This window comes from Diadema setosum, chromosome 15 (assembly GCF_964275005.1).
Source record: "Diadema setosum chromosome 15, eeDiaSeto1, whole genome shotgun sequence".
NCBI lineage: Eukaryota > Metazoa > Echinodermata > Echinoidea > Diadematoida > Diadematidae > Diadema > Diadema setosum.
This window is the reverse complement of record NC_092699.1, coordinates 31,149,756-31,203,718: the sequence shown is the minus strand read 5'-3', so window position 1 is coordinate 31,203,718 and position 53,963 is coordinate 31,149,756. Positions and strand designations below refer to the sequence as shown.

Sequence of the window (53,963 nt, the reverse complement as noted above, 5' to 3'; positions counted from 1 at the left end):
AAGGTTTGATTTTCAATTAATCTGATGATGGACTTAATTGGCGCTTAGCTCATTTTGGAATGTGCACAAAAACCTAAAACGGCATTAAAACGATTCAACCAGGCGGGGAAGCGCATCCTTTTAGAAACAAGACACCAAACAGGTTTGTCATCGCATTCTTCATCAGGGACTATATAGGAAAATCTGTTTCTGAGACAGAAGCAGACATACACACAATAAATAGGCCCTATAGGCCTACAACGAATTTCAAAATTCGAAAATTCCGTCCTTGGGTAAGAAACCCCCAAACCACGAGAAATATCTGTAACTCTCTGTTACAGCTTTAAGGACTTTTAGTGCATTATTTGGAGCACATTTGCCATCTCGGCAAACTAAGAGTTAGGGAAAGGTTCTATGGAACCTCCCCCCCCCCCCCCCCCAAACACACACATCAATACTCAGCATCATCACCACCACCACCACCACGACGACACCCGGCCGCACAAGGGCATTCCCATAAGCTCACTTATAATATTTTGTATCCGAGCGATACTCGGGTACTGCCAGGCAGCTGGCTGTGTGCTAAAAAGTTTGGTTGACTTTGAACCAGAATCAAGAAAGTTCTAAACGGGTCGTGAACTTGCACTGAGGACAGGGTACATGTACATCGATATCAACCACCGAACTAAAAGATCTTTTAGTTCGGTGATATCAACCTATTGAAACTGGGTCAGCCGAACAACCCGCACCGTACGCGCACCAACAATAGGGAGTCGAGTTCGAGTGTATTGTTACTGTACAGTAGAATGTATGAAAGAATTCGGCTAAAACATTAGACCAATACCAAGCAGGGCCTAACGTGGTTAGACAGGTGGACGTGTACTGTAAGCCCCCTATACAACAACTAACAGTGAATTGTTGGAATAATACGTCTACTTGGATGATCTGGTTGGCCGAATATGTGAACTGTCATTTCACATTCGTTGGTAAATCGTGTTTTATCTCAATTCTTGAACACTTGTTACTTGGCTCACAAACATGTCGCCCACAGAAGAAGACGAGAAAACGCCGCTTCTCGGCGGAGGAGAAAGCGAAACGAAGATGGGCCGCAAACACGATGAGGACAAGAACGGAGGGTATGGGGGTACGGAACTCGCCCGGACGGACCCGGTTGAAGTGGGCGGGGTGGCGACTACGGAGCTTGGTGATGACGACGTGAAAATCAAGTAAGCCATCATAATCTGCGAAATGAATGACAGTCTTCACCAAAAGTGATCATATGCAAAATTAATGAGAGAAGGTGAAATTTAACTTTAATCATACTTTTGTTGCTGTGTCTAGTATTATAGAAACAGCTTAATTTCTAAATCGTAAATGGTTTATTTTGGTTGGGTTGTTCGTTGTAGTTTTGCTTTGTTTCTTCTTCGATATGGCAGGCAGGATTTAATAGTGCAGTTTGAATGCATTTAATTTATTGGAAGTTGAGTAACTTGCTAAATTAAGGTTTTTTTGCAAATAGTCTAAACAAAGTAGTAAAGTTTAATATGTCAGCATATTAACTGACAGAATGTAGTGACTGATCATGCTGAGTGAAATGATGGCTGGAAATGTGCTATTTCAGCTACATTGTAGGTAGTGATGACTACATAGCTAGTTGTTGTTATTTGATTTTAAAGGCGCGTGTCATTCAGTTCAGTTGTGAATAGTCACGTCTGGAAAGAACTCATTAGTTTAGGTTCAAGATGTATTTCATTGAACTTCATTGATTTTTTTTTTTTTTTTTTTTTTTTCAGGATGATCGAGTTCTGGGCATTCATTCACCTTCAGATGCCTTTAATGTTGATTGTGCATATCCTGACATCAACAAACAGCCAAATTTTAAATTGTTCAAATGATATTTTCTTTTATTTTGTTGTCGTTACATGTTCAGTATCATGGGAAAACTTTCATTATATCTACAAAGTACCTTAACATTGATGCTGTGCACTTTGAAGTTGACTCCATGGAAACTCTGTCACTTTGCTATTTAGATTGATAAACACAATGTAAAATTTTATTATACAGTGGGCTCCCATTATGATGAAGTCTTCGGGATCAGCAGTTTTAAGTCTTTATATCGAAATTTCATTATAACTGAACAAATAAACAATAAAAAAACTAGATATGATGACGCGGCGTGAATTTTTACTTCATTGTAACCAGAATTTTGTTATAACTGTGTTCGTTATAACGGGAGTGCACTGTAAATTACATGTATGTTCAAACCATAATTTCCATATGGAAGGATTAAGAATTTTTTTTTTCATACATTAAGAAAATGATAATAGTATGTTATGGTTTGTAGTTGGGTAACCTTGTTTCATCTAAGATTTAAGTTCATAGTTTTATATTATGTCGTAAAAACACACTTAAAAAAAATTGGTGTTCTGTTTTTTTTTTCACAGAGATGGTGAAGAAGACAAGCCAAAAGTTTCTTTACGTAAACTGGTAAGTGGAGAAAGGGCAAATTGGTCTACCTGCTGACCAAAAAAAACCCCAAAACAAACAAAACAAAACAAAACAAAATTTGTCCTCCTTCTGTAAATTCAGCTACTGTACAGGTCTGTTAAAAAGTGTCATCCATTTTTTAATGTGCATAATCAAATGAAAGGATATCATGGATATTAATAAGTTTATACTGTAAGTAACATCCAATGTTACAGGTGGAAAAGTTACAGGTTGAATGACTGTACACTGAATGTACTTAGTACAAAACAGTAATTAACCTGTTGAGGACGAGTCCCGAGTATACTCGGGCAGGTGCCTATGGGAAATGCGTGTTGTAGCAAAATCAGTCCATCCTCAACGGGTTAATACACATCACAATTGCATCTTTAATACATGCAAATGAGGTGATCAAGGTGATGATGTCATTACATCCCAAGTATTTCACGATAATCCTGCACACAAATTTACACCACATTTTCCTATTTTGAAAAGAAATTGAAAGTACAAAGCGTGTACTTTATTGAAAGTTGGAATTGAATTTTTGAGTTGAACTGAAAGTCCTTTTCATCCAACTGAATTTGAGTGATAACTTCAGTCCTGAGGTAGAGCCATTATGATTTTTTTTTTAATCATTATTAGGGGGAGGATGGGGAAGTAGGCCTACATGTAATCATTTAATAGGCCTACTCACTTTAAAGGGACTGTACGGTACTGGTTGAGGTGAGGATTCAGCTTGTAATGTTTTGCGAGATATTTAGAAACCACTCTATGAAATGTTAAAGAGCATACAATTCTAAGGGGAATCAAAAGTTTATTTGATGAAAATCGGTTTTGAAATGTCTGAGATATCTAAAAACAAGGAAAGACAAAGAGATCCTAATAAAAGTCGTGGCCTGTCAATTTTATTAGGATCGCTTTTTTGGATATCTCAGCCATTTCAAGGCCAATTTTCATCAAATAAATGTTGAATCCTTCTTGAAATTAAATGCTCTTTCATATTTCAGAAGAGGTTTCTCATTATCTCACCAAAAAATGTTATAAACCTGAATCCTCACCTCAACCTGTACTGTACAGTCCCTTTAATACCAGTTGGATAGTTATCTGTAAATACTGAGAAGTATAGAGAAGCGTGGTTGTTGAAAGTGCAGGGAACAATGAGGAATATGCAATGTATAGCTTGTCATTGGACACTGTATCTTTGGATAGAGCTTACATGTAATTCTGTCAGGTCTTAGATTAGAGTGGCTTTGTCCTCCAGTCAACCAGAAAGGAGGTACCGGTATAAGAGTTTTTACCTCTTTCACAAGTACATGTATGTCCTATTATTGTTAAACCAGAATTACAGTGCATTCTGTGGAACTCTTTTAATCCAGAGCAGTCATGCGTGGCTCTTGTATAACTGCAAGCTGCTTATCACCCTTTAGCGTTCCTGGTAGCATAGATTTGTGATTGTCATCAAATGTTGTCAGTTTAAATAAACACCAGTTAGAATTTCACTTGAATATTTCCTGCAGTGTCTTTCTCTCTCTCGCTTATATGATGTTACAGTGTAATTCAGCACCGTGTTTAACTCATCAAGTACTTTGGTGAATTTGTTGCATAAATTATCACCTTGTCTGCACTTGATTGCTAACAATGAGTTTCACTGCATATTTAACCAGTTGAAGACTACAGTAAATGTTGATATTTTTGCACGATTAATTATTTTTCGTGCTGAGCAGCTCAAAAAAAAAAAAACGTATCAGAGTTTGTAATTAAAGGGAAGATAAACCCCAAGAACAATGTGGATTGAGTGACAGCAGCAACATTAGTAGAACACATCAGTGAAAGTTTGAAGAAAATCTGACAATCGATGCAAAAGTTATGAATTTTTAAAGTTTTGGTGTTGGAACCGCTGGATGAGGAGACTACTAGAGGTTATGACGTATGAGTGGGCTACAATATCAAGAAAATATAAAGAAAATACTACAAAAATCCATTTTTCATGAAAATTACAAATTCCATCAACTTGATATTGACATATGTTAAGGGTAGCAATTATTCCCCCTGCTTTCTGAAAGCGATTGGTCCACTGCTCTTTCATAATTCCAGAAAAGTGAATTTTTGTTGAATATCCTTTATATTTTCTTTGTATTGTTGTCCACTCATACGTCATATCCTCTAGTAGTCTCCTCATCCAGCGGTTCCAACACCAAAACTTTAAAAATTCATAACTTTTGCATCGATTGTCCGATTTTTCTCAAACTTTCACTGATGTGTTCTACTAATGTTGCTGCTTTCACTCAATCCACATTGCTCTTTGGGTTTACCTTCCCTTTAACCCTATTCTAACTCGACGTTTCGCGCCATGATTCCGCAACGCGCAAAGATTTTGCCGCGTCGTTTCATGACTTTTTTCATTTGAGTCTCCTGCATATTTTGAGACCAAATTTGCGACTTCCAGGTACACCGTTCTGAAGTTATGCAATGTTTTGCATATGCATGTCAACCCGAAAACCGCTCAAATTCATGATTTCATGTGCAAATCCAATGCAAACTGTGGTTTTTTGTTTAATTGATATAAATTAGATTATTTCAACTTTTAACCATTGAAATAAATCAATTCTAATGTAGATAAGCTTGAAAAAGTGCCTCCAACAAATTTTGGCAAAAAAACAATAGAAAACAAAAGATCGAAAAAACAATAAAATGCATAAGAAATTAACAAAACAATAAAAAACAAAAGAAAATGATTTTGATTGCGCTATTTTTTTACAAGAAAATTGTTTGATGTGTCTTGAGGAACTCTGACACAAAAATTAAATAATCCTTCAGTCTTTTTGATGGAGTTATAGGTGAAAAGATGATTTCATGCGTTAATTTGCATAATTAATTTATTAAGAAATATGAAATCAAAATTTTTTTATTGCATGACCATGTAATCTTGTAGTTGACATCCGGCTCTATGTTCAGGCAAAATTTTGCGGCGATCGCGCGATCGGCGGCCGAGATCTGAAGGGGGGGTCAAATTGACCCCCCCCCCCCCAGTAAAAACTTGGTCTCAAATAGCCCAGTTAGAATAGGGTTAATGCCTAAGAGCAATTTCCTCCCGGCTAAAGACTGGTTAGTGATCAGGTTAGAGTAAAGATTAGGGTTAGGGTTAGGTACATGGTTAGAGTTTGGGTTAGGGTAAGGTTCAGGATTTGGATTAGGGTCAGGGGAAGGGCCGGGGTAATTGCCCTAGACCCTCAAAAACGTATTCGCAGGTTCTTGAATTTGCTCTTTACAAGTAAAGCTATTCAAGATATGCAGAGAAAGTTGTGAAGATATTTTCGCGGGTTGTAGAATTCATGCTAGCCGAAAGTACTGCGAATTATGCAAAAGTTAACTTACTGCAAAAAATTCCTCATTTTCAGCAGTCCTGAGCATACTACTTGGGCAGGTGTCTATGGGAAGTGCATTTTATATGAAAAACTGCTCGTCCTCAATGGGTTAATAATAAAAGGAGAAATATTAGAAGGAATGTTTTGAATTCATAAGATCTCCACAATTTCATTTAATGCAAAATGTCAATATCTCAGACCAAAACATTATCTTTCATCTTTTGAAATATGTTGCCAATATGAGGATTAGATTTTTGCAATTGAGAGGCTTGCTGAAACTGAAATAGACCATGGGGTGTGACCAAAATGTGTCTCAGATATTGAAAGAGAGGTGTTTGCTGTACACTGAGATACTGGAAATGGATTTGAAAATGATAATCAAAGGATTGATATTGCATAAAATCACAGAAAAGGGGTTTCTTGGACTTGGTATGTTGAAACATCATTTAATGCAAAGTGGTATTTGAATGTAATTATTTGTTCCAGAGTTCTTTAATGTGTTTTGAAGCTCACAATAAGAGAGATTTTTTTTTTTTTTTTCTGTGTGTGCATTTTTTTTTTTTGTAAAAAAAAATCAAATGATGTGTACTTGCAGTTATTTCATTTGTAACAGCAGACAGGTAACAGTGCTATTAACATCGTGGCCGGGCCGGGCTTTTTTGGCTATGCTCAGACCGGAGGGGGGGGGGGGGGCGGATTCCGCTGAGATCTCGGCCATCGGTGGTGCGATCGCGATGAAATTTTGCATGCGTGAGACCCACGTCATAATCTACAAGATTGTGTCATAAGATGTTTTGAAACAATCAATTTCTAATTTTAATTAATTAATTATGCAAATTAAGCTCAAGGTGATATTTTAGCTTAATTAAAAGCATTGAGAGTCTAATTTTTGATCTGTAAATGTGTTTTAGCATATTCAACAATTGTACATCACAAAAACTTCCAAAACTCATTTCAATTCTTATGTATTTTATTGTTTTCAGAATTTCTTATGTATTTCTTTGTTTTTCAACTTTTGTTTTTTCTTTGTTTTTTCTTTGGAAATTGTCACTGACCACTTTTCTACCATAATTAGCACAAAATTAATCAATGAAAGTGATTAATTGTAAAAATAATCAGGTTTTTATGCCTTTCATGACAGAGCACTGTTTTCCATAGGAAATGTACACAAAATCACAAAATTGTGCCCGTTTTGGAGCGACATTCCGTTACAAAAATGCGCGGACGTTGCAAGTTTGGTCTCAAAAGTTGCGCGAGACTTGAACGAAGAAAGTCAAGAAGTCTCGCGATGAGGCCTTCTCGCGTTACAGAATTACATTGTATAGCGCGAAACGTCGAGGGGGGGGGGGGCGGATTCCCCCCCCCCCCCCCCCCCCGGCCCTTTTAGGGTTAATCACAGTGTTGATGACAGTTTCCCATGACGCATTGCAGAGATTAGGCCAAGTGCGAATGGAAAAAAAAAAATATCATGCAATTGCTCCAAAATGCCCTTCATAGGGGCATTTATATGATTTGCAGTGCCCTGAGGAAATTGTTTTTTACCCTAAAGATGTGTAACGCTCTTGTCTCCTGCAGTTCCGCTATGCAACGCCCTTTGATTTCTTCATTATGCTGGTCGGGGGTATAGCGGCGCTCGTGCACGGGGCTGGCTGGCCAGTGCTCAACCTTTTCTTCGGTGATCTTGTTGACGAATTTATTGAGGTCGGTTCAAACGAGACCGCTGCTGCCCCCATCATCCCTGGCGAATATACGTTACCCCCAGATTTCACCTTTCCCCCGGATGTTAACCCCCTCAAAGAGTTTGACAATCAGATGAGGGAATATGCACTCATATTCACGTATGTCGGACTTGCTGTCGTGGCTGCATCTTACACACAGGTATGCACACAGCAAACTCTGCAAATTTGAATCTGAAATCTGATCATTTGTGTTGGATGACAATTCAAATGGTAAACATTTTCATACTTTTTCTTTGTGTGTGTGTGTGTATTTTGCAAAACGTTGATGATGGGCAATTTGTCAACCAAACAGTTGCAATGAACACGTTATAACCTTTAATAAAGGCCCTATTTACCTTTTGGGAGCAATGATTTAGAAATTGTTCAAGATATCACATTTGATGCATATATGTGTAGGTCAGTTGTAGCACAAAATATCCTACCATATAAGAATTTTGCAATAGAATCTATTGAAACGTACAGTTGTATTTAGGAGTCTGTCTTGGAGATATCACTAGTATAGTTTCTCAATAAACCGTAACTGTAGACGGTTTAATAGTCTGGAAACATTTTTATTATAATCATTGTTCAAATTTTGTATATTTAGCAAAACTTAACATTGATTATTCCAATTCAAATTATTACATTGCTTGTTTCTATCCCTAACTCACATTTTGGAACTATTTTGGGTTTTTGGTCTGCAAATGGTAAATTATGCCTTTAAGTAATTGTGGGCTAGTGAACTGCTCTCCGTATTCCTCTTGTCCCCATCCATGTACATACATTCACATTCACACTCATGCTCAAGTTCATATTCACACTGTCATTCACACCCACATCACCTACATTCTAACTAATCTCATTCTCACTCTCATTCACACTCACACTCACACTCACACTCACACTCACATTCACACTCACACTCACACTCACACTCACATTCACATTCACATTCACACTAATACCTGCACTCATAGGTTTATGTTGACACTCATTCACATCCACATCACCCTTATCACCCACATTTTCAGTCTCATTGACATTCACATATTTTCATTCACATTCAAGTTTTCATTGCTATCCTAATTATTGTCTTTATGATGATGGTATGGTTTCTGTTGACCAGGTGTCTTTGTGGAGTCTGTCCTGTGAACGACAGACTCACAAACTGCGGAAGGAGTTCTTTAACGCCATACTCCATCAGGAAATTGCATGGTTTGATGAGCACCAGAGCGGGGAACTCACCTCACGTCTTGCAGAGTGAGTGCAGTACAACCTTTCGCCTCCTGGAGCTTTGTGGTTATTGTATTAAAAGTGTATGAATACTGAAGGCTATTGCATGGAATAGATTAAATGAAACTGAACCCCAAGATGTGGACTTAGTGAAAGCAGCAATATTAGTAGAACACATCAGCAACAATAAATTCAAAAGGTATTTTTTTTTTAAAGTCACAGTGGCATCATCCGTGGATAAGAAGATTACTACAGTTAGTGACATCTTGTATGGATGACAATTTAAAAAGATTTTAAGGAAAATTCAATGTATTTTCAATTTACTAGCATAACTGAGAAAGCACTTGACCTACATGTAGCTCTTTCTTAGAAAGCAGTGTGGGGAATAATAGATATTACCCTTACCATATAATCAGTAACAAGTGGAATGTGTACTTTTGATAAAAAATGAAATTTTGTGGAATTTTCCTTCTATTTTCTTTATATATTGTTGTTCATACATAATGACATAAACTGTAGAATTCTTTTTATCCAGCGATAGCAGCATGAAATCTTAAGAAAAATTAATAACTTTTGAATCGATTGTCCAATTTTCTTCAAACTTTGTAGCTGTGTTCTACTAATATTGCTGCTTATACTCAATCCATTCATATTGGTTTTTAGGTTTCTGTTGAGTGCCCAACATGAGCTGTGGAATATTTAAGGAGCTGTGGTGCTCAAGCGCAGTAGATTAGCTCAAAACAAGACAGTAACATTACTGTATGTTGGAAAAGTCTTTAGTTTCAGAACATTTTTATAGACATTGAAATATTTTGACGAAAGAAAGTGACGTATTCTTACACTTGCCGACGTACTGTTTACATCTTAAACTTGAGTAAATTATAATAGAGAGAGAGATTAGTGTCATAGCAAGGAAACATCAGGTATTGGAGAAGCTGTGTCTAGAATATATCATGAAAGAGACAAGGAGACTTGGGCAAGCTGAGGAGTGTATCCATTTACCTGTGCTACGTGACGTGACATTTGCTCCTATCTTGTGACAATTGCTCTGGTCTTATTTTCTCCAAGGACTTAGGGTTTAACCGTTAGGGTTGTGATTAGGTTTTAGGTCTAGTTTGATGTGAGGATTAGGATTAGGGTTAGGGTTATGTTTGTGGGTAGAATTTGAGTTTGGTTTCTCATGCAGATATTTCATGGGAGCAATTGTCACAGGAGCAAATGTCAAGGAACCCTACCTGTTCAGAAGTACAAATGTAGTCTCTGTGTAGATTCAGTATATTGGCTGTTGAAAATTTTTTGCCATAATGAGATCACTGGATCCACTATTGTGGGTTGGTTAATTCATAGTTGGTAGTTTGGGTCCACCAGTGAAATACTCATTTTGATACTTCTCATTGTTGCCTAAATAATAGTTTATTCATGGTTACTGTATGGAGTGATAAACTAGAGGAATTTGAGCATGACCCTTTGCTGAATATGTCTAGACATCACTGTCTGTACCTGTAGAAATTAGTGGTAAATAGAGATATGTTCACCACTGAATGTCAGATACATGATCATTTGAACAGCCGTCAGTTAGTCTACCATGAGAAGTTACAATGGAAATGCCAAATGTCAGATTTTTACCAAATTAATTATTAATTTTCTTGATGTGTTTGAAACCTCAAAGGTACCTTACACAGTGGCGGATCCAGGAAGGACCGCACCGGGCGCACGCCCCCCTTTATTTTTTGTTGACACAAAAGAAATAAAAATGGGGGAGGGGTTCATGCGCCCCCTTTAATTTTGTAAACATGCCCCCTCTTTATGGAATTCCTGGTGATGTTACATTACTTATCACTTGACTGAAAGGGCTGGGTTAAAGATGACTTTACTCAATGATTGAAAGTATCTTTCTGAGCATCGCAAACTTCAATTACAACTTTTAAATTCAAAGGAGAGATTGTGTATAGATTCAAATCCTATACCAATGGACATGAGTAAGACTGTCAATTACCTATAGATGTATCAGGTACCCCATTATACTAGAGACCACTGGTGTACTAGCTTTATATCAACCCATTGAGGATGAGTTCTGAGTACAGGTATTCATAGTACTCATTCCAGTGTTCTATGGGAAATGTGTGTTGTAGCAAAATCAGTCTGTCCTCAACGGATTTAGGCAATGAGTTGTTAGGCACACTGGTTCTGCTTTAAAAATCAATGGGGCAAGATAGTTGAGAAGTTACATCACCATTTACAAATTGTGAGGTCCACATAAATGCTGTCTGCAGTCTTTGGTCTGCTCTGCAATGTATGTGATAACAGTTCAGTTTGACCCAATAATTACTGTACTCTTGTAGTTTGATGTGTCAAGATCATAAAGCATGACAAAAGTACTTCACTTTGAACTCTGCTGTTTGGCCTGCACCTCTCAGATTTTCAAACTTGAATTTAGACAGCCTTGGATAAACAAAGGCTGTTCTTTGAACCATGGTGATAACAAACCTCTTCCTACACATGCCTGTGTACAATGTATATATCTCAATATTGATTAAAACAATATTAATAGAATATAAGGTTGGCGGATGCCTATTTACTGTGTTTCATTATGATGAGTGGTAACTGAGGATAAATTCAGTGATTTAAAATTAGAGCTAAGCTCATGATTCTTTGATTAATTTTCCTTCCTCTGAAATTTGCCTCATTTGGGGATAAGTTAGCCTCTCAATACCTACAATTAGTATTTTCTTATTTTGCCCTCATCCCATTCACATTTTTCCCTCCAGATTCCAAATTTTCATTGCATACTTGTCCTCATTCTCAGCATGCTTCTGGTGTCCTTAAAAAAGGAAGAAAAAAAATCTAAACTCTTGCTCTTTTCTCTTTTACCCCATCTTTCTCACTTTTTTTTTCTTCCTTCCTGCAGCGATTTGGAGAGAGTGAGAGAAGGTCTAGGTGACAAGGTGGCTGTCTGTCTTCAGTTCCTTGCTCAGTTTCTGGCAGGTACGTGGTATACTTGTGACTACCAAGCTCTAAACCTTAAAAAAAAAGTTGGAAAAAATGAATCACCACTTTCCTACAAAGTTTAAAGAGAAAGCTTGAAGTTTTAAGATGGTAATTGACTTGTTAGAATTTGACCATCCTATAAACCCATTGAACAACAACAACAACAACAACAACAGCAACAGCAGCAGCAACAACAACAATAACAACAAAAGATGATTGAAATATAACAGAGAATTAGGGGATTCAGTTCTTAGAAAAGGTAGAAAAGAGGATTTAAAGATTGGGGTCACTCAGGCGTGGTGTGCTTGAAAATCAATGAAAACATGTTCCAGTGCAAACAACACTTGTTTAAAAGGATATGGTCCAGAAAAACCAAACGAAACGAAACGAAACGAAATGAAATTAAACGAACAAAATGAAACGAAACGAAATGAAACAACTACAAAACTTTTAGCATCTCGATTTTGGTTTTGTTTTGTTATAAGCTGCCAAATTTTGACAGTAGGGAGAGAAATGGGCGGATCCAGAAATTCTGTAAAGAGGGGGTGTGTTCACAAAATTAAAGTGGGGCGCATGCACCCCTCCCCCATTGTTTTCTTTTTATTTATTTTGTTTCAACAAAAAAAAGGGGGGGCATGTGCCTGGTGTGGTCCTCCCTGGATTAGGCACTGAGAAAAGATTATTCTCCCACGTTTCTAAAAAGACAAAATTACTTTGGTCAATCCAAATTTACATACAGTATTTTGGTCCATTGCAGAGAAACTTTTAGTGGGTTTTGAGCTGGGGCGGGAAAAATGTTTCTTTTTTCGGTGGTAGCTGCTGAGTTGACCTACATGTAATTACTCCCCTCCAACTGCTTGTCTTACGATTGCATTGCAGCAAACTGAATATTATGTCAAAGAAGCAAACATCAAATTGTAAAGTCTATTGAAACATTCAGACCAAACCTCAAGAAATTAATGTTGAGGAATTACATGTTTTATTTTTGTTTTTGTGCTGGTTTTGCACGATCTGAAATGCGCGAAAATCTCCACACTGCTAAAATTTCCACTTTTACAGTACAAGTCATGCTTTTGTTCCTTTGTTATGGCTCCCTCTAGGGTTCGGCATCGGGTTTTGGAAGAGCTGGGAGCTGACGCTGGTCATCATGTCACTCACACCACTCCTGGCCATTGCTGGAGGCTTCATGGCCTATGTGAGTACCAGCTTTATATCATGTGACAAGTTACATGGTGTGAATACATTTACTGTTTGTTTCTGCTCTTTATCCAGTGACAGTATCTGTACATTGTTTTAAATAACTTGGGAAATGTGAAGCAGGGCCTTCACAAACAGCAGTGATGAACTTACTGATGGAGCCACCCTGTGGAAAAAAGGACAGTTGAATGAATTTTGTGCATGATTGCCGTATTATTGAAGACATCAGACAGTACAAAGGCTGTAGAGGAATGTTATTTTCTTTCTCTTACATAGCTGTACAGGCCATCACAAAAGCTAACATGTTTTCAAAGTATGCGTTAAAGTGCAATATTGTATCCTATTGGTGATTTCCATGCCAAATTTTTGTTCTTCTAGATAACAGCAAGCACAGTTAATAAATGCAATGGGTCTTTAACCCTAAAAAGGCCGGGGGGGGGGGGGGGGGGTTGAATCAACCCCCCCCCTCGACATTTTTCGCGACTACTCCGCCGCGCGATTTTTTTTGACCGCGCCGTTCACTGACTTTTTACTTTCAAGTCTCGCGCATCTTTTGACAACATTTTCGCGAAAATCGTGCATACCGCTACGATGCTGCATAACGTTTTATACATGCCTGTCAGACCGATAATGGCTCAAAAACGTGATTTTGTGTGTAAAGTCTATGCAAATTGAGTTTTCTCTTCTTATTCATAAAGATATGATTATTTTCACTTTTATCGGCTGAAACTAATTAATTTTAGCATAATTATGCTTGATATACGCCACAGGTAATGCACGTGCCAAATTTCATGGCGATTGCGCGATCGACGGCCGAGATCTCAGGGGGGAGTTGAATCAACCCCTCCCCGGCCACAGAACACCCTAAAAAGCCCGGCCTGGTTAGGGTTAAAGAAGAAATTCAATTTGACCAGTTACTGCAGAGAATGTGGTATTGTTCATTGTATTGATAATCTGGCCTCATAACCCCATTAATTGCTTGCTGGAATCTGGCATGGTGTCTTGTGCAAAGCCTTTTGGGATTTCATCATCTCATACAGAAGAGGTTTGGTCTTCATGTGAATAAATCAGCAGATGAGTGAACAATGAGCAGTTTTCCATGACAAAATGACAGGAGAGAACTATGGACTGTTTGTCATGAAATATATAACAATTGCCAGCAGTCATCTGCAAAACATTTCATGTTGCACCATTACATCCTGGTCATGGGATCATTGCGTAGAATGAAGGTCATAAATTGCTTATGCTTTATAGCAGTATACCAGTCCTGAGAGTATTGCACCAATTTGTGGTCTGTGATGATTTATGTGCCCCTCATGATACAACAGAGAGTAGCTGTTATCTTTTCGAAAAACAAACTTAAAGAGAAGGGAATGTTAGCAGTCTGAGTAAGTTCACTCTTAGCCTGAAATGACAGTTGGCGTGGTAGGTATGAGATAATCACAGATTTTCCCTCGAGATTGAAGTGATTTCTATAGCAAAGACTGCATCATTGCAGGGTACTCATGGAAAACTGTTTCACTCATTCATCAAAGAATTTAGATCGGGGGGGGGGGGGGGGGGAGTTGGTAAGCACCATCATTACTTTTATGAGCTGTCAAAAATAAAATGACATTTAGAGTTCTAACTATTAAAATCCAGACCTACTATTATACATTTGTGTACCGTTCGTGTCCACTTTGCACCGTTTTTACAAAATTATATCACTACGCATGTCTTGCATGAAAGGTAAAAATAGTGTTTCCCTACCGATCACAAAGAAAATGCATGATACATGCCCTCTGAGTGCTGCAAAACTGTTTGCCATGTTGACATCTCTGCTGTGTGATGTAGAAAGGAAAGTCAAGAGTTTCAAGCATAGGTAGTCTTTTGTTGTTGCTGGAAATTCAGTTCAATTCAATTCAGTTCAATTCAATTCAATTTATTTTAATTCAATTTGATTTAATCTTATTTAATTTAATTTAGTTTGATTCAATTTAATTTGATTTAATTTAATTTAATTTAATTTAATTTAATTAATTTAATTTAATTTAATTTAATTTAATTTAATTTAATTTAATTTAATTTAATTTAATTTAATTCAGTTCATTTATTTCATTCTCATTTTTCTTCCAACATGAAATGAGATGAATTGTAGAATAACTGTTCTGGCCTTTAAAAAGAGGCATTCATTTTTGTCAAAGTTACTCATTGACAGATGAGGTCATACATTGCCCACTCATAAAAACAAGGAGGCTCATCTTTAATTTGCAAAAGAAGCCAGAGTAAAGGTCATGCTGGCAATAAAACCCTGTGTGTAAACAAAGTATTGTTGCTGTGAGGATAATTGGTTTGTTCAATGTGTAATTTTGGTCTCAATGTCCCTCTGTTGTCCTTGTATAAACCAATTGTCTTTGTTTTTATCTTTGTTGGTTTGTTTGTTGTTGTTGTTTTTTTTGGGGGGGGGTGGTTTCTGTGCATTGAACAGTAAAACCTGTCTTCGTGGTCTCTTTTCTTGCACAATCACCTGCTTTTGTTATCTGCTTTTTAATAAAGTTATCATAGATGTGGTATTCCTTTGTGATAATTTGTTCAGACGCTAGTGGTCATCTGCTATAGGGGTCATCTGTTTGTGGACTTGGTCACCTGTCTTGGAAGTTAAGCCTTTTGACCTTTATGGGGATAAAAGACAGTGCAAATGGTTTAATATGAACATGGAATGGCCAGATATTTCATAAGTTTAATAAGCATTTGCTTTGTTCATTGTGACACCTAATTGTATCTTGAACTTTTGAATGTACTTTAATTCAGTCCCTGGTTTGAAAAAAAAAATATATATATATATATATTTTTTTTTTTTATTATTTTTTTTTTAACTTTGCGACTATATCATCTGCAATATCTTGGACATTAAAAAAAAAGTCCAACACTGACATTTGGTCAATCTGAAATTGCCTTTGTCATTTTGTTGCTTGAATTTTCTTCTCACTGTTTTTATAAAAAAAATTGTTATTATTAAAAGCCTTAGCATGGTGCATTAGCATGATGAGGACAAGCTGATATTTCTGTAACACGCATTTTCCATAGATACCTACCTGAGTATAATCAGGTCTAGTCTTCAGTCTGTACAATCTTAATTTCCAAAAGAGAGGACAAACAGGTTTGTGCCACGTTATTCTCAGACACGAAGGTAGTCATGCTTTGAGAAAGGATTCTGTGTTTCCAATTTGTATAACTTCTTCAAATTTCTGTTAGGCTGTACATAATAATGAGCAAAGTGTTAGAGGAATGCCAAACTTTGCTTCAATGTACATTGTATGACAAATCCATTTTCAATATTTCTTGTAAATGTAAATGACCAGTTGCTACATTACTGTAAAGGCATGAATTTTGCACATAAAACCATGACAGAAACTTAGAATGTAAACGCAAATCTAGTTAGGAACACCGCTTGATAGTTAACCACCACATAGACTGCAAGCCGTAATTGAGAGGAACAAAGGCGCGAGAAACGCTTTCATTGTACCGGGGGATTAGCGATTTATCGATTGGTTTCGGCGGCTTTGTTTGTTGAGCAGAATATGCGAAGTTGGCACGCCGTCGACTGAGTTGGACGTGCGAACGTGGCACATAAAGAGTTAACTGGGCCGTCACTTTTGAGAGCGTGGCACCAGCTGTGCAAGTATCTTCCCGATTGTGCGTCAGAATCTCCCCGATTCTTCTGTGGTAGTCGTGGTAGCTGTAATGGTAAATAAACTGAAATTGAAATTGGCCAAAAAAAAGGAAGAAGTGATAGAATATTTTGTGTCCTTTCCATACGGGATTCTTAACCCGTTGAGGACGAGTCCCGAGTATACTAGGGCAGGTGTCTATGGGAAATGTGTGTTGTAGCAAAACCAAACCGTCCTCAAAGGGTTGAATTTCCACAAACTATACACTAGACTCACTAGGATCCAGCACCCAACAGGAAGTTCAGTATGTTTGTTGAAGTCGTATGATTATCCCATTCATCTCATGTTACCCCATGTAGGACCAGATACAGGATATCCCATACTTGTAATTGGCACAAACCTTCGCAGTTATCTGGATATCCTGTTTATTAGTAGGCCTACATGTTGGAATGCTTTTATTGCTGAATTAATTAAATGCTAGTGATTGCTATGAATTCAATGTAGATTAAGTACAATTTTCTTCTCTTTAAAATGATACATACAATATTAACTTGCTCATGTTTTATATTTTGTGTGCTGATAAAGAGTACTTACTGTATATGCCATATATTTCGCGAGTCTAAATTTTCGCGAATCGGGACTTCCTGGCAATATGCATTTCCCATAGACACCTGCCCGAATATACTCGAGACTTGTCCTCAACGGGTAAACCTTTCAGATGAATGACTTTGTTCTCTTCTTCTTATTTTTTCCCAAACATTTTTCTGTCCATCAATGCTAGCTCATCACATCCTTCTCCAAAGCGGAGCAAGAAGCGTACGCCAAAGCGGGCAGCGTTGCTGAGGAAGTGTTGTCATGCATTCGTACCGTCATTGCCTTCGGCGGAGAGCAGAAGGAAGTTCAAAGGTCAGGATATATACACAATATACCACTTCGTTTGCAATGAAATATAACATACCAGGAAGAATGGGAGGGAACCGCACATGCATCATAGATTCCAATGTCCTGGTTTCCAAGAAATGTCTTTGATGCAATATCACTGTAATGTATTTTTCATCTCTGTAAACAATGGCCTCATGTCAAATTTAGAGCAGTGAAAAAAAAAGACAAAAACAAAACCACAATATTACCTGTTTGTTTGCTGTCTTCTAAAAGTGGTTATCATGTCTGGCAGTCATAGTTCTGTACATCTATCAAATGATGAAATGTGAATCTATCCTCTCGTTGATTCACTCTTGGACTGAACCGGACTGATGATGCTGTTTCCATAGATACGAGAGAGAGCTGGAGGGAGCGAAGCACCTTGGCATCAAGAAGGGACTCATCACCGCCTTTGGTCTCGGCCTCACCTTCCTCATCATGTTCTCCGCCTATGCCCTAGCTTTCTGGTGAGTTGATCTCCATCCCTCTCCATTAAACCCTCAGGCCCTTTATGAATTTGAGGCCCTTATGTTTGAGAGTGATTTCAAGAAATAATTGGTTTAATTCATTTCATATGAACGAAATAAAAAAAAAATAGGCAATTTTAGAGAGAAAGAGTAACTCTGATTGTCGGAAATGTGTTGCCAATTTGAAGAAAATGACAAATTTAGCCATTAAGAGACTTGTGAAAGTTTAGCAACCAAAACAGAAAAAAAATTATAATCATATTGGTATATTGCAACCCCTCCCCCCCCCCCAAAAAAAAAAAAAAAAAAAAAAAAAAAAATCATAATCATATTAATGGCAAAGGGCTCGAGTGAAATAAAAGTTCTTATATTATGCATGTATGAAAATTATGTCATGGTTTGATATCTTTTTATTCTTTGTGCACTCTTATGTCTGCCCTAGTGGCAGTCAAATTTCTGGGCGTGTTGATTCCTACACTTGTAGCTTGAGGTTAGCTGGGCATTGTTGTGTGTTAACATGTCATACACTCTGGTGAAAAGTGAATAAACATTCCTTGCATAAAGGGCGTTAAATGATGGTCCCATATACTTATACGTGAGAAGAGTACATTACAACTCACACCACATAAAACTATAGGTCAACTATAGAAGGTGCAATGTTGATCTGAATCACTTGGTCTTGCCCCCCCCCCCCCCCCCCACACACACACACACACACATACACACATACATGCACGCCTGAAGAAAAGAAGAGGAAGATGAAGAAAGGAGTTACCTTCCCAACTAAAATCAATCATGCGTATACACCACAATCAGCAAAATCAATAGGCACAGACAATAGCCTAGTTGCTCATCAGTACACAGGTATAGTATGTGGCACTCCATTGGAGGGGGATATATTCACACTTGCTGTATGTTTAACCCTTTGGAAACTGCTGCCTGAAAATGCCATTGATGTATTGTATGTGAAAGGGTTCCATGACAAGTTAATTTTGCTCCTGCGACAATGGCTCCCATGAAATATTTGCACGCCTTATATAAAGCCAAACATAACTTCTACCCGCAAACATAAACGTAACCCTTATCCTAATCCTCACATCAAATTAAATGTGAAACCTTATCACAACCCTAGGCTGACACACCCTAAGTCCTTAGAGAAAATAATACCAGAGCAATTGTAGCAGGAGTAAATATGTCACCATGTTAAAGCCTTTCCTTTGGTTCTGATTGGCTTATATTGTAGTGCAAGAATGGGAAGTAGCATAAATTATATAAATTTTGCATTATTGGTAACTTTCCCTTCACACAAACATTTGTTCCAAGATTGTGAGCACTGTGAATCAGGGATAGCCTTTGGCATTGCTCTTCCACCATACTGTCCATTGCTGTTTGAGCACTGATGATTGATATGCCATTGTCTCTCACAATATTAAAACAAAGTAGACAGTGTGAATTTTACACTCACTTAACTAATTCAAAAATGCAAAACTTGACCCGAGTTCAAAATGGGACTTCCCACTTTACATACACAGTGGTAAATATAAAGCTTCAAACAGGTTTTGTCTCAGCCAATATGTTGTGCAACAATCTAGATGGACTTTCAACAATTGAGTATATAATTGCTAGTCTTTCAAAAATGTAATCCATGTACAGGTAGCAATCATTTTGTTTCTTGTCCAATTGTTAATTTATAAGCTAGAGCCACTTTGTACCAGTGGCATCGTATGATTGCCATACCTGAAAAGGTATTCCAAATTAAAGCAAGTGCCATTGTTGTTGCAATGTCTTTGTTATAGCTCCTAGTTTGAGTGGGATTCTGATTCATTCTGAAATGTTCCTGAAGGTAAACAAGCAACTTAGGAGGAAAGTTTGTCTTTATAAATAGGAAACAACGCTGACCTTTTTGAATTCATCTGTGATAATCTCCTCCACCATAGGGTGTGTAGACATTCATTGGATAATAGCCCAAATTCTGGGCATAATAAAATTGATGGGTTGAAGTAACACCTCAATTTGTAACTGCATGTTGCAAAAGTATGTTTGCCGTTAATCAAAACCACACCGTAATGGGATGCTGCTATTGGTAAGATAGGGTCTTCCCACTGCCCATTCTTATCATGGATCTCGCATGCCCTTGCAGGTATGGGCCAAAGATGGTGAGTGAGGGACGTCTGACTGGGGGCGAGGTCATGACCGTCTTCTTTTGCATCATGATTGGCTCGTTCTCCATCGGCAACATGACCCCGTCGCTCAGCACCGTGGCGACAGCCAGGGGCGCAGCAGTCACTCTCTATGACATCATCGACAGGGTAGGTTGGATCCTCGGGGTTTACTCTCGATTCTCAGTCTTCTTTGTTATATGCTGTGATCCTGCTGGAACCACTAATGAGGGATTTCTCGTGTTTAACCGCTACATCTTGTTGCTATATCAGTGTTCAGCATTAATTTGTAAGCGGGTTCAAGGTTACATTCTGCTCATCTGCAGATAAAGATCATATGAGAAAAACAACATAACGACACAGTGATAGACCTGTAATGAGCAGAGTACAGTGGGGTGCACCTGAAGGGTTTCTTTCATGTCTTTATGTTTCTTTACATTTACTAGGGAGCTTGATTGTTGACATCAACATGTTGAATTGCATATTAAGTGGGTGATATCTAGACTTACAGCTGTTTTGTTTCGATGGTTTAAAATTCTGGGTAATTTAAACTATAAGAGAGAATATCACTGTTTAACTTGTAACTGGTCTATTCTGATTGTCACAAATCTCTAATGATTGCTCTAACCTCCATTTTACCATCTATCCCAGGAACCAACCATTGACACACGCTCCTCCAAAGGACTCAAGCCAGCCACCATCGAGGGCAACATTGACTTCCAGAAGGTCCATTTCTCCTACCCGACCCGCCCGGACATACCGGTCCTGAGGGGCATCAGCCTGAGTGTGAAGCCGGGACAGACTGTCGCCCTCGTGGGTTCGAGTGGGTGCGGCAAGTCCACCACGGTCAACTTGCTTCTGAGGTTCTACGACACACTGGAGGGACAGGTAAAAAGGAGTTCAATCTTTAACCCTTTGGGTGCCATGAACTTTGAACAGTGTGAACAACATATTGGAGTTTCCTGTGCCGATTATTTGACACTCTAAAAGCACATACACTGTACACTGTAAAGGGTTAATGCTCCTTTATGCTCTAAACACTTAGCTGGGAGCTGTAGCCTATGGCTGGTCCAAGGAGACATACAGTCAGTAATACAATCCAAACCATAGCCTTCTTTCAACTGCTGCCCCCCCCCCCCCCTCCATCACCCCCACAAGTAAGTTTTATTAGTCAGATTCACACAGATGTACAAGCAATGTGACAGTGCCACGCAATGCCATTGTATTAATTTTTCAAAAAATTATCATTTATGCCAAATTATGCTAATTTATGCATAATGATGTATGAAATCAGACAATTTGGTATAAATCACTAAATAAACCTCAAAACAGGCACATCTTTTGTGTAAATATTCTTTTTAGTGTCCTTAGCAAATGTAAGAGAAAAAAAATTGTGCCATCAGAAAAATTTCTCAAGTAGTTTATTGTGTTTTGGAATTTCTTATGTATTTCTTTGTTTTTTCGACTATATGTTTTTCACTGTTTTTCGATGAAATTTGTTAGCAACATTGTTCCGAACAAGAAAATACAATAATTTGTATGTTAATAATTGATTTTAAGCAATAAGACCCCAAAATAATCATGCTTTTATGAAATTTGCCTGAAAGCGCAGTTTGCATTGAAATTGTACACTAATTCACATTTTTGAGCAATTTTTGGTCTGATATGCATGTACATATTCCCCCCCCCCCCCCAAGCCTAGTTAGGGTTAAATTATGACCGTGAATGAGAGGGTAACGTTATCCCTAATCATACATGTGTCTGCATGGTGTGTGTGTGTGTTGGGTTTTGCCACTACTTTTCTTGGACGAATTGCTTAACATTCTGTAAATATATGAGAGAGGATTTGTTTTGTTTTGTTTTGTAAATTCATATCTTTGAATTGACTTGCATCCTACATCAGATCTTTGTTGACGGGAATGAGATTCGTGACCTTAACCTCCACTGGCTGCGGAACCGCATCGGTGTGGTCAGCCAGGAACCAGTCCTCTTCAACTGCTCCATCGTCCAGAATATCGCATACGGGCGTGACGGTGCCACCATGGACGAGATCACGAATGCGGCGAAGATGGCCAATGCCCACGACTTCATTATGCAGTTACCAAAGGTTAGGTGACGAGACACAGCATAATCATCCCCTGCACCCATGATCTCATTTTCACTTCTCAATTTGTAATTAAATTTTGTCTCGATTGTTGCAATAATATTGTCGATTTTGCTGTGTTATTCAGACATTATTCTGAAAGAAGCATTTTGGTGTGATATAAACAGTGCATTAATTGCGCTGTTGCACATTTTGGAGTATACACTGTAAATATTTACCAGGGCACATATGACTTTTGTCAAACCAATAAGGAAAGGACTGAATTCACTCCAAATGAGAAAAACCTCAACTAAGCAATGAATGCCTGCTTATACATGTGGCTATGAGTTTTAGAAAAGCAGAAAATAGAAGTTAGTAAAACCATTGTTATCTTGGAATGATTGTTGCTATGAATGTGCAGTCCTTCTCTCTCTCTTTGTTTTTCGCATTTTAGTTAGCTTTGCTTGTAGCTGGCATTGAGCCCCAACTTGTATTCAAGTTTTGACTTAACTACAGGGAGTATTAAATGCTTTGTTTCACTTCGCACGCAGAGACCACACACATACCCCACCCCCCTCAACAACAACAACAACAAAAATAAATAAATAGATAAACCTAAAGGCTCTTTCCACCATGTATTTATATCTTTCAACTTCTTAAAATATTTTGTCCCAAATTTGCATGTCCTTCTGCGGGCAGGGTTATGACACACTGGTCGGAGAACGCGGGGCACAGCTGTCCGGCGGACAAAAGCAGCGGGTCGCCATCGCGAGGGCGCTAGTCAGCAACCCTCGCATCCTGCTCCTGGACGAGGCCACGTCTGCCCTGGACAGTGAGAGCGAGAAGGTCGTACAGCAGGCTCTAGACAGGGTGAGCTCTCTCAAGGTTCTTCTGACCTTTTGCTTGCAAACACAAAGCAGTCTCTGTGCGCTTAGCATAGATTTCAAGCTGACACATCATACCATACTGTGATATTGCATTTTTGTGAAGAGTTGACCGATCTTCTCTCAAATAAGCAAGCAGGAGAAATAACCCCCACCAAAAAAACAAACAAACAAACAAAACAGAACAAAACAAAAAACACAAATCAAACAAAACAGATGCATGTGATGAATCATAATCTTTTCCTCTTTGAATTCTGACTGCAGGGTAAGAATTTCCACAGAAGTTGTTGGTTTTTTTTTCTAGGCGACAGTATGTTTGTGATTGAATATGGTGTGCTTGTGATGTACCTCAAAACTGCTTCTTTCTCATGCCTAATGCTGAGCTAACATAGCATCATATTGGGAAACAAATTGTGTATGGATGACAGTATTTCATCATGAGAAATGTGTAGGAAATATACCACACCATCAATTATATATTGCAATTATAAAGATTACCCTTCGATTTGCCCACCACCCTATGTCATGGTCTGATTGTCACACAGCAGTTGCATCTTACTTGATTCGTTCCATGCAGGCATCGGAGGGGCGCACCACGATCGTGATCGCCCACCGGCTCTCGACGATTCAGAACGCCGACATGATCTTTGCCTTCAATGATGGCCAGATCGCAGAGTTTGGCACCCATGAGGAGTTGATGAAAGAGAACGGGGTCTACAAGCAGCTGGTGACGCTCCAAATGATTGGCAAAGGGGAAGGAGAGAAAGGTAGGGTGGCATCTCTTGTGTCAGGTTAAGAATCAGGCCAACAAGTAAAACATACTTTGCATATGTCTGCAGAAACTATTTGCTCTAAAATGGACACACATGCATAGGTCATGTGTGAAATAACGCTGTGATTGCAAAATAATTATTTAGGTAACAACGAAAATGTAAAATATCAGCTGAAAAGATATGTCGTCAGTATTGCAGTCTGAGAAGATATCCAGTTGTGATTGTTATGTAATGTTTTGTAATTATCCAGTTACAAATTGGCCCTGAGCAGTATCCTTTCAACTTCTGAGCGAGAATGAATCGCATGCAGCATGTTGGGAAATTCGATTGCTAGGGCATGATCAATCATTATGTAATGTTCTACCTACCCACTACTGAACGGGGAGGGCACTTCTGCAGTAAAAGTTGCATACTTTCATCAAAATTATTTTACCTGAGTGTGCAATCTCATAATACTTTAATCACAACATTTATAATCGTTCTTGGAACGTGAACCAGTCCTGCGTCTCTCTTGGCCATGATGAAAACGCTCTTTTTAGTCAGACTGATGTTTCCATGATGCTCTTAAAGGTCCAGTTTACCTTTGGGAGTAGTGATATGAAAAATGTTCAAGATATCACATTTCATGCATATGTGTAGGTCTGTTGTATCACAAAAAATCTACCATATAAAATTTTTGCAATAAAGTCTAAAATATAAGGAGATATCAGTATTTTTCTCATTAAACTGTATCTGTAAACGGTTTAGTCTGGAAACATTTCTGTCATAACTATTGTTTACATTTTGTGTATTTAACAATACTTAACATCGATTATGCAAATTCAAATTTTTACAGTGGTAGTTTCTTTCCCCAACTCACATTTTAGAACTATTTTAAAGCACTAATGCAGGTTTTTGTTTCTTCTGCAAATGACAAATTATGCCTTTGATATCTTCACAGATGAGGGAGAGGACGACTCAACAAAGAAGAGGGCGGGCAGCTATAGCAAGTTAGCCCGGCAGCTGTCCAGGAAGAAGTCACGCCACATGTCAGGCGGAAGCGACTCAGACAAGAAGGATGAGGATAAAGAAGAAGTAATTCACTCTTTGTCAGCTTGAACCACTGATCTCTGTAAAGATTAACTGAATAGCTCATTGGCCCATTCACAAAGTGAAGCCACCGTGCCGCCATCTTAGCAGGCGCACTGTATGGTAATTTGCATGCATTTTCCAACAGAAACTTTCACCAAGCATGTGATGTTGTGAGCTCTGTATACACATATTGGTAGTGTGCATGATAAGATAGTGTAACTGTATCTTCAAAGCGATTGGCCTGTGAGATATCCAGATATTTCTCGTTCAAATCAGTGACTTGAACTCAGTGTGAGGACCTTAACCTTCTTACTGTCATAAGATAAATTGGTCACTTGTACTTAATAGCAGCTGAGTTCAGAAAAGTGTTCCGTCTTTTCTTTCTTTATTTTCCTATCATCTTCTCAACTTATTCTGTATTCATTCTTTCTTTCCTCTTCTGTTTCCTCTTCCCTGCTTTTTCCTTTGTGAATCTTTGTTTCTTCTTCTCTGCATTTTCTTCTTTGCTGGTGTTGATGTCATTTCTCTGGATCCAGGGAGATGCTGTTTGCACATATCTTGGCAAAATCAAGTGTTTGTTTTTTTCAGTAAAATTGTTTAAGGTGTTGCCCCTTATCCCTGTTGATGTTTTCATTTTCTCCCTTTTCTTGCTTCAGTTATAAAACGTGTCAGCAGCTCGTGTAAACAATAATTTCCCTGGGTTTTCATTCTACTCTCCACCTTACTGGTGAAGACTTTAAAGCTAGGGAATCCCATTTGCATGTCTTAAATGAAGAGTTGTATAAATACAGTGGTATGTTGAAGAGAGTATCATTTTAGAAACTCCCATAAAGTATTGAAAGTGGAAGGTAACATTTAGTACATTTTTATTGACCGTTAGATTTTGAATTGAATTTTTTTCGGGGCTCCCCGTAAATTCCAGTACATTACGTACTACATGTAGGCTACCTTTGCAGACCCATGCACTGCATGTGTGTCCATCATGTATATTTTGTGAAGAAAGTTCATCAAAACTTACAAACATTTCTATATACATTCTTGCCACACACTCTATATGTTATTACATCAGCCCTTATACTTTTAGATTTGTGTTTATAGATAAAAAAATACAGAAGACTGCAACAAAAAGGCTTAAGTGTGGCTGACACACAGAACTACTGAGTAGTTGAGTTTTGTGCATTATTCAAATTGTAGATAACTGTTGACTTCCAAATTTCTCAGCAGTGGCCTAAACAAGTCCCCTGAGGTTCATATTTAATGTTTTGCTGCATTTTGGGAGGTCTGTAAAAGGTATCCCCTACCTTTAAAAGTAGAAAAAGAAAAAGAAAAAGAAAAAAAAGGTTCAGCAAAGAGGTTTCAGGGACTCTGTCCAACCAATCCCAGCTCTCTGTCCCATCTGAAAGTCAAACATGATACATTGCATGCCATCAACCCTCCCCCGATGTTTTACCCACAAAGAGATAGGATCCCCCATTCCCTCCTCCACCAATTGCACAGTTTGATAGATGTGGACTATAACTCCATTGTACCTGCCAACTACCCTCCTTAAGTAGGAACATTCCTTTTGTTTTAATCGGAAAGAAAATTAAAGTTTCATTCAATGTTTTGTTACCAATTTTGTCAAGACCTGCTAATGTTGTCTTCTGGGAGAAAAGAGAAAATTCCAATTTTCGCTTCAATTTCTTCAAGTTATTATTACGTATAGAATTTTAGGGTTGTTATATTATTAAAAGTTTAATGAAAGCGCGGATCCTCCACACTACATCAGTGCCAAAACGTCATCGACTTCATTCTCTTTGCAGGAGGAGGAAGAAGTTCCGTCTGTCAGTTATTGGGAGGTCCTCAAGTTGAACGCCCCAGAGTGGCATTTCATCCTCGTCGGTACCTTTTTCTCGGGGGTTCTCGGTGTCACTATGCCCATCTTTGCTCTACTCTTCAGTGAAATTATTGAGGTATATACAGAACTTTTTACTCTGTATACTTTGTAAGTTTTACTTATTCAAATCATTGTCACCTTCAACAACATTTTTTTTTTTTTTTTTGGTGAAAATCATACGAGATTTTAATTGTCAGTTTCGGATTGTTAAGATGTGCAACGAGCAGGCGTGTGTGTTTTGTCTCTTCTGACTTCCACTGAAGGTGTGAAATTAGGTTCCATGTGAGTCATCTTCCAAATAATATGAAAGGATTTCTCTCCAGAGAGATGTAATATGCAAGAGTAGCTGCATTATCCAATTTATGATTTAAATACACATGTACCTGTATATATTTCATAGTTGAAGTGAGACTTACAGTTCAAGGATCAAAGTTTTAAGTTGAAAGTTGAAAGTTTGTCAGAAATTTAAAGCAATTAACTGTGCACTACCTAGGGCAAGCAATGAATTTACAGTGGGAGAGATTATATGTTTGTTTGAACTATCAACATCATGCTCCCTGACCGTTTAGTGCTGCATTGGAAGCGAAATGCCACTCTAGATTCAATTTGACTTTAACAAATAAGAGCAGAATCAAAAGAGCAAAATCGAAGAGGTTTCATCAACTTGGACATACAATAATGTAAGATATGGAAACGTTAGGTGTCACATGGTTGGAACGGTAGGCTGTGATATCATGGTCCTGTCTGCTTTACATAATGTGGGTGCATCTAATATCAATTTACTTATTTATATCAATGATAGAAAGAGTACTAATGATGCTGATTTTGATATCATTATTATTATCATCATTGTTATTGTTATTACTATTGATATTACTATCACTACTATTAATACCATTACTATTACCATCACCATCACCATTACCATTACCATTACCACAATACCATTACCATTACCATTACTTTTATTTTTACCTTTACTCTTCCCAGGTTTTCAGTCTGCCCGCAGACGAGATTGAGGAGGCGGCAGTGTTCTGGTCCCTCATGTTCCTGGCCCTGGGTGGGGTCATGTTTGTGGGTTACTCCATCAGCATCAGCTGCCTGGCCGTCTCTGGGGAGGAGCTTACCCTCCGTCTCCGTCGCAAGGCTTTCTGGACCATGCTCAGACAGGTATGAGTCAATGTCTTTTTGTGTTTGTGTGTATTTGTGTGTGAGAGAGGGAAAAGTAGAGATTTTTGTTTCTCTGTGGGCATAATGCTGTTTACGCTGAACATTTCGCGAGGTTTTTATTTCCACAAACTTCATGAGTCTGGTGCTATTCACGAATTGAAGGACACGCAAAAATATTAGCTCTCATTCCGACATTAAATTGATTAATGTGACGTGCATGTACATTTCTCCATTCGGTACTGTACTCCACAATCGCGAATTTAACCAATTTCGAAATTGTCCAAGAAGTCCCAGTGCACAAAAATATTTGACTTGCTAAATAAAGGGTGCATACAGTGCAGTTTTGTTGTTGTTTCATTGTTGTGTAAGCCCTTACATCATTCATCAGTCACATATGCATTCATTCATCCATCCATTCATTACCTCCGCCGAGGGAGGAGGTTATGTTTTCGTTACCGTTGGTTTATGTGTTCGTTAGTTAATTAGTTAGTTAGTTTGTCTGTGTGCAAAATAACTCAAAAAGTAGTTAACGGATTGGGATGAAACTTGCAGGAAAGGTTGAGAATGACACAAGTAACAAACGATTAACTTTTGGTAGTGATCCGAGAATTTTTGGGGAAGTTATGAAGGATTTTTGATATTTTGGCAGGTAGGGTCAATGAACTTGGGAGTTCAGGCTGTGCGTATTTGAGGTTTTCATGCGCGCACTAAAGTGCGTGCTCTAGTTTCTGCTAGGGCGAGGCGCGCCGTGCAGCTGAGGGTTTATGACGTAACAAAGGCTTCTATATTGGGAAATCGGGCAACTTTCAGAACACTATAAACACTTTCAGCATGCTATAAGGCAGAACAAGAAGAAGAACAAGATCAGTGATGGAAATGAGCTGCATGCTTGGCGGAGGTCTGCGCTCTCAGAGTGCTTCTCTAGTTCATTCATTTAATTATTTGTTTATTCATGATTTAATTAATTTATTCATCCATTCATTCATTCATTCATTCATTCATTCATTTATCCATTCATTCATTCATTAATGCATTCATTAATTCATTTATCCATTCATCCAGCATTCAAACATTCATGAATATCATTTATTCATTCATTTATTACTTTTTCTATTTTACATTTCATCATGAAACAGACTACAAAATGATTGCTCTATTTCTTTTAATTACATAATGAACACAAAAATAATGACTGTTTGAAGCATTGCTGTTTACCCACAGTCTGTATATCTGTGGTTTTTGTTGCATTAATTCACCTTTGTATTTCAAACCTTGAGATGAACATGATATCATTCCTGCCAAGTGTATAACTCAATTTGTGAAGAGATAATTGCTCTCATACAGGCAAGTTATCGTATCTACACAATGAACTGATACATCTTGTAATAATGATAATGATGAATGGTGTTTTATGTGGTTGTTGACCCAGGATATCAGATATTATTTTTGTATCATCTCTCATACCATTTGACTTCCAGGATGTGACATACTTTGACCAGCCAAATCATAGCACCGGGGCCCTTGCCACAAGACTATCAGCAGACGCCTCCAACGTTAAAGGGGTGAGTCTGGACTCATAACTCAATGAAACTTCACCCCAGCTACTTCTATAACCTTTGATAAATTAGTGCAGTCATACCAATAACAAAGGTACTTTGTCTATTTCAGTCATGTTATGGAAATAAAACACTACCAACTCCATTCAGTCCAGTAGTATGCAGATATACAAATGACTGCAGGCAATTGTTGATTTTATGCCCCCGATTTTAACCAATCAGAATTGAGGATTCATTGAATGAGATGTGTGATGATGAATGGAGAAAGACATCACCAAGGCTTCTAGTGTCATGGCCTGAAGAAGAGAACTGTGACAAACAAACAAACAAACAAACAAATGAACGAACAGACAAGGAATACGTTAACCCATTGAGGATGGGCTGATTTTGCTATAACATGCATTTCCCATTGACACCTGCCCGAGTATACTCAAGACTAGTCTTCAATATGTTAAGGAATGCTTAATACCAACATTACATCATGGCAAGTGTAAAGGAAGAATCAAATTGGCATCACTGAAATAACTTGAAAAGGGATAGCTATGCATATTTGCACATATACATGGTTATGGTTGTGCTACCTGTGCCAGAAACAGCTAGGGAGTTCTGTCTCTGCACCCCCTTCCCTGCCTCTTCACCCCCACTTACCCCCCACGCCCTGCTCAACCCCCCACCCTCTAGGCGACAGGTGTACGCATCAGCTCTCTCCTCCAGTCCTGTGTTACTCTGGCTGCTGCCCTTGTCATCGGCTTTGTCTTCGGCTGGAAGCTGGCCCTGGTCGTCCTGGCTTGTGTTCCGCTCCTGATTGCTGCTGGGGCCATCCAGTTCAAACTGATGCAGGGAAGTCAGAAGCGGGACTCGGAGCTCTTGGAGGAAGCAGGGAAGGTGAGAAAGAGATGATGATGATGATAATGGCGATGATGGAGATGATTGTTATGGTGGTGATGGCGATGATAGTGATGATGATGGTGGCGATGGTGAAGACAGTGGTGATCGACGATGACGATGGTGACGACGATGGTGATGATGACGATGGTGGAGATGATGATGACGGTGGCGATGGTGAAGACATTGGTGATGATGATGACGATGATGATGATGATGACAATGATGATAATTACGATGATGATAGTGATGGTAATGGTGATGATGGTAATGATCCCGATGATGATAATGATGGTGATGATGATGATCATCATCATTGTCATCATCATTATCAACAACAGCATTCATATAGTGCCATTTGTCTGTAAAGAAGATTCAAAGGCACCTGGTTCCCACAATATGTCACACATTATCCAAAAAAAAAAAAAGTTGCAGGAAAAGATAGGTCTCTATTTCAGATTTGAAGGTATCAAGGTTATTGTTACAGTTCTGGAGATGGATTGGTAGAGTGTTCCACAGACGTGGAGCAACCAAAGAGATGGCTCCATTCCTGTATGTTTTTAAGCGAGCATTGCAGGGCTGCCAACCTTGAGTGAGAGTTTGGCATGAGACACTGCGTGGGAGCGGAGCGACCTCCTGGCTAGCGCCTGGCGGCCTGCTGTGCGGCTGTACGTACGTACGTACTACGTACACAGTCAGTGTATGTAAAGCGATGTAAAGCACACGTCATAGCCATACATGTATTGTAATTTGCCAAAAGTACAAGCTACACTCGCGTGGTATAGGTAGAAACCAACTGTAATCCAATAGCTCGTCTTTGCGCGCGAACCGAAAACAATTATTATTGGTTATTAAGCTTTACACCCGCGCGGGAAAATCTCGAAATTTTGGGCTTGGGCATATCGATATTTGGAATATCAGAGAATTTAGAGATATATTTATTTTTGTAGACATGTACATTCCATTTTGGGGGTTTAGCGTGAGATTTTGTTTATCAGAGTGAGACAGTCAAAATTGGTTGAATTGCGTGAGTCTCACGCTCAGTGCGTGAGAGTTGGCAGCCCTGGTATTGAACACTTGAAGAGTCCAGTCCTGCACAGCGTAGTTCTGAATTCACAATGGATCTTTAAGATCTTCTTTTGCCAAACAGCAGCCCTTTTAAGGGCTACACACACATGGTGTTACTCGGCCGTCAGATGGTAAAACGGTCTATCTCGAAAATTGCTGTTCTGAGAAAAATGACTTTAAAGTTTAGAGGTTTGAGCTTTTTTAGGAGATGGGTATAAAGCATTTTTAGCAATGGGACAAGAAGAAGCATATTAAACACTGATAACTGAAGAATTTTGTGCTTATTTGGGGTCGTAATTATAAAATAAATGAGATTTTTGTGTAGATAAACTGTTTAACCACAGCACATGTATACACTCTCGCTACACATCATAAGATGGTAAAATGGTCTATCTTCTAGATAGACCACAAACACTATGTAAACTGGTCTAACTCGAAGAGAGACCGTTTTACCATCTGACAGCGATGATTTAAAAAATCTCAGTTAAGAAGGTTATATGGTTTATGTAAAAGATAGCTCATTTTACCTCTAAACGATATTACCGACAATGGGCTAACTGAAAGATAGACTGTTTTACCATCAAATCTGAAGGAAAAATACAAAAAAGTACCAAGATAGCGGAAATATTCTCTAAAACAAGACATGATGGGATTTTCTCGATAGCACCATTGGAAAGAGCACCCTCACATGTCCCGGAAAGTGAATTTACCTCAAAAAGTCAAATTTTCAAGTTTAATAGACCGTTTTACCATCTGACGGCCGTACTGCAAACCTATCTTCCTTCATTTACATCGCCTTTCATGTACAGAGGAATTACACATTTAACTCTTTACGTGCCATGGTGGAAACCCCCTGTGTGCCACATTATTCTGCGACACCAACGTTGTCATGCTTTGAGAAAACATTCTAATGCAAGCTATATGTGAGAGGAACAGAAACGCAAGAAATGCTTTCATTGTACTGCGGCATTTGGCGATTTATCGATCGGTGTGGGCGGGTTTGTGGGTTTGAGTAGAATATGCGAAGTTGGCATGCCGTCGACTGAGTCAGGCGTGCGAACATGGCACATAAAGAGTTATGGTATTGAATGTAAAATGGGACCTTTTTTCATCGACTTGAGCCATTTATGTGACATATTTAAAGATTATGCACTGTCAACTTACACAGAGTTGACTGTAATTACAATACAATGTAGGTCAATAAACACTTATCAGTTGGTGAATTTCTGAACAACATTCCTTGATTGATTTGACCTTCTGGTCTCCTTTTGCACAGATTGCCGCTGAAGCCATCGAGAACGTGAGGACGGTCGCCTCGCTGACTCTCGAAGACAAGATGTATAAGAGCTATGCAGACATGCTCCAGGTTCCATTTGTGTAAGGCTCAGGTGTTCCCAAATTTGCCAGCCACTCAACCTTCCCTGCATGTACTTTTTATGCTGATTAGCTCAAATGTCTGGATATTGTGCGATAAGTAGATTACCTTCTCCTAGTATTATTATTGAATGAGCCGAAATTTCTGCAGTGGTTTTTATTTTCTTGAATTTCACAAATTGCCTTTGAATCATCAAAATGACATTACAGGTATGCAACTATGAAAACATGCGAAAGTATCATCTCTAAAAAAAAAAAAAAAAAAAAAAAAATGAAAAACCTTCGACGAGAATCAATCTGGCTACCTTTACAACTAGGTCAAGTTTGGATGGATTACTGAATATCATACTGATGACAAAATTTGGCGAGGTAAACAAAATGCATAGGCACATAAAGGGTTGAAGATTGGGATAGCAAGGGTTAGAGGAAAGATTTGTGAAACATGTGTTGAAAGATTGAAACAAATCCAGGCAGTATTTTCAAAAATTACAAAGTTCTGAGTTCTGTTTATTTCTGTTTGCCACCATGTTGTTGTCTATGACATAGTAAAACGATGTAAAGAAGAAGTGTCAAATTATCATTACAAGATAATAATCTTCTCAAATTTTCATACAAATAGAAAAGCTTGCTGTTGTATTTATAGCTTTCTAGCTATTTTCTTGTTCTTTCTGCACAAGGACTCAGGGATGCAGTAGATGTTAGTCGCATAAAATATCCATGTGAACAAGAAAGCCTGCTTGCTATGAAAGTCATAGAGATGTTTGCAATTGTAATCTGGGATGATTTTGACTTCAATGCTGAATGCTGTTGGTTGCAGCTTCCTTGATGTTGCCATGGTGAGGCAGAATGATTTTTTTCGACATACATCACTTGCAGTTATTGTATAAAAGCATTTCACCAGTTCAGGTGTTTTTTTTTTTTTTTTTTTATCTATAATGCAATAGCACCATCTATAGCAACATTAAAAACCCTAAAAGCATTACAACTGTGACTTGTTGTACCCCTGCCACACGTAGTGTGAAGGGGGTATATAGGAATCACCATGATGTTGGTCGGGCAGCCAGTCGGTCGGGCGGTCGGTCGGGTGGTCTGTTGCAAAGTCTTGCGTCGCGAACTTTTTCTACAGTTTTGAAGCAATTTAAATGAAACTTAGGGTAAATGATGATATTGAGGTATAGATGTGCAGGACATGTTTTTTTGTGTTTGTCGGACAATGCATTGCCATGGTAACCATAATTTTACCAAAACCTTGTGTATTGAATAACTTCCATAGTATTTAAGCAATCAATTTCAAAATTGGTATCTATGATGATCTATAGGTGTAGTTATGCAAGACACTCTTTGTGTTTGTACTTGACAAAACGTTGCCATGGTAACCGCATGTTTTCTTCGAAATCTTGTGGAGTAAACAACTTCCACAGTTTTGAAGCAATTGAAATCAAATTTGGTAGGCATTATGGCCTTGAGGCATAGATTTGGAACACATAATTTTTGTGTTTGTCGGACAAAGCGTTGCCATGGTAACCATAATTTTACCAAAACCTTGTGGATTGAATAACTTCCATATCATTCAAGCGATTAAGGTCAAATTTAGTATGTATGATGATCGGGAGGTGTAGTTATGCAAGACACCAAATTAATGTGTTAATATAGGAAAAATGTGTTGCCATGGTAACCACTCATTTGTGTGTCAAATTGAACCATTTAATCTATGAAGGTGAAATTTGGTGTGTATGATGCTCTTTAAGTGTAGTTTTGCAAAATGTCCCTTGTATTTGTATCGGACAATGCGTTGCCATGGTAACTGCATTTTTTTTTAAATCCTGTGGAGTGAACTTCTTCCACAGTTTTCAAGCAATTGAAACCAAATTTGGTAGGCATTATGGCCCTGAGGTATAGATGTGGAACACATAATTTTTGTGTTTGTCACACAAACCATTTCCATGGTAACCACAATTTTACCAAAACCTTGCAGATTGGATAACTTTTCCATCATTCAAGCAATTCAAGTCAAATTTAGTATATATCATGATCTAGAAGTGTAGTTTTGCAAGACACCAATGTGTTAGTTTAAGGAAAATGTGTTGCCATGGTAACCACTCATTTTTGTATCCAAATAAACCATTCAAGCTATGAAGGTCAAATTTGGTGTGTACGATGGTCTTTAAGTGTAGTTATGCAAAATGTCCCTTGTGTTTGTATCAGACAATGCATTGCCATGGTAACCACACTTTTTACCCATACCTTGTGGAACTCAGTGTCAACTCTGTAATTGTACAGTAAACTAAAATTATTCTGTTTCCAATTCGACAAGTGCACAAACTTGGTATTAACGTCATTGCCCTCATGACATCACATACTATAAAGCAACACAAGGGGCAGGGGTATTAATCACCTTCAATAATTCTAGTTGTCGAGCCCACCGGAGGTAAGGGGAGACTAAGGGATCGTCTGCGGCGTCCATCCGTCGTCTGTCCGTAACGCTACAAAAACTTCAATAACTCTTTACTCTGGGCTTCAATTGCAATCAAAATTTGAGGGAAGAGGGGTCATACAAAGTTTCACATTTTACCATATATGAAGGTCACCTCAACGTCAAAGCTCACAGGCAGGGGTCAATGAACTTTAGGGCCCAATGTTAAGTTTTTATGCCCCGTTTTTATTATGGGTCATAACTTTTGATCCATAACTCCATTTGTGACCAAACTTGAAAGGTAGATGCCCCTTGGGGAGTGGATGGTCACCACAAGGTCAATGGTCACAAGCATGGGTCAACGAACTTTAAGAGCCCAATGTTAAGTTTTTATGGCGTGTTTCTATTATGGGTCATAACTTTTGATCCATAACTCCATTTGTTACCAAACTTGGATGGTAGAAGTCCCTTGGGGAGTGGATGGTTACCACAAGGTCAATGGGCACAAGCATGGGTCAACAAACTTCAAGGGCCCAATGTTAAGTTTTTATGGCACGTTTCTTTTTTACCATAAATTTTTACCCTTTTATATTTCTTTTTATCTGTTATGTCTCTTTATTTATCTGTTATATTTCTTGTACGCGAATGGGCAAGACACATTATGGCACTTGCCTTGTATTACTTTAGTTATGACTAATGACTAATGGCTAATGGCTATGCCTAATTTGTTTCTAAGTAATCACAAATCAACCTTAACACGATGAGGACGAGTCCCATGTCTACTCGGGCAAGCGTCAGTGGAAATTGCGTGTTGTAGCAAAATCAGCCCATCGTCAACAGGTCTATGATAATAGGGCTGTATGAAATGGGTTATGTCTGATCAAGCTGCAACTCTAACCCTGTATGTACTTTTGGATGTCCAACAGACAGAGTCAGGTGAACACCCAGTACTATGGCGTTGCCTTTGCCATCACTCAGGGAATGGTCTTCTTCCTTTATGCCGGGGCCTTCCGTTTCGGAGGCTGGCTGGTCTACCAGGGAGAGATGCTACCCGATGAGGTCTTCAAGTACGTACCTTTCTCTTTTTTCCCATTTCATCATAATAAATGAATATCATAAGCAGCAGGTGCTGTTGAGAAATTTCTGTAGGATCCTGATCAAGCATTTAACCATGAGTACTGAAATTTAGTAATGTATTGAAAAAGTATTAAATAAAGCAAACAAACAAGCAAACAGACAAAAACAAAACATACCCACAAAGCAATACTTTTTTGTTGTTGATCTTTCATGAAAATCAACAAAAGAGAAGCAGATGAGAATGATATGATGTTGAAAAATTTGCACTCTTATTATATGGGAAATGAATAGAGGCCTTTGAATTGAATAATTTTTGGTACAAATTTGGCATGTGTGACTCCCCACAGGGTGGTGTTTGGCATTGCATTTGCTGGCATCTCGCTTGGCCAGTCCTCGGCCTTCCTCCCAGACTATGCCAAGGCCAGACACTCTGCCAACCTCATCATGAACCTCTTTGCCACCCAGCCCCTCATCGATAACTACTCCAAGGAGGGCCTGAAGCCAGTAAGTGCTCCCACCGTCTCTCTTTCTCTCTCGTTTTGTAGCAGCCTAAAAACAACAGATTAACCCTTTCTGTCCTTTTTTGAGTTCTGATTGACACAGAGAGCCCCATAATGTTGTACACACTGTCCAAAGTCCTTGACACAGAAAAAGTTAAGAAGCAGAATATCTTGTCGAGAGAATCAATGTCAAATGAGCAGTGTTTTGTTCCTGTAATGTAAACAGAGAGGTAAGCAAGATGTCAATATGTGAGGATATACCTGGTATACAGTAAACAAAAATGGTGCAGGATATGACAATCAAAATATTTCTGACATCAGTATTTTCTTTCCTCTATAGAGCGGGAGAATTACATCAGTGTGTTGAAAGTGTATTTAAAGAAGACAACAAATGTAGTGACTTGTCTTATCCACTGAGTGGGTTAGTATTTCAAAATGCAAACAATCTTTCTTCTCTTTTATAAGTTCTGAAGAACAAAGAAGTCAACCCATTTGTATGTGATATGGTTTTTCTGTTAGTGACTTTGCACCGTGCTCACACCCATATGTCCCTTAGTCAGGGGATATGACTGCTGAAATTCTAATTTCAATTTCAATTTATTTTTATATTGCTCGGTGAAAAAAAATACATCAAATATGAAAAAAATGAAATAATACATGATATCCAGCTGGGAAGCATGATAGAATATTGCAAACATTATAATAAAATACACACTGTGCAGTGGCCAATCTATGAAAGCTGGAATCTGAGAATAAATGGACTAAAAAGTCTTCAAAAATACTTTGATCAACTTGACAAGGCTTAGGAACTGAGTGTAAGATTTTATTAGAGTTGCAAGATATAATGGGGCTTCTTTTTGTTTATTTCATTCATTGTAAGAGTCGTTTTTATACCCCCGCCAAACGAAGTTTGAAGGGGGTATATAGGAATCAGCGGACGGTCGGGCGGTCGGGCGGTCGGGCGGTCGGTCGGGCGGTCGGTCCGTTGCAAATCTTGCGTCGCGAACTACTTCCTCAGTTTTCAACCGATTCCCATAAAACTTGGCACAGATGTGTGCCTTGGGTTGTAGATGTGCAAGACGTATTTTTTGGTAGTACCCAAAAGTACGTTGCCATGGTAACGGCATATTATGGGCAAAAATGGGTACAAATCTTGCGTCGCGAACTCCTCCCACAGTTTTTGATCAATTTTTATGAAATTAGGTACAGATGTTCATCTGAATATGTTAATGTGCAAGACACATATTTCCGCAGTGGCAAAAAGTGCGTTGCCATGGTAACGGCATGTTATTGGTAAAATATAGGGCAAAATGCTTCGTGGCAAAACTGCTTCATCAGTGTTCTTCCAATTCTCATGGAATTCATATTGAATGTTTGTCTTAGGATATAGGTCAGCATGACACATTTCTTGACAGTGACAAAAAGTATGTTGCCATGGTAACAGCTCACATATTATGAGCCAAAATGATGGAAAATTTTGTGTTGCAAACTACTTCCTCAGTTTTTGCCCAATTTCCATGAAACTTGGTACAGATGTGTGCCTTTGGTTGTAGATGTGCAAGACGCATTTTTCGACAGTACCCGAAAGTATGTTGCCATGGTAATGGCATATTAATGGCAGAAGATCAAGGAAAGATCTTGCGGATTTAACTACTTCCTCAGTTTTTTGACCAAAGCTTATGAAATGTTGTTTTGACCAAAGCTTATGAAATGTTGTTTGGCAGGGGTATAACCAGTCGCTGTAGCGACATTTCTAGTTTTACTTGTTAAGTTTTTGATATGATGTCACATATGAGAATACTGTTCTAGGTTTATGATGATGGTAAATTCAGGGTGAATGTGTTACTCACTTTTGTGACTGAATGATGACATTATGCATGTCCCGAGGGAGCAATCTGCCATGCTAGTGTAGGGCTTGGGATAGTTTTCTAGCACACTTACGTAAACAACAGCACAAGGCAGCACACATGCAATTACTCTGCTACTAATTTGATTATGATTATGATTTGATTTGATTTCAGCAAAGACTGGAAGGGGAGATCAAGTACAGCAACCTAAAGTTTGCCTACCCCACCCGGCCGGACGTCACAGTCATGAAGGGGCTGAACTTGTCGATCATGCCGGGACAGACGGTGGCACTGGTCGGGGAAAGCGGGTGCGGGAAGAGCACCCTTGTGTCCCTCCTAGAAAGATTCTACGACCCGGAAGAAGGCACAGTGGTGGGTGTTTGGACACTTCATGTCAGAACAGTGTGGTTGCTCCTGTTGAAAAAGTGTTACTGAGTTAAAAATAGTAGCCAGTCATAATTAAACAGTCATGGGTTGTGGTTTTATTAACATGAATCAATTTCCAGCAACATGACTAGTTGCAGTGAGAAGGACTGTAAAACGTACGTCTTTTAATGATACAGTGCACTCCCGTTACAACGAACACGGTTATAACGAAATTCCGGTTATAACGAAGTAAAAATTTGGGCTGCAATGTCATCCACTCAATGTATTTCTATTGTTTATTTGTTCGGTTACAACGAAATTCCGATATATGTAACTAAAGAAAACTGCCGGTCCTGAGGACTTCGTTATAACGGGAGTCCACTGTACATGTGACCGTGGCTGTAGGTTGTAGGCAAGAATGCATGAATGATATGGGATGCATGAACTGTGCATGTGTTAATAGCACATATTACAACTACAGATAAGTAGACACAAGTAAAAGAGAGTACCTGGTCCTTAGAGAGACTGTGGCCAACTCCCCCCCCCCCCCCCCCAAAAAAAAAACAACAACAACAACAACAACAACAACAACAACAACAACAACAACAAAACAAAACAAAACAAACAACAACAAACAACAAACCCAAACCAAATCAAACCAAACCAAACCAACCCAACCCAACCCAACCCAACCCAACCCAACCCAACCAAAACCAAAATCAAAACCAACATCACAAAACAAAAGAAAGAACAAATTCAGTGCAAGTTGATGGCAATTTCTAGGTTCCAGAATGCCAGACTTAACTTGTCCACTGGCCTGGGGGCAGCTAAAACTCACAGCTGGGCAGATGAAATGAACCTAACTTTCCTGTTATGAGGATGGGGCCACTCTAAATATCCAAGTGGACATTTGGACAAGTGGGGGAAATGTTTTCTGTGGTAACTGTTTGGTGGTATAAAGTTGGTGACCCATAGCTATGCAAGTCCTTGGGACAAGCAGATTTCTTTCCTTATATCAAAATTTGGTTATAGCTGAACAGTAAAAGTAGACCTACATGTATTTCAAAAATATATTGTGTAGATGATAATTTAGGGACCTGCATTTTTACTTCAATGTATCAAGAATTTATGACTGTGCTTTCTATTATGGGAGTGCACTCTATATTCATAAATATCCTTCTGTATTTTACAGTCTGTGGATGGTAAGTCCATCAAAGACCTCAATGTCCAGTGGTTGAGGGCCAACATGGCCATCGTGAGCCAGGAACCGATACTCTTTGCGCGCTCCGTCAAGGAGAACATCGAGTACAGCGTTGACGGTGAACTGGATGAGGACAGCATCGAGAAGGTTGCCAAGATGGCCAACATCCACGACTTCATCTCCTCCCTCCCCACGGTGCGTATCACGATGGGGATAAAGCGAGCTAGCCTGTGGAAGGGCGCTATCTGAAGAGAAGTGCTATATCTATGAAAAGGCTCTCCTGGAGACATAATACACATATTGTTGTCATTATCAGCATCATTCGTAGTATATAGTATTAACCCATTGAGGATGGAATGATTTTGCTACAGCGTTCATTTCCCATAGACACCTACCCGAGTATACTTGGGACTTGCCCTCAGAGGGTTTTAATAAGCAGTGTGCAAAATGGTCTTGATTGTTATAAGAGAGTTTTGTTATGTCTGACATGTTTATAACTAGGTTTGCTCTGTAAACAAATGTAGTGATAGATGCTCAGAAACATTCTACCTTTGAAACATATGGAACGGATCATCTTATAGTTGTCTTAACTGTTATATAGCAGGGCTCAATAACATTTTTTTTTCTCTCTGGTAGCCTGTTTGGGGCACCAGTATCTTTAAATTTCAAATTTTAATGACCTCAAAAAAAAGCAAAAACAATTAGCAAAAAAAAGATGGAAACATATTATCCAATCTGAATTTCACTTGCCCAATTGAACCACCTAAAGATAACACAAACCTTTTTGAAAATGGTAAGGCTCAACATCAATTTTTAAGTGACTGCAGGCCACCACTACTGTTGAGCCCTGTATATAGTATACAGACACATGGTTGGGATTATGAAATGTTCACTACATTCTGTCTCCTTCAGGGTTATGACACTCTGGTGGGTGAGAAAGGAACCCAGCTGTCCGGGGGTCAGAAGCAGCGAGTGGCCATCGCCAGAGCTCTGGCCAGGAACCCCCGCATCCTCCTCCTAGACGAGGCCACGTCAGCCCTCGACACGGAGAGCGAAAAGGTGAAGGAAGAGTAGCACATAAAATTACAGGTCTTGTTTCAATTTTGTCAATCCTCAGGAGTTATGCAAAAATTTGATTCTAGTAATAAGATGATAACGTTGATTTTAAGTTATTCCCTGCACTTTTGGAAAAAGTGCAATTTGCTATTGTTGTCTTTAAAGTTCATGTGCCCAGTCATGCATGACATTTGTCAACATAATTAGGTATCAATGGAAAGAGGAAGAGTTCCCCTTTCCTTACAACCAACACTGAGCTCTCCATAGCTGACAGATATAGTATAGTAGCCCTCCAAAGTTGGATTACCTTTTTTTTTTTTTTTTTTTATATGCACTGTACATCTGAGTCCATCTCATGGTCAATGTTTGTTTTGTGTGGAGTTTCACATTGTCTACCCCAGTTCCCAGGACAATTACTGATCGATGCCCAGACAACTATTCACGCAAGGGCATATATCTCTGAATCATAATTAATGTCAGTGCAATGTTGTGCTGCTAATTTCTTTTGCAAATATCAGAGACCAACTGCCCTCCAGGATAATTGTTCAAGGAGACTTTTCCCTTTCAGTCATGAATAAACATTTTGGTTGTTTTTTTATGCTAGGTCGTGCAAGAGGCTTTAGATAATGCTATGGAGGGGCGCACATCGATCATCATCGCCCACCGCCTCTCCACTGTCCAGAACGCTGACGTCATCGCCGTCGTCAGGGAGGGGGTGGTTGTCGAGAGCGGCAGCCACCAGGAGTTACTGAACCTGCGCGGTCACTATTACACGCTGACGGGAGGTCAAAGGTCATAGCATGGATCTTTTCTCCATGGAGATCATCGTAATGTCATTCCAATGACCCTCAATATTATGTCTAATGAGAGAATGAGACTTCCCGATGTGAGGAGCACTGAATTATAGAAGTGTTAAACGCGTGACCTCTTCAGGATGATTTTGTAATGTGGCAATGGCACATGGCTGTTCTAAAAAGTAGCATTGAGAATCCCCTGTTGCTCAGATGTTATACAGTCGAACCTCGTTTTAAAGGACAAGTTCACCTTCATAAACATAAGGATTGAGAGAATGCAGCAATATTAGTAGAACACAACAGTGAAATTTTGAGGAAAATTGGACAATCGATGCAAAAGTTATGAATTTTAAATATTTTTGTGTTGGAACCGCCGGATGAGGAGACTACTAAGGCTCGTGATGTCATATGAGTACAACAGTATAAAGAAAATGTAAAGAAAATTCAACATATTTTCACTTTTTTCGCATAATAAAAGAGCACTTGGCTTTCTAAAGACAATGGGAATAATATTACCCATAACATATGTCAATAACGAGTCAAGGGAATGTGTACTTTTTTCAAAAGATGAAATTTTGTGAAATTCTCTTTATATTTTCCTTATATTGTTGTACGCATGTGACATCATACACTGCAGTAGTCTTCTCATCCAGCGGCAACTGCACAAAAACTTCAAAAAATCATAACTTTTGAATGGATTGTCCGATTTTCCTCAAACTTTCAATGGTGTGTTCTACTAATATTGTTACATTCTCTCAATCCTTATGTTAATGAAGGTGAACTTGTCCTTTATTAAACTAAGAAGCTCAAGTATAGCGAGATACCCGATATGATGAGGTAATTTGCAGCTCTCATTCCTTTTATGTTATTTTGTTTTTTAATCCCTTATTTAAGATTTACCCAAAATAAAATGAGATTTCAATTGTTCCAAGCAGTTGATTATAATGATCAAGGTCCCCCATACTCTAAAAGTCCAGGTTGGAAATTAAGCTTTTGCATTCAGGACCCATTCTTTTCCTGTTTAAAATCAATATGAATTGTAAAAATTCATTGGGAATGGGTTAAAGGTGTTTGTATAATGTGTCCTTTTAGACAATGTTCTCACATTAGGGCACAGTGTGTTAATACACTGTAGAGCTTTCCTCGCCATGACGATCAACCATCCAATTATTCTTGATGGTTTGCGACCTCTGTATTTATTTAAAAAGAAATCTTTGCAATAACTGAACTGTAATTAATCAAAACGGGACAGATTTTATCAGAGATTTATACCGTAATTCAAATTCATTGTTTATTTTTTTAGTACTAGTTCATTGTAAGAGCTCTATATAAGTTCCTATAATATTATTGTATTGTATTGTATTGTATTGTACTTACATCGTGATCTTATGATAATATAAACGAATGTGTGCCTTTTTATGAGACTCCATACTTGGGTAGATACATGTACTAAAACATATGTGACCCGCTACAACAAAAGGATCCTAAAGTCGCTGACGGCTGAGCCGAGAAAATTGAGTTTGAAGTCACTTCATCAAAATTGGTCAAAACAATCGGATTTCTGTTTTTGGCATAATTTTGTAGACTAATATTTTGTCTGTCATCTGCCGAAATTTTGAAGCTAAATGATTGAACGAAAGGCAAGAAATTAGCATTTTTCTGGGCCATGATTTTACGACTTTCAATGTAACAGAAACGTGTCCGAAGATTTGGATTTAGCGCCGCAACTAGACTCCGCCCCTAGCAACAAGGGAGTGATCTTATTGGTCAGTGCGTGGCATCCTGATTACTAATTGGTTGTGCGTAGACCGCTGGCGCTAAGCTTGAATGAACATCACAGAGGTCGCTAGGAGCATGCCTTCTATTGTCAAGCGGTGAAGACTGTCTCACCTCTTCTTGATCATGATAGCGTCGGAAGGATAACTTTGAAGGCGTTTTTCTCGAAACTCTGATTTCCTCAACCACTTGACATGCGCTAATAAAATCATCAATATCTCCGCAACCGAGTACTTTTATGAGTTGTGTTATACATGAAATTAAAGTAGAAGAGTAAGGGAATAATGTCATGTCATTTTCAGAAAATTGTCCTCCCCCGACTTTCGGATCTTTTTGTTGTAGCGGGTCACATATCTTTTCCTTGTGCTCTATCTCATGTTATCACAGTGCTTATGGAATGTAACTGTCTTTTGAACAGCAACAGGTACACATACACATTTTGTACCCCATATATTTTACCTCCATGCATTCATTGATTTTCCCATTATTCAAATTTGTCAAGTGCCATGATTGAATAATTGGATACATATTGTATGCATCTTTTTAAGGTCGTATCATGGGAATTTTGCATGTTGATGCTTATGTTTTACTAATTTTACCAACATGTCAAGAGTGTACCTGGTAGGAGAATGGAGATGTGCTTAAAAGTGTGTGGTCCACTTTCTTATCTATGCTACATGTAATTAGTAGATAGTCAAAAGTATCTAGTACATGTAAAGAAGACTTGTTCCAAGTTAAATTCAACCAATTTGGGCACTCTGTGCAATCATCACTTTATCTATGGTGGTGTAGCAAAAATGATAATCATGTAACGTGCATTACTTGCCGTGCCAAATATGCCTGTAGTTACTGCTCAATTTACCTCAGCCTCAGCTTTGTTTATAATCACGACACGTTTGTTTCTGTCCCTTTGGAAGAGGATTATTTCGAGAAATGATGTACTATTTTTTAATATGAATGAATGATGTAGGCCTACTATTTTTGATATGAATGAATGGTGTGAAGAAAATACACATATACTCTTACCTCACATTTGGTAAGAGTCTGCACAAAGTTTACCAAAATCCTGACACTTATTGAATATCTGAATTAGCAAGTCATCTTAGCTAAGTGTACTCTTAATCAATGAAGCAATAAAACTGAAGCAAATGAAACCTTGAATGTTTTATATATATTAAAAAAAAAAACTTTTAAAATGTATGATAATGAACAATAATGTGTCACTTTGAATGTATGTCTGTACATGAGTTTATTTTTTTTTATCACTCTCTGCTCTAGCTAGTACATGATTAAACATTAAATGCTACATGATGTAGTGGTTTTAATTTACAAGAGACAATTAATGACTACATCAAGCATTTTATTTTGTATTTACCAATACCTACTAACCATTTAGGCAGCACTTGCTTTGTTTTTATCTTTTATGATCTGAAATTATGTATTTGTGATTGCTGGAGTATGTTTGATCAAGTTTTAACATTAGATTGAACAGAATGAAAGGAAAGAAAAAGGATAAATAAAGTCCTTATAAACATTAAGGGACTGCCTGGATGCTTAATTTATGACCTTTGACTTTTTGTGTGCATCTGTCAGTTAAATCAAGGAGGTTCTAGATGAGTTTATTTATGGGTGTGTTCATATTTTGTGTTTATATGAAATGCAATGTAGAGCAGAAATTATGTTAGGAATATCATCTCAATTATACTTTAGTTCCATCAAACAAAAAGTAATACATAATACAAAGTATACTTTTGTTAACTCATTTTAGAGAGCAATTTCTCTTTGGTTTTGCCACTTCTGTGGAACTCTCTACCAATCCCACTTTGGAATTGTAACAACTGCAATACCTCCAAATCTTAACTGATGAAGATCTATTTTTTTTCCCTCCAACTCTGCGAATGATGCGTGGCACATTGTGGGAGCTGGGCACCTTTAAATGTTTCTACAGATAAATGGCGCTACATAAATGCTGTTTCATCATCATCATCATCATCAATTTGAAAAAAAAAAAAGTCATGAAATAAAGTACAAAATATATGTGTAGATAATCATATAGCATTGAAACAACTCACACTGTGCAATTAGTAACTAACAATGAATAAAGGTCATAATTCCAGTACATGTATCTCTTAAAGTTTTAAGCCAAATGATCCTGGCACAAAAAACTGTAACACAACAGAACAACTTGGATGTATAATACAAATTTTCCACAACCTCAAAATCTCAGTATTCTGTGTGTGTGTTTGTGTGTGTGTGTGTATGCATGTCTGTGTGTCTGTGTGTGTTTGAGCGAGTTTTGCTATCTTTCAACAAATCCCTTCTCAGTCAAAGGAATTGTTCAAAAGGACATGCTTGCTTTGTTATAGGGACGGTAGAGTATTGGCTGGTGGTGAGAATTCAGCGTTTAATTTTTTGCAAGATATTTAGAAACCACTTTACGATATATTGGGAAGTCTACAATTCTAAGAGGAATTCAAAGTTTATTTGATGAAAATAAGTTTTGAAATGACTGGGTATTATCTAAGAACAGTGTAAAACAAAGTACAGTAGTCCTAGATGCTGTGGGTCCCACTTTTATTCGGATTGTTTGTATTGGATACCTAAGCCATTTCAAAACCAATTTTCATTTATCGAATAAGCTGTGAATTTCTCTTTGAATTCTATGCTCTTTCATATATTTTCATATTTTGGAAGAGGTTTCTCATTATCTACAGAAATCACAATCAAAACGCGTTGAAACCTGAAACCTCTTCTAAACCAAAACTGTACCATCCTAACACTGCTCAATATTGTACCTGGTACCTCTCTCCATTTCTGCATTTTTTGACAAAAAAAGTGTTCTCAATAAGCAGTAAAAATGTGAAGAGGCTTCATGTGAAACTTTTTTTTTTCACATTATCATTTTCATGTAGGCCTATTATATTTTGGATAAGAAATCAATTCTCTAGTGATTGGTTGAAAGAGCTTCACGTGATCAAGTGAAAATGTTGTCATTAACGGTGACATCTTTTTCCAAATATAATGCAATGGAGTGTCAAACAGTATCAAAAGAAATTAGAGCAGCCTACACATCAGCAAATTGTCTTAAATGATATTCCGGTTCTATTTTTACAAAATGAAAAAGAAGAAGAAAAAAAAATAATAAATTTCATAACTTACACAGGTTTCAATCTGTGCGTTCAGGCCTAGAGGTCTATATCAAATCTAGTTGGATTGGCTTATTTTTACAAGAAACACAGTTGTACGGTAGTAAATGACACCATAAAATTGAGAATTTTTTTTCTGTGTTTTTTTTTTCTTTTGTTTTTGTTTTGTTCTGTGTGTTTTGTTTTCGTTTCTTTTGTTTTTTGTTTTTGTTTTTGTTTTTTTTTTTCAAAAAATTGACAGCAAAATCAATATACACACTGAATTTCTTTCATACCATAAGGCCCTTATAAAGGCAAAACAGCTGCGTTGGCCGGGAATCGAACCCGGGTCAATTGCTTGGAAGGCAACTATGCTAACCACTATACCACCAACGCTGGCTCACGGAGATCGAAGGTGAACAAGTAGTATTATATGGTATACTTTACCGAGGACAGAAGGGATTAAAATATAGAGGGTTTCAGTTTTGTTGTAGTTAATTTTTTTATCCATCAAATAGATAAAAACAAATTGCTATGCTATATGCATTTTACTAATCTAAAAATAGTAAGCTATGGCAACGTCGTTACTACTGTGCTAGATCGCCAAGGATGTCGCGTACCGTACACACATCCCCACATATTACAATTTGTGTTGGGTTTGGCGTCGATTGTACCCGGGCCGCACTCACGTTACCAACCAGTCTGAACTGCGGGTGCACGATCGTAGACATAGTCATTATAGTCATTCATTGTATGAATCCGGATAGCTTTTACGAAATGTTAGCTATACTTATGATGCTGTTCAGAATTTCTCTGGAAGCCGAATCTCCACACTTTCTCCAAATGCTGGTGTTTGCAAGAGGAAAGTAAAGCTAGAGACTTTAGTGACGGTGTTTAGACTCTAACTCAGTAACTGTAACGTTAGGCCTAACGATATACCATTTTCTAACTGACGTTTGATACATTGTAGTGTCTAACGTAGGCCCTTTAGATCTAGATCTAGAAATCTATACACAGCCAAGTCGCTGTAAACTTACATGTAAGTAGCACAGCGTAACAGCGTCTGGTCGGGCTAACCATTTTCTAGAGAATAAAGCAGGGCTGCCAACTCTCACTCATTGAGAGTGAGACTCGCTCATTTTGGTCCTTTCTCACTCTAACTAAAACTTTATTTCATTTGCATGCACTTCTATTGATCTCCTTGATCTCACTCATTTTGACTCCTAAGTCCTAAATTATAGCATTTATTGGCCTAGACCTATATGTAGCCCGACCAGACGCTGTTAATACGCTACGCTACGGCCTACGCTACAATATGTACAGCGGCGACTGGGCTGTTAGCCTACCTATTGATGGGAGTCTCACTCTCAGCTAGTTGGCAGCCCTGATAAAGTTGTTGCTAGATCATTAATAAATGCCGACGATAATGCACTAAACAAGTTCATTGAAAATCCCCGGGCAAAATATGTGAAGACTAACGTGAACAATTGTCTAGAACACTAACAGTTACTTATTGAAAATATATAACATTGTCAGTATGACAATGTATGTGCACCATGATTGCAATTCCAACAAGTCTATCTTTTTTTTTCTTATTCTCAATCTTCCTAATCCTAGCTTTCTTTCTTTCTTTCGTTTTTCTCTCTTTCCTTCTTTCTTTCCTTCCTTAGATCTTTCTTTCTTTCTTGCTTTTTTAAAATTTTCTTTCTTTAATTATGACTCGGCTCCACTGGAATTCTTGAGTCTATATATTATCTGGTTCAGGTTCTAAAAAAGTCTCGGTTTATTTGAATGCCGGGATCTAGCCACACTCGATATATTAGTTTATATACTGCAAAAATCATAAAAAAATTTCTAGATGGATCTAGTTCGACAACTTAAGATTGAGCTGGCAATTAGACTAGCCCTAACAGTTAAATGGATAAACAGTACGGTATGGTAACACCCAGAATAAAACTAGGCGTATAGATTGCGACTTGTTCAGATCGAACTATAACATGCAAGTTTTTTGCCGAGACAAGTGAAGTAGGGTAAGCTGCCTGCAGAACCTCGATCACAAAATGGGGAATTTCTCCATGCCACAAAAAGCACGTAGTATTAGGTACCGGTACCGTAAGTACGTACCATACCGGTACCATATACCAGTAAATTCTTTGTGATGTCTGATGCATTAATTAGCTATTTCTTTTTACTTCACGATAGGCCTATCAAGCCTATACAATGTGACATTTTTTTGCATATACATTTGTAGGGCTATCTTCTCATCCAATATTGTGAGTGGATTTCTTAATGACTCCACTCAATTTCTTAATTGTCTAATATGCAAAACACTGGCATGTTTGGTAGATTGATGGACATGCATTTCCACTAATTCCAGGGCTGCCAACACCGGAAACTAGTTGAGAGTGAGACTCCCATCAATGCTATAATTTAGGAGTCAAAATGAGTGAGATCAATAGAAATGCATGCAAATGAAATAAAGTTTTAGAGTGAGAAAGGACCAAAATGCATGAGTCTCGCTCTCAATGCATGAGAGTTGGCAGCCCTGTAATTATTCATTATCACACATGTGTGTCTAAATGGGGAGAATGAACCCACGTTTCAACTTCATAGTCATAGTTTGTGTGAAAAAGTGTATGGTGATACATGTGCAAAATACCTGAAGCATATGTTGGTTTTATTAATTTTGAGAGTACCGGTACAGCAGCTGTGACACCCCTCTGAGTTTGTAACATACCGGTATGAGTAATGACTGTTTTCTTCTGCATTCACATGGAAATATGTTTCTTTGACAAACAAATGATAAATAATCAAAAGGTAGCACATAAACAACCTACCACGATACTGGTAGGCCTACTGTCTCGTAAATCTTCAAGTAAGGAACCGGTACTGATGGATAAGATATTTTCCGGTTCTAACTTTCTCTTTCTGTGTGAAAAATGTTCAGCAGAATTCCTTGTTTAATTTTATGTACGTAATGCACATGCACTCTGTAAACCAAACTAGGACCCTACAAACATCAACCTTTACATCACAGTTCCATATCTACACAAACACACACGCATGCACTACACAAATAATCATGACAATTTAAGTGTACAATATACATTGTATATCACAGAATTGAGCACACACTTATTTGACTTTATTGGCTAATCGGCAATAAAAACAAAGTGCTAAACATTAGCATTTATATGCAAAAGAACAGGTCAATCCATGAAGATAGATAACATAAAATAGTGATTCCTTGTTGAGAGCAATATTAAAGTGTTCTTTGTTCATATAAGTACAAAGCAGAGCTGTTGCCCAAGAGTAAATCATTTACTACAAAATCAATGTAAAAAAAAAAAGAAAATATGGCTTTACACTGTTTGGATAAGAAGTGTTAAAAAAGAAAATGCAGATAAAGTGGAAATTCAGTATAACGCGAACATTGGGACCAAGACAATTTGTTCTTTGTATCAGATATGAGTGTTCATTCAGTAGTCAATAAACAATACCAGTACAATACAAAGGAAATAAATTCATTTGGACTTGAGAAATTAGTTCAATTTCATCACAGTATTTTGCTCTATTAGATCTATATTCATGTAAAGTTTCTACTGTGTAATTGAGTCTCAAAGAACATATGTTGTCTTGAACAAAAACTGTGAGATGAAATCATCTACCGGTAATAAGCAGCAGTCTAACTCTTTCTGTGCCGGGCCCTTTAGACAGTGCAGAGACTCCAACTCTCCCATTTTCGACGGGAGATCTCCCGCTGAAAGCCCATTTTTGCAAAATCTCCCGTTCTCCCGCTTGAGATTTGATTTCTCCCGCCCTGGCTCTGTGTCTCCCGGTGGAAAGGATTTCTTACTTATTGCTATCGTATGTTGAACAAATAAAGCCTTAGATAGCACCAGAGAACATCTAGAACCCTGGGAACTTTGCGCTTCGCACACATCAACTTGGAGTCTGCCGTTTGCTAGGGGTTTCGGGCGGGAGAATCTCCAGATCAGAAGTTGATTGGGGTTGGAGTCTCTGACAGTGTGTAAAATACTACAGGGATTTCTGTGCCAATTGGCACCCAATTAAAGCACGTACATAAAACTAAACATTTTGACTGTCCAATACTCTGAATCAATATAATTGCAAGTACACAGATTACACCCTACATGTAAAATTGACAATTCACAAAAAAACAATGGCTTCCTTGACACAAAATGCGTTGAGAGTTGTGAACTCTTTTCTTTCAAAATGGGATAAGTCTTCTACATAATTATACACATATGTGTAATGCGTACTGGAGTATACCACGAAGTACCTCTCCTCACATGACATTTCAAAGTTGCATGAAAAAATAGCAATATTTTCTTTACGTCCTATTATGCCCTTTGTCTAGAAATCTACATGTTTGTACTCTACAAGACTTCATTGCATGCCATTTAGTTTTTTTTTTTTTTTTTTTTTTTACATTTGCATGACAGAAAATATTTCCATTGTTTAGAGTAAACTGTAAGATCTTTGATCTCATATCTCATGACCAGAGTGAAATCACGAATTGGTACATTTGATGGAAAAGCAGCACTAACTGCACTAACTACACTGAGGATTGGTGTACAAGTGAAGACACAGTTGCATGAAAAGACGACAATTTTAAAAAGCTCATCTCATGGAATGCATTGCAAGATGACTGAAATGATTCCATTTTTTTTTTCTCTCTCTCTCTTTTGTTACTTCAAATTTATCATGCTCAAAAGTGCTACATATCTACATATCTCATAATTCTTTTTCACCTGTCATGTCCCATAAAAATTTCTTCTAAGAGTATTTACTCAAATGTTGTAAGTTCTTTTTCAATGGTTTGCTCTTTTTTGCTTTTACTCAGTATACCGTAGGACTACTCATTGCTACTTAAAACAGTAACATGAAGTTTTATATTGTGCCAAAAGAGACAAAAGTTGTCATCATCATACACTACCATGCAATCTACAAAGTGTATCACACAAAATACATGTAGTACCAATGTGATGTCGAGTCCATGGCGTAACATTGTAAGATCACATATGATGTAAGGATATGCATTTTGGTAACGTTTTAAGCTCTTTGAAAATGTACAATTTACCGTAATAAACCTGTTCATCAGTTGTGCTTTGGTATTGGTTCTAAGCTGCTGCCAGAAACATGTACAGCTTGCTTCACCATGGCACATCATGGGCATTTCATCTCAATAGAAAGAAACACAAAACATATCACAAACGTCTAATAAAGACAACTGGCCACATTGTTTCCTGTACCTACCTTTTGTGTCCGGAAAATTGGTGGATTACAGGACACTACAACATTCTTTCATTTTAATACTGTGTTTGCATCTTCAACACTAAATGTCTGACACGCGAAGCACCAGACACTCGCAAACTTCATGTGATTGTTCTTGCGAACAGTCTAACGTTTTTGCGATTTACAAAAACAGACTTGCTTAATCTCAATGAAAAATACAAGGAATATGAGCAGTGCAGTCAATAGTCACACATGAAAACTAGGTAGGCTCCCAAGAGCAATTGGGGAGATACTTGTGTGTTTTACATGCACTGCAATATATGCAAAAGTAATCCCTCAATCCATGGAGGCTCTTACATACTCCTATCCAGTCCAGATTCTGGACTCATTTTTATGATATCTTTATTAGAGCTTCTAAACCTGTACGCATCAATTTAGAATGATGGCGTGATCCCATGAACTTGAGGAATAAAACAAGTCTAGACCAACTGCTCTAAGCTACAAGGATTTTCCCTCAGAAGTGTGAGAGAGCATATGCATGAATTATATATGTGTGAACTTTTGACGTTTGTCATTACATGAGAGAATCTGTCCGGACTCTGTTTTGTTTTGTGTTTTTCCACCGGTTCTCGGGATCGCTTCATCACTCCATTTGACACACAGGTTCAAAGCAGCTTGAATAAAGACATCATGAAAAGAGCCCAGAACTAGACTAACTTATGGGGACATGAAGAGTTACTGAACATTACAGGAAGTCTCCAGCGGAAGTGGAGCAGTTTGACAGCTCTGCAAGAGTCTGAGAAACAAGACATTTTAAAATGTTGAAATAAAAATGAAACACAAGAAGCTACATGTTTATGAAAAACGAAAAGTCATAACCAAATGCATGTATAAGAATATTGCAATTCAGCAAACAAGGGCAAACATTTTTTCACATTTCAGATATTCATATTAGCAATGACAACATCTCGTGCAACATTTGCTGTTGTCCAACATAAAAATATGACCTGAAATACTCTTTAACAAGGAAAGCTTCAGTGCCCCTTCTGCGCCACATTTAATTTCAATGAAATCCTTCTCACATTAGAAACTTGGTCCTCTGGTCCCCGACGCTGTGACCTCTGCTTTTAAAAATGACTAAAAATCCAAGCAGTTTATGTCTGGATGGCTCCACAATATATATACACAGGGATGCCAACCTCGTGAACAGCACTGCCTTTTCTAAGGGCTGAAAAGTGGTATTTTGGGTGAACACACAAGTGTTTTTACCTTAATATCTGCAATACACATTTGCAGTACCAGGGGTAATAGAGTTTGGGAGAAACAGTATTTTCAATGAAATCTGCAGAATATTTGGCAAAGTACAGAACAAAATGCTGCAAAAAAAAAAAAAAAAAAAAAAAAAAAAAGGTACCTGGTGGCATCTCTGCATAAATGATAACTATGATATATTATTGTGTTTTTTCACAAGTTTTGGCAGTGCCATGGATTTTTTTTTGGAGGGACATACATGTATAGTATAAACAAACAATTTACAGGAAAATGTATCACTCTGACCTCTGACCCTAGACACTCTCCCCCCTCCCCCCCCCCCCCCCCCCCCCGCAATAAAGAAAACATTGTCGATGAAAGTAATGCAATCATAAAT

At 38.1% G+C, this 53,963-nt stretch overlaps 1 protein-coding gene and 1 non-coding gene across 2 annotated transcripts; one reads left to right on the top strand and one right to left on the bottom strand.

The window, feature by feature from the left end:
- Window positions 1-2,430: 2,430 nt before the first annotated feature.
- LOC140239038 (ATP-dependent translocase ABCB1-like) lies at window positions 2,431-42,369 on the top strand. The gene is made up of 24 exons (XM_072318935.1): window positions 2,431-2,466; window positions 7,404-7,706; window positions 8,673-8,806; window positions 11,688-11,764; window positions 12,868-12,962; window positions 17,396-17,520; window positions 17,886-18,002; window positions 20,143-20,311; window positions 20,813-21,049; window positions 22,065-22,268; window positions 22,944-23,114; window positions 23,706-23,895; window positions 24,842-24,975; window positions 26,775-26,924; window positions 27,839-28,018; window positions 29,497-29,580; window positions 30,256-30,459; window positions 32,804-32,904; window positions 36,241-36,381; window positions 36,739-36,895; window positions 38,913-39,110; window positions 40,297-40,500; window positions 41,218-41,364; window positions 41,966-42,369. The coding sequence occupies exons 2-24, from the start codon at window positions 7,437-7,439 to the stop codon at window positions 42,158-42,160; spliced, it is 3,684 nt and encodes a 1,227-aa protein (XP_072175036.1). The 5' UTR covers window positions 2,431-2,466; window positions 7,404-7,436; the 3' UTR covers window positions 42,161-42,369.
- Window positions 42,370-47,380: 5,011 nt separating this feature from the next.
- Window positions 47,381-47,452, bottom strand: Trnag-ucc (transfer RNA glycine (anticodon UCC)). Its single transcript has one exon. It is a non-coding gene; the product is annotated as a tRNA-Gly (tRNA).
- Between the last annotated feature and the right edge of the window lie 6,511 nt (window positions 47,453-53,963).

Bases quoted from the DNA above. Each gene is read 5' to 3' on its own strand.
- LOC140239038 (XM_072318935.1), top strand. From the start codon at position 7,437: ATGCTGGTCGGGGGTATAGCGGCGCTCGTGCACGGGGCTGGCTGGCCA. The intron at 8,807-11,687 runs GTGAGTGCAGTA...TCCTTCCTGCAG, and splicing joins CTCACCTCACGTCTTGCAGA to CGATTTGGAGAGAGTGAGAG. The intron at 23,896-24,841 runs GTAGGGTGGCAT...ATATCTTCACAG, and splicing joins CAAAGGGGAAGGAGAGAAAG to ATGAGGGAGAGGACGACTCA.